Genomic DNA, 62509 nt, shown 5'->3' with positions numbered 1-62509 from the left:
TGTTTGTTGTCTGTGATCACGCCTACGAGACCAGTTAACAGTTCTCACATTTAATGATGACTCTCTCAAAGGTATCCAACTTATCGAAGGTGTTAAAGACAAAACAACTTAATGACTTCACACTCTGATCCAAATCTGGCCATCGAAAGCTACAGATTGAGTCTGTGTACAATATTTCACCCTCGTGTTTCTCAGTCATTTTTCCCTAAAGAATGACTCAGCATATTGCATTTGCACTAAACTGTTGTATCATCAGCCATTACAATTTATTCATTCTTAAATTATATGTAATAATAAAATACTAATCTTTGGGCAACTCTGGAATAAGACAGAATATAATGGCAGTTGGGTCATGCACTTACTGCTGATCACCACAGGAGGTCAGTGTGGTCAGATTTACAGCTACAGATGAATAACCTACACGGGGAACACAATTGATCAGTTCTAAGGCCTTGTGTTAGAAACACCATTTTAACTGTTCCATCTTGGTTTAAATGTCGATGTATCCTGACCTCAATCACTACTTTTGTAAAAGATACCAAGAGCCTTGAAAAGGCTGGTTTGTTTTCTGGGCAACTGTTCATTATTTATGGTGTTTGTACAAGTAGTTCATGAATGGATGTATAGGCCTAGCGACTGGTTTATGAGTTATATACTTTCAGTTTTTATTTATTGGTGTTTGCTGTAGTCTTTTTAAAACATATAAACACAGATATGCTGTGAGTTTCACAAAAATTTACTGAAAGCACCAAGGCACAGTGAGGTAATGTTTTTAATCTGATGTACTGTAATGCCTAAGAGACTTATTATTGCTTCTCACCTTCACTGATGGCAACTCTCTCACAGGTATCTGACTAATCAAAGGTGTTAAAGACAAAACAGCTTAATGACTTCACACTCGTGTTTAATTCTGGTCATCTAAAAACCCGCAGGTGATTCTGTGTACAGTATTTCACCATCCTGTTTATCCTTCGTGTTTCCCTAATGAAGGATTCAGCAATATTGTATGTGCACCAGTGTCATATTTTATAATTTATTCGTTCTTTATTTATAGTTAAAAATAAAAAGCATTTTGCATGAAAAGTCTGGTTTCTTTTTGGACATTCTGAGCAAAACAGATTTTCCAATTCATATAAGAGCAAATATGTTGGGTAATATGTGGTAAACTGGATGAACATTAGAATTTTTCATGCATCTGTAATTGGTGTTTTATTCAAAATCTTTCTCATCTATTTATTCGTTTTGTTGTTGGTATAAATTAAAAGTAATCTTTGGGCAACTCGAGAATTATACAGTTTGATCATAAGGTCAATGAACCTTCTCAGTGCACTTACTCTTTATCACCACAGGAGGTCAGTGTGGACAGGTTTACACATACAAATGAATAATGTAAAAATGGATCACACAATCATTTTCGAGGCCTCGTGTTGGAAACACCATTTTGACAGTTCACTCTTGGTCACACGATATACTACATCGTAGATTCAAATGAAGGTCTTCTGAGATAATAAGCTGTTAGTTAGCTGAACTGAGAGCGCAACATCGGCCATGGAGTGTTAACAGGTTATGATGTATGTCATTATATATTGCCTTATGAACCCTAGAGACAAGTTCTACATTTCTAAAATTTATTATATCCATAAATTAACTAAAGAAGACATGCCCATACTGTGTCATACGAACAAGCATCTCATTTTCTTTAGCTGGGCATTAAAAGCCATGGTTCTACTTTACCTGAGAGACCATAGTTACATATGTCCAGTAGGCCTGTAGATACCAGATAATCACTATGGGCAATGTTTACCATCTGGATTAACTTATAGGAAATAAACACCCATGCACATGCTTTTATATCACCTTATTACCGCATTATCTGTGTAAAGCAGCTTTGTGACAACGTCTAAAATGTCTTTATTCGATTATTTTCATGTGGCAGCTGCATGCTGTATGATGTATTCAAAATAACATTTTATAGAAATAATCTGTCAACATCAGTCTCTGGAACCTCTTCGTGTTCTGACTGAAAGGGGAACTCCACTAGTTATACTGTGTTACAGTCTATTCAACATGTAACTTGCTGGATAAACCTGCATCATTAGGCCATGATGAATTGAACAGATTTACATTCAGACTGACTGTAAGGGCACGTGAATATGGGCTCTGTGCTCACACCACTGGCAGGGTCTATAAGAATGATTTTATAAAGTGTCCAGCTAGCAGCATCAGAAGGCAGGAGCTGGATGTTTAGGCAGAGGAGATGCTGTATACAAACCCACTTCACCAGGCTTCGACTAGGGATCACTTTTTAGCAGATGAAAAGCTGCCAGATTGATCACCATAGTTACATAAGGGCATACACTGGTTTCTCTTCATGAAACACTGCGAGCTCATCTGATTGATTCAGAAAAGCAGAATCCCTTAAGCCCATATAAAGCTATATTTCTCACAACACTTTCAGCTGCCTTATTATTCTTGCTTAAGTGATTGCAAAATATGAAGTCTTCAAAGATTTGGTTCAAACATTAGGGCCTGATTTATAGATGGGGTTATGAGGGTTTGTGTTACTACAAGCCAGTAGGGTCCAAATAATATGTGTGATCCCACTTGAGGTGTACCTGTAGAAATCTGATTATTTTCATTTTCAATCAGGTGTGGCCCTTGATTAGAATGAAAACATGCACACACTGGAGCTTTGTGGAAAAGATTGAACAGCGCTGATCCAGGAATAAACTCAGTAGCTTTAGAATTAGAATAGATCTTTCAAATAAAATATCTAACATGTTCCAATTTGCTTAATTTAAAAAAATCAATTTAGTAATACAGATGGATTGATCACTTTATCTAAGTAATAAACACAATCACATTTTTTTTATTTCCCATTTCAAGTTCTAATTCTTTGTTAGATTGTTCCAATCAACTGTTTTAAAATGTGTTCCTTTCAGCAAAAAAGTTCACAAACTGAGTGTTTCTGTTTTATTAAAGAAACTTCATAGTGCACATACATTTGATTGTCACTAGAGGTCAGCACAGTCACATTGTTGTGCTGTGGCTAGTGATATGTGTATTCGCATGTCCGTACAACACAATGCCACAAACACAATTATCTGCAATAAATCACAATATTTAAAGTGTTTCTTATATTGGAAATATTATTAATGTAAATAGACTTCGTCTCATAGTGCATTTTGATTGAACTGTTTTGTTGATTGTTATTAGATGTTCAGACTAGCAAGCAGTGTGTGTAGCATTATCACATTGTGTAATAATCAATCGTTTCTGATTTATTTATTCTACACAAAAACTTCATATTGGTGAGAGAACTTATAGCAGGCCCAAAGCAGTGAAATGCATTCCACTAAACATCAGGCACAGATTTGTGTGGGCATAAAAGTTCATTGTTCACTGCAGAAAGTTATATGTTAGTAAATTAAAATGTTCTGAATTTGGGCATTTTTATATATATTATGTGATTTATAAAAGTCAGATATAAGATTATTTTTGTCATTTTGTTGGCAAAAAGATTTTCCTCTGTCCAACAAAAGAAACAACATTTGTTTATATAGAAAGACATTTTAAAGTTAATGATAGAATTGAAAACGTTTAATATGTTTAATAATCCTAACCATTTTTTGCTGTCATTCTAGAAGATATACAGAATTACCAGACACTAAATTTAGTATATTTTTACACACACACACACAGTTTGGAAATTTCTCTTATTCTGCAGTGGCTGCTTCAGGACTGTGAAACACGTTTCTTTTGAATATCAAAAGTCAGTAACAAAGTGTTGTATTGATAATACATTTATAACACGGTTTATTTGCACTGTTTCTTTATCCATGAACTTCAACCATGTAAAAGTATTCATACAGTTTTATGGAAATGTACTGAAAATAAATACACTATATAATAAAAACATTATTCACTTCATGATTATCTAAAATATATCCAACTATTGGACTAATCAAAAAATAAAACACCTGGTAACAGAGATCTCATTTACAAAAGGATGATTACATACATAGGTACAGATTCTCCATCACTTTTGCTCCATTTATTTCTAGTTATTTATTTTTCAAGTAGTTTGGAGCTTTGATTTGAACCAAATGTTTTTACACCAGCAACTGAACTGAACTTTTTAGCATGTAACAGTGCATACATGCCACATGTCCTGACACCATGGTTTCCTAATGAATAAACAGAACCAGTGTTCTCTGTGGTAAAAAGAAGAAGAAGGAATAAAATGCACAAGGCAGTATCAGTGGAGAAGCACATACAGAATCGTTTTTTTCTCCCAAAAGTCTTGGTGTTTTAATCACGAGTACAGCTGAAATCTGCAGCTGTTCCTTTGAAACACCTTTCCACTGACAATGATCTTTAAAGCCTTTCTAAACCAGGGGTACAAAAATGCATAAATGAAGGGATTCAGTGCAGAGTTCAAATATCCAAACCAAACCAGAGCATCAATTAAAACTGGTGAGATGGTGTAATCAACAAATGGATCAATGATGTTGCAGAGGAAAAATGGAGTCCAACAGATGAGGAAAACTCCGACCACGATGGCAAGAGTCATTGTACCTTTCCTCGTTCGGTACCTGAACACTCCAGGTTTGGGACTGTGCATTCTGAGCTGATTGGCCAAAATGTTGATGGATCTTGCTTGGCTTCTTGCAACGATATAAATCCTGGAATAGATCGCAAAAATGATTAAGCCAGGGATGAAAAACGAGACCATGGAGGTGACCACGGCTGAGCCGTGGCTGAAAAAGACATGACAGCCCCCCACACAGCGCATGTTGGACTCGTAAAAATCTTCACTGCCTTTAAGGTTGAGTTCTCCAAACACCATGGCATAGGCGAATGCTGCAGAAAAGACCCAGCTCGCTGAGACCAGAAGCAGCACCGTGGCAGAACGGAAACGTGAACGATACGTCAACGGGCTGCACACGGCACAAAACCGCTCTGCTGACACACACGTGAGGTGGAAAATAGACGCAGTGCTCAACATGATGTCCATTCCTGTGTGTACCTTACACATAAAGTCCGAGAGAAACCAGCAGCTGTACACTGATCTCATGGAGCTTAAAGGCATCACAAAAATACCTAGCAGAAAGTCACACATGGCCAGGGAGAGGATTAAGTGGTTGGTTGGTGTGTGAAGCTGCTTGAAGTGTGCAATTGAAATGATAACGAATATGTTTCCAATCACAGTCATCATGATGGTAATTGCCATGCAGAAAAACATGGAGATTTGGACGTACGGTGGTCGGGAAATCCTCCAGCAAGATCCGTTGATGGACTCATAGCACAGAAGTTCGTTCTGATTGAAGTCGGGGGGGTTTAAAGTGTCCATTATGCTCCTTCCTGTGGGAGATAAAGAATTTACAAAACTGTCTTTATGGTCAAATACTAGAAACATTAAAAAAAAATGAAATAAAAACCTACATTCACAGAGTGATGATGCCATACAGCCATGTAGTATTCTTCTCCAAGTCAGACATGTTTCTGTAGTCCATCATGCACCGGCCCGTGACCGATAAAGAGAAATGAACTGGAAATCCCATGTTGTTATCCAGGATATATGCTGATTAAATATTTACCTTGTTTTGGTGTGATCCACCTAGCGCATGCGTCCCCCTCCTGTTTAAAATCAAAACAAATCAATTACACATTTCATGTCGTAAAGTTCAAAGTACAAAAAAAAAAAACACTTCCCTTCACCGACTGTTTATTTGTTAGGCTGAAATGAACTTAGCAGCAGTGCTGGACTAAATCACTTCCTTTTTTTCTTTTTACTGTAAGCAAATGGAAAATGTTCGTCTGGGAACAACTGCAGAGGACTTTACAATCCTTTTAGAGTTTGGAATGTCTTCTCCCATGGGTGTAGTTTATTTTATTATGAGTCCAGGATTCACACAGCTTTCTGCCGATGAAAAGTCATCTCAATGGTCCTTTAATACCTAGTTTTGTTTTTTTTCTAAATCTGAGCAAACATCTCTGTGAAACCTAGATACACACCGAGGTACATATCTTCCATGTACAGAATCTTAATTATGACCCATGCAAACACACACACACACACACACACACACACAATGAGAAACAGATGCCTCATATTGACGCTTGAAAAGAGACAGATATTGATACAAAGGCCTGGATTAAACAGATTGTCCTCCACATGAACAGTCACATTAGCGTGTAGGAGTAACTTGTGTGCATATGTTTCAACACTTTATAGTTTTAATATCATGTCACATTGCTTTTTATCTGATGAAGCAGCGTTTTTGAATTAAACTTGTGAAGTAAATAGTCGGGTGGAACAAAGCTCTTTCTTTCCCTCCATTTATAATGTGGATTAGGTGCTCAGTTGCTCCTGCTGTATTTGATTACTCTTGATAGTTTTGCTATTTGTTCCAGTGCCAGTGGTGGTGGTGTCAATGTTTCCACTACCTTAAGACTAAATGACAAGCGTATGGAGTCCATTAAACTCAGCGGGGCCTTTAATTGACTTGCTTTAAGATTGAATTAATCAGCCATTACTAATACCTTATAATGCTATTCATGCTAATTAGCTTCAACTGATCATCTACTGACAAGACAGATATCCGGAACATCCTGATTTGTCTAAATCTGTTACCTGATCATCTAAGACACCATCCTAAAACACTTTTAAACCTGAGAATACAATATAACACACAATACAATATAAAATTATCATTTAAAATGACAGAAAAGATGACTTTTACACTCATTTACATCTTGGCACTTAATCCAGTGCATCCTCTTATTTTATAGATCCATATTATATGTACACGGTGTTTTACTCTCCAGCAGTTAATTGTGACCACAACGAGAAACCGCAAGACACCAAATCAAGGTTCCCAATGCACAATGGTGCAAATGTGGAAAAAGACGCTAAGCATGCACTTGGACTAGCTGCAGACTTGCCTCGCTTTTCTGGTAATGGAGATGATGTGAAGGCTGTTGCTTTGTCTTAGAGTCGTACCCATACACCTATGTTTCATCACTGGAATTCTTGGCAGACTTTGACATGGTGTTCCTTCTGCTCATGGGTCAGCAGCCTGGGGAACGCGGCGCATGTTTAAATCATGCATGAGGATCGTCTGGACTGTTCCATATGACACACCACCAATGGCAGCGATGTTGTGGACTGTTCCACAACACATGCTGAAGGTCTTCCTGATTTCTGTTTGTCTTCCAGTGAAGTTTTTCCGCACTTGACGAGTGTGTGTGCCACAAAAAAAACACCTCGAACGACACTTTACAGCATCACCGTAAACTTGCTGAATCGTGTCAAACGTCTCCGTGGCAGATTTGCCCAGTTTCACGCAGAATTTCACGCTTGCTCTTTGTTCTAACTTGCGGTCCGTGATCACCTTGCAGACGTGGTAGCGCAAGTGGTCAGAATAGTACAATTTGGCACACTGACTTATAAAGTTCGGTGCTTCCTGTGACTGTGCGTGCAGCCTCGTGCTACCATCTGTTTGTGTGTTACAAAACTAGTCTTTGAACATTTTGATTCCACTACGTAAAAAGATGTTCTGAACAGTGAAACATGTACGAGTCATGCTACAGATCAGTGGACTGTTCGGAATGATTTAACTATCCTGATGTTCTACAGATATATTTATGAATCATCTTTGTTTTATTATTGCAGAGTTATTATATTTTTGTTTATTTGTTTGTTGTTAGTATTGTTGTTTTCTGAACTAAATCTATATGAATGAGGCCTGAAGTCTATGTTTACCCCTGAGCTTCATTCAATTCTTTAGAAAATGGTTAATAAATATACGCAGATGTTATTTCTCATCAACTGCTATTTGTTTTCTTTTGGGAAATGGTACTTTAATCAACCATAATCCAATCCAGTGCAGTTCCAGCCACAGGAGGGAAAAGGAATGGTTTTGATTGGTTTATAGTCACCAGCTTCCTGTCTCTATTCTTTTTTCCTTTATATATTACGACTATATACTGTAACTAAGTGTTTGACCAGAACTCAGCCAGTCAGTGCTTCAGAGGTAATAATGATAATGATTGATTATGTTTTAAAGTTATTTATGCAATTGCAGTTAATATTTTTTAGATGTATGTATTTTAATTTAGGTTTAACTCCAAGATCCAGAATTTTACATCTGATTCATTATCACTATATTCTTTGTAGATTGTACTTTTTGTTCTTTTTTTTTTTTTTTTTTAACAGATGGTAAAAAAGGGTGACAAACTCATGTCTAACTCACTGTTTCTCTCTTTCCCTCTACTTTAGAGTGCAAAAGTATTAGGGCCAATATAGAAATATAGCAAATAATGTAGACCAATTTCTATATAAAAGAATTTGACTTTAAAGAGCAGTAAACAGCAAAACAATTGACCATTTTTGCCTTTAAAACTGTACCATTTCTTCCAGATTCACTGTTTGTTATAGGCAATTAGCAGTAATTGTTTCTTCGAAATTGGAAAACCTGAAACTGTTGTTCTTGAACATTTGGTTCTTGCTGGTTTATCTTGAAAAAAAAGATGAATATATTTTATTTATCTTTAAAGGCATACAGTGTTTTGACTGTAATATTCACACTGGATTATTTTAGATTTTTTTGTTGTACTTCTGCAAATGCACTAATGCAGAAGGCATAAACGATTTATAAATTATAAATGTCAAATTAATGTAATGATCATGTCCAGAGGTTGTGGATGAATATCTTACAGATTTACACTTATTTCTCCTGATTTGCTGCTTATTTCTCCTCGTGTTCATTTATTTATTTTCTGTCCTGAATGTAACATCCTTAACAATCTCATACTTTGTCTTTTTAGGTGTTTATTCATTCTCTAAAGATGAACTCAAACCTGTCTGCTGCTCTGTGTTACGAGTCTCTAAACAACTCGTGTCCTCGGATCGTGTACCTGCTCTCCTTACGCATTTCTTTTTACTTCCTCTTCACCACCATCATCATCCTCACTGTGAGCGGAAACCTGTTAGTCATCTTTGTCATCTTGCTTTCCCAGAATCCTCTTCCGGCACCTACCAATCACATGATTCTGTCGCTGTCCGTCGCTGGGGTTCTGATCGGAGGATTGGTGTTGCCGAACAGCATGGTGCGCTCTATCGAAACCTGCTGGTACTTTGGCCAGATATTATGTGAAATTCACACTACAGTTGATATTGTCTTATGCAACACCACCGTGTGGCATCTTACCTTCATCTCTGTTGATCGTTACTTGGCCATTTTTCATCCTCTGCACTATCGAAACCTGATGACCAACAAAACTGGCATGGCCATGATCAGTTCCAGCTGGAGTCTGGCATTAGTGTTTGGATTTGTCATCGTCATCTCAAACCCACAAGTCAAGATCAGGGGTGATTTATACAAATTTTGTGAGGGAGGATGTTTTTCTTTGCATGCCAGAGAAATTGGGGTGGAATATTCAATCATATTTTACTTTATCCCTGTATGCACTATAATCACTGTCTACAGCAGGATATTTTTTGTAGCACAAAGGCACGCTAAAGTGATTCATAGCTACAATAAAGGTCCAAAACCTTCTGCACCGTTGACAGTTAAAAATCTCAAAGCTACCAAGACCCTCGCTGTAGTTGTTGGGACCTTCCTTTTTTGCTGGACACCATTTTTTATGTGCAATCTTATCGACCCACTAATAGGCCATTCGATTAACACGCTTTTGTATGAATCTTTTATGTGGGTCGCATACTTAAATGCGATGTTTAATCCTTTAATATATGTGTTATTTTATAGCTGGTTCAGAAAAACGGCAAGAGTCCTGCTGAGCAAACTGTTCCTGCAGATTTAACTCGAGGGTGAAATATATAGCAGCAAAATCTCACCCTAGAAATGTGTATGTAGAATTGTCGATTTTCACTCAAACCAATATCATTTATATGTAAATTCATTCTAGTTGTATGTTCATTTTAATAAATGCTTGAAATGTTGAATATTTTTTAAATATAACATTATGTTTAAATGAGTACATTCGAAGCAGTGATGAACCCTAATTACAAACAAGTGAAAACTATTACAGTAATCAGCGGAGCAGTTCAGTATGTGGGTCATGATGCTTACTACTGTTGGAATATGCAATATTCTTGTGTGGCTCTCCAAGGTCAAACTTTCTGGTTGGCTTTATGGTGGCAGATTTTAACATTTCCCAGGTCAAGTCCTGAAGAGCTTCTCATCCTTCAACGTTTTCCTGTTCTAACATACACTTTAATTAAGTGCTTAATTAGATAAAAAGTTCATCCAGTTGCCCTTGAGCTCTCTTTAAGCTATAGCAGTAGCATGGGGTCAGGAGCTAATGGTTGAAAGCGTTTGCTTGGACCCAGAGAGCAGGACAAGTAGAACAATGAATATTGGATATAACAGTATCTAAATGTAATCTACCATAGGCACATTTTCATTGATTTAATAGATGGAACCTGGTAGCATTCCACAGGGAAGAATGACTCCTGATAATATATTCTTTATAATATGTTGGTTTTTGACATTTTTATCTGATTATGATCACAGAAGGACTGTAGTTATGATTGCAAGTAGTCAAGATGTCCTCCAGTGCTCACAAGCAGGCAATAAATAGCATGTGTATACTGTTCTAGAGTTACAGTGTTCCCATAAGAGGGTATAGTTTGTAACTTTAATCACAGGTCAGTGAACTCTCATCTCAACCAGCAATGTGGTGACTGAATATCTACACAGGCCTGGAGGGTTTTATTTATTCCTATATTTATTGTGATTATTTTTAAGGTAAAAAAGGCCCAACCTCACTCCTGATATAAATCACATGTTTCTGCACACAGGAAAAGAAGGTGAATTGCAGGGAGAATCGATTCTCACTGCCGTAACCTGCTGAATAAACGGGTCTTTTTCATTTCAGGCAGAGCAGCATTAAAAAAAAAAACAGGATACAAGTGAAAAGTGGGATCAAAGCAGTGATGATTAACTTACTGTTAAACAGGTGGACAAAATATGTGTGTAAATATTAGTCTTGAGTTGGTTTAGTATCAAATATTACAAGCTTAACAAAGGCCTATTTTTCTCTAAAGTGAATATATGAATGTAGATGAAACATTGTCCAGAGTTCATCTAGAAAGTCCATCTATGATGTTCAATATTTGTTTGATTCAGTAATTATAAAACTTATTATCTGGAAGCAATTTTACAGTGTCACTACTTTATAACAAAAGCCCTCCCTCTCCCATCACTGAGGTACATTGTAAATATTTCTAGGCTAAAATGATGTCATAACTAGAGCTGAAACGGTGCTAATAAACAATATATATCATTATAATTTAACATTAACGTTTCTACCTAAATATCGCCAGTACTGTTTCCCCTCTGGGTTGAATAAAGTGTGTATATTAAATTAGCATGTTCCTTTGATCATTTGCTAAGATTTTTGTAACAAAGATTTCAGAGTTGATCTTCAAAAGTGGGGCCCATGTCCATGATCAGATTAGATACTTAAAGTAATGTGACACAGGTAGAAGGAAAGATTAAAGGAAGGAAAAGCCATTGCCATGCCGAAGCAATTTGGCTTGAAATATTTCCCCAGAAAGTGAGGGCATGTCTGAACCACTTATAGAAAAAATGCAAACACTACTGGAGAGGTGCAGGATTTGAATATCCGTAAATATGTCCAAGCAGTTATAGATACAAAAATAATGATTATTGAACCCAATTAAACCCTCACAATTATGGGTAAAGTTTTCAGGGTATGATAAAACACTGACAGATATAAACTGGTCTCCACAGACTCCAGACCTGAACACTATAGAGGCAGTATGGGGTCACCTGGCCAAAGAAAAAAGTCTTAAACCTTAGGACAGTCTCCCTGAGTTCAACATGTGCTTAGTGTAAAAGGAGGTCACAATAAATGGAGTTTTGTTAGAATTTTTATTGTGTATGTATTTCATATTTTTTTTATTGCTTGCCTAAGGCTTTTCCACAGCACTCTATTAATATTCACTGTATATCTGAACTACATCTATATAAATGATGCCTGAAGTTCATGATTAATATTTAACTTTATTTAATTTCTGGAATAAGTGGTAATAAATATATGCAGATATCATTTCTTATTATTTCAGTTGGTTTTTTGGGGAAATGGTACATAATTATTCATAACCCAATCCAGTTCGATTGCAGCCACATGAGGATAAAATAAGGTGTTTGATTGGTTTGTAGGCAAAGCTTCCTGTTTCTTTCCTTTTTTTACTTTCTATATAAATATAGCAATACATGTTAAATGTTATTGTTTGAGCAGAACTCAGACAATCATTACGAGGTAATAATAATATAATAATAATGTGATGATGATTGCATTTTATTTAAGCATGTTATACGTTGTAAGTTTTATTTATGCATGTAATACAGCGATGCAGTTAATTTATAGATTTATATATTTTATTTGTTTAACCTGAAGGTCCAGAAAATAACATTTGATTCGTACTGTATCTTTTTGTAGTTTGTTCTTTAAACAGATGCTGCACATAGTGATAAAGGCTGATCTCTATTTCTCTCTTTCTCTTTCTTCCTCTCTTTTTCTCTACATTAGTGTGCAAAAGTATTCAAAATATAGCAACAGAAACAAATGCAAGTCTTTACAGTAATATTTCCATTTATAGTTCACTAATTCAAAAGGGTTCAAAAAATCTAAAGGTAAAATTGATATAAAAAAATAAGAGAATGAGAAACATTTTTCTCACTAATGTAATTGAGTATAAATGTAAAATGTTCAACATGAATGTAGCTTGAAAACCCACTCTGGAATTCTACAGTCCAGGTTTTTGTTGATCTTGAAATGTGGCGCTGTTGTACACGAGGCATCTTTATTATACTGCCACAAAAGATGTTTATTGGATGTTTAGTGCTTTCACATTAAGAACTGCTATCGTTGACTTTGTATGTTGCTACAGGTCGAAATGTATCATAATTCTAAGGTTAAAATGATGACTTAAGTATAAAAATCTGTTTTTTTTTAAACCCTAGATCTTTCAGTGGAACAGCGTTTACATGTATATCATTTGACCATTTCCCTGCTGTGTTTACTTTCTCTGTAACAGGGAATTTGTGCCTGTGCTGAATGTTGTACCAATGTTTTGATGTGTTTTTTACTGTGTAAAACATCCATAAGTCTGAAATATGAGCTGGTGTTTAAAGTTAAATAAACCAGATTAAGGTCAATTGTGAATAATGGCATCACACTGTTATATTTCTGTATTTAGTCAATGCCAATTAATATTCTGAGGCTTCATGGTGAATGGAAGCTGGATATTACAATATATTCAAACATAAAAACTATATGAATAATATATATAGAGAGAATAATGATGCATTGCATTTACATGAACAGTTATGGCATTTGGCACATGCCCATATCTAAATTGATATTAATCTCGTTTATATAGTAGAGCTATTAAGGTTTAAGGACATTTCTCAAGGACCCAGAGTGGCTTCTAATGATCCAATCAGGAGTCCAACATCTTAACCCCTAAGCTACCACTTTCCTGATTTTACAATACAGTACAAAAATTAAATTAACCTTAAAGATGTAAATTGATCCTTGCCATTGAGACTGTAGCACTTATGATCTGAAAGGGAATGTTTAAATAATAGACTAAATGATAAATGATCTGTGGGATGTCAGTTCACACAGTAAATACACAAGGTTTCTCTTTTACAAGTATATGAATCTTAAACAATTTAATACTTTGTCTTTTTAGGTGTTCAAAAGATGAACTCAAACCTGTCTGCTGCTCTGTGTTACGAGTCTCTAAACAACTCGTGTCCTCGGACCGTGTACCCGCTCGTCTTACACCTTTCTTTTTACTTCCTCTTCACCACCATCATCGTCCTCACTGTGAGCGGAAACCTGTTAGTCATTTTTGTCATCTTGCTTTTCCAGAATCCCCTTGCAACATCTACCAATCACATGATTCTGTCGCTGTCCGTCGCTGGGGTTCTGATCGGAGGATTGGTGTTGCCGAACAGCATGGTGCGCTCTATCGAAACCTGCTGGTACTTTGGCCAGATGTTATGTGAAATTCACACTACAGTTGATATTGTTTTATGCAACACCACCGTGTGGCATCTTACCTTCATCTCTGTTGATCGTTACTTGGCCATTTTTCATCCTCTGCACTATCGAAACCTGATGACCAACAAAACTGGCATGGCCATGATCAGTTCCAGCTGGAGTCTGGCATTAGTGTTTGGATTTGTCATCATCATATCAAATCCAGAAGTCAAGATTCAGAGTGATTTAAATGAATCCTGTGTGGGAGGATGTGATTCCTCACATGTCAGAGAAATTGGGGTGGAATATTTTATCATTTTCTTCTTGATCCCTGTATGTATCATAATCACTGTCTACAGCAGGATATTTTTTGTGGCGCAAAGGCACGCTAAAGTGATTCATAGCTACAATAAAGGCCCAAAACCTTCTGCACCATTAGTAGTTAAAGATCTTAAAGCTACCAAAACCCTCAGTGTAGTTGTTGGGACCTTCCTTTTTTGCTGGACACCAATTTTTATGTGCAATCTTTTCGACCCACTAATAGGCCATTCAATCAACAGCGTTTTGTATGACTCTTTTATGTGGTTTGCATACTTAAATGTGATGTTTAATCCTTTAATATATGTGTTTTTTTATAGCTGGTTCAGAAAAACAGTGAAGGTCCTGCTGAACAAACTGTTCCTGCAGAACTAACTTGAGGGTGAAATCTGCTAAAATCAACCACATGCATGTGGAATTTAAGATGCTTCATATTATTAAAAGTAAATGCATTCTGGTTCATTGTAATAAATGTCTTCTTTGAAATTAGGACTTTAATGTTGAAATAAGCGCGTTATAACAGTCATCATGAATTCATTATAGGCAAATCAGCAGCACTTAAAACTAGTCTAGCTTTGACATCCTTACATCCTTGTTCCCAGGCCAAGTACTGGAGAATTTCTCATCCTGGACATTTTTTATCCTTTTACATATACCTGTTAATGAATAGTGGTTAGCTGATGAGTTTGATGGAGTGTGTTCCAAACAAGGGAAATCACCAGATATAAAGTGAGGGTTTAAGGATGTTCATGTCACCCTGGAGCACCATTTAGTTGGAGCAGTTTTTTGTAAGATGCATGGATAAAATCATCAGCAGAATTAGGTAAGTGTACCAGGTATCTAGACACCTTTAGGGTTTGATTATGATCCCCAAAGCACTGTAGTCGAGATTGTCAGGGAAGATAAAGATAACCTTCAGTGCTCACAAGCAGGCAGTAGATGGTATTTGTATATTGTACTGGGGTTACAGTTTTCCCATGAGACACTGTTTCTACTTTTTCACATCTCAGTCAGCAATGTGGTGACTGAATATTTACACAGGACAGGAAATAAATATTCATGTAAACATTTAAAGTGTAAAGAATATCTAAAATCAATCTATTATATTTTTGGAGAATCTGGACATGGGAAAAGAAGGTGACTTGTAGCTGCAGTTCAGGGAAAAGTTAATGTAATTCCTTATTGGACATAAGTAGCTTTTTTGTGTATCTGTACTTTACTGTACTGTTTATTTCCATTTGGGGAAACTTTTACTGTAACTTCATTGCATTTTAAAATTACACATCACACTTATTACCTAACTCATTAACTTGTTTTGATTGGCACTTGGTGAATCTACTGATCAGCAACATACAGATCAGCATCAGTTCAACAGCAAGCAGAAAATCTAGAGAGGAACAAATGATGAAGAACCTCCAGACTCGAACTCACCACAACACACGTGACCTCATTTATATGATTTTTTAAGTAGTTAAAAAAGAAGGATCTACTTTAACTCAACTACATGGTTTGTGGACTTCATCCACCACTGGCAATGAACAGGCAGAATTGAAATAAAGCAGCATGCGAGCAAAAGGTGGAAACAAAACACTTCAAAGCAGTGATGATTAAATTTCTGTGTAGCAGGTGGATGAATATGTGTAGGTAAATATTAGTCTTGCATTGGCTTTGTATCCGATATTGCCAGCTTACCCAAGCTTTAAAGACGAAGTATGAACCTAGGGCCAGGTCTATATAAGGGTTTTTTTCATAATATAAATGTAGATCAAACATTTTCTAGAGAATCTTAGCTTGTGCTAAAAATATAAAGGTTTCTCCATTTTACTCAGTGCTTTTGAGAAAGTTCATCTACTGTATAATGGGTTGCTGAATTTATTCATTCAAACACTTTCCTGCTTTTTATCTGTAACACGTGTTGACTACATTCTTTATCTTGCCCACGTCATTAAATATTTATTCATACAAATTTTACTACTAAAAGTACAGGGTCATTCTGCACCACCATTCAAGGGGGTTGTTTTTATAAACGTTGTCACTAAATCAATATCAGCATGGACATTTATTTATTTATTATTTATTAAATTCCCTTTTATGAAACTACTTTTTTTTTTTTACATTCAAGCAATGTTTTACTTCATGTTACAGTCACTTTAATCAATACTTGTGATTTCTTATAGTTGATTGTTTTAAATCAGTTTTCTGCATAAATATATCTGCAATTTTATTCAAACTGTAAAATTTGATGTAATTATACAATAATTTATCACACTGATAATAAAAATAAATCATAGTCTGTTTCTGGCATACGACAACATAAAACACACCAAAAACTAAATCATGACATTTCACTTGGACGTTGTAGCCTTTTACAATTGTATTATTTACACAAATTATTACACTTTCAGTTGGAAACAAAACAATCACATTCAGAACAATCGTGTGTGTGAGGAATTCGGCTGAAATACTCCCCCAGACAGAATGACTCTAAAAGCGTGTCTGAACCAGCTGTAGAAGAACGCATACACTATCGGATTACATGTTGAATTGAAATATCCGACCCAAAGAAAAACGTCAAACACAACTGAAGGAACTGAATATCCAGTAAATGGATCTAAGCAGTTGCAGATAAAAAATGGCACCCAGGAGGTCAGAAAAACCCCCACAATTATAGTTAATGTTTTCGTGGCCTTTCGTTCCGATTTGCTCATACCGGCTTTTTCCTCGTCTGTCTTCATCTGTGCATTTGTGCATTGAATTGCACGAGCTTGTCTTCTTGCAGCGCGAAAGATTTTCACATAAACACAAAGCATGATTACTGCCGGGATGTAAAAACTAAGCATAGGAAACACTATGGCTGCAGTTTTAGCTTGAAAAACCGTGCATGCGCCCTCACAAAGGAAGGTATTATAATAAAACTCTTCATTTCCAAGAATATTGAGCTCCAGGAATATCATGCCGAACCCAATTGCTGCAGAAATGCTCCAACACACGACGATCATGAATCTAATAGCAGTTGGAGTCATTTTACTGTGATACAGAAGCGGATGACATACGGCGTAATAACGATCTAAAGAAATAATACACAGGTTAAAAATGGACGCAGTGCACACAGTGACATCCAAACTGCTGTGTATTTTACAGAAGGTGCTTCCTAAATACCAGCAGGTTTCCACAGAGCGTATCATGCTAGGAGGCATCACAATTCCTCCTACAAGCAGATCAGCAACAGCCAGAGAGAGAACCAAGTAATTAGTTGATGTTTGCAATTGTCTGAAATGTATAACGGTTATAATCACAAGCAGGTTTCCGATCACAGTGATTAGAGAAGAAGTGCTAAAGAGGATGTAGAGCAAAATCCGGACTTCCAGTCGATAATCGATCTTCACACATGATGTATTGATGGAACTGAAACAAAGTGAAGGCGTCTCTACAATATCCAAGTCAATTATATTGTCCATCTGTAGAACTCAATTAGCCTTCCAGATCTGAAGCAAATGAGTATTAATAAGGTCAAATGCCATTAAAACATTGCTAAAATAACACAATAAAGAATATTATCAGTATTACACAATAATCCAATGACTTTGACTAGCATAAAAAGTGCATTAGAGCAAATGACTCATCATAACTCGCACTGTACCACATTAACCAAATAGAAGAAGATCTGCATTTATAGTGCTTCTTAGCCAATTGCAGTCAATCTAATAATCCCTGTTGTAACCTGATAGCAGGGATAATGAGCAGCCTATTATAAGGAAGAGTATTGTTTGGTTCAGTTGCATTCCATTAAAACAACCATATTGCATTTAAATGCAATATTATATGGATTATGAATTAGGCTGGTTTATAGAAATGCCTTTGTAACTCTTAAAAAAAACAATTATTGTAAACAAAACAATATAGAATGTTTCAGAATTATTTGAATGATTACCTTGTTTTCCTATTTTTCATGATTATGTAATGAATATATATAATTTCATCCTTATGAATCTATTCACTGTAATTTATTACGTTTGTTGTTTACTCACTTATGTAGCTGCGTTTGCATAAATGTTGTTCTGTGTCACTGTGTTTGTTCTTGTTTTATGATTTTTTATTTGATTTGAAACCTTGTGGATTATTTGCATGGTTTCAAGTTCCTTCTTCATGTCCGATCTGAGCCTGAGAGCAACTCCAATTTCTGGAAACTACCATGTTTTCCAAATATAACCTCCATCAACGCAAAGTTCCAGAACATATACGAGGTGGTATGACAAAGGTTCGAGTTTTGTAACTAGTAGAGACACACAACCTGTGTCTCTGGCCTGAAACACAACCTGCCCTGAAGCAAATTCACTTTCCCAGTTATGCATGGTCATCTCAGCAAAGAGGGAAGATAGGGATGAGTTACCTGAGCAAAGTGGGGAGGCTGGGCAGAGTCATCTCAGCAAAGAGGCAAGGCTGGGCAGGGTGGCCTTGGCTAAAGGGGGAGTATGGGCAGGCAGGGCAGGGTGGCCTCAGCAAAGAGGGGAGACTGGGCAGAGTTGTCTTAGCAAAGAGAAGAGGCTGAGCAGGGTGGCTTTGGTGAAGAGGGGAGTCTGAGCAGGGTTGGCTGGGCAGGGTAGCCTTAGCAAACAGAGGAGACTGCTCAAGATGGCTTTAGCAAAGAGGGGAGTGGATGGAAAAAAGCTGGATAGAAAGATAGTGTCATGCCTAATATGGCAGGGAAAAGGGTGGTCACAACATCCTGGATTAGGACCTGGGACCTCTCCTGCAGCTGTCAGATATACTTGCCCAAATCTGTGATTGTTTCAGCTCTGCATAAGGAGATAGCCAAACTCTGCCAGATACAATTCCTCTGCCTCCTGTCTTGATTGAGGCATTCTGTCATTGTGAAGATCTTTGAGAGCAGAAGGTGGCAACAAAAGGGAAAATGTTTTTAATTGTGTATGAGAGTGCTCTCTGGAGGACTGGAGGGGATGGTGACAGATAGGAATGACAAAAAGTGCCCTCTGGTGGTCTGGAGTAAAAATATCTAAGATATCCATGACACAATATGGATGCAGCACCTGGATTTTTGCATTGATATTGTGCAGTTGCTTATGGGGACGCAGCAATCCAAGCTCATCACATGGGCATACACTGCCATTGGACAGCCAGGTGAAATGCATCTACCACCTGCTTTGGAAACAAGTTAATGTGGCAAAATTTTGCCTGTTGTTAAGCTTCTCCCACTGCCCCCTTCTTGAATGGTGCTGGTTTCACATCTTTCTTGTTTTCAGCATCAACCTAGCAAGATCTTAAGCAACAAATTGTGATCTGGTGGTTATAGACCTGTTTTTCAAAGACCCTACCCCTGCTCCCACTACAAAACCCACTTTCAGCCTTAACTTCAGATGACAGTTATGTAACTATAGATTCTGGTAGTTTGGGATCAATGACAAATTGTGAACTTACAGTTAACCTACAGGGTTAGGGGGCAAGCTTTAAGATAGTGTCTCATGTCACACTATCAGCCACAGGCTGCACGGGTAGTGAAGCATCTATTGAATATTTACTTTGACACAGAGGTAGGGTGTAGTAGAGTCTGGGTTAGTGTAATGAGCTTTAAGAGTGTGTGCCCCAGCTGCACAGTAACAAACTAATACAAAGTGATTCTGTCTTCAAGCGTTCAGCACATTTTTGTGATTGAATTTCACAGGAACAATATCAGTAAAATGATAAAATGTGTCATTATTCAGCTCTTATTCTGTGGAGTGGAGGCTCAGCAGGTTCTGAATGAGTGAATTGTATGATTGAGTTAGCATGTAAATGACAATCTGTTTCAATAGGGCCTTTAAGCGAAACTTATTAAACCTCATTTATGCTCGTTCACAAGACAGTTTGGATCAATGCACTTAAAATTACTAAACAAATTTTTTTTCCTTAATTTTTCTGAAAGTCTTTTGTTCAATTAAAAAAAAGCATATCTAGCATGCATAATATAATTAACATTTATATCTTTAATGTGCAATAAATAAATTACATTAACTGATATTCTATGCATTAGAACTCTGTTGTCCTATACAATGTTATATAGGTAGAAATTAAAATTAGGTATGAAGGTAACCACTAATATTTACTGTTGGTCTCAGATTGATAAAGAGCAGTTTGGTTTTTAACAGTTTTATTTCACCTGTAAAAATAATACACTCGGGGCCATGCAAATTAAAATAAAACCAAGCAATTAAAACAATTTGATGTGTGAAGAATTAGTCAGGAATATTTTACCAGACAGAATGACTCTAAAAGCGTGTCTGAACCAGCTGTAGAAAAAAGCATAGACTATCGGATTACATGTGGAATTAAAATACGCTGCCCAGATAAACACATCAAACAAAACCGGAGGAACTGAATATCCTGTAAATGGATCTATGCAATTAGAAGTGAAATATGGTATCCAGGAGGTCAGAAATACTCCCATGATTATGGCTAAAGTTTTCGTGGCCTTCCTTTCTACTTTGCTTAACCTAGGTTTTTCCTCGGCTGCCTTTATCTGTGCGTTTGTGGATTGAATTGCATGAGCTTGTCTTTGTGCTGTGCGGAAGATTTTCAAATACACACAAAGCATGATTACTGCGGGGATGTAAAAACAAAGTGTAGGAAATATTATGGCTGTAGCTTTACTCTGATAAACCGTGCATGCGCCCTCACAAAATAAATGACTGTAATCAAACTCTTCAGTTCCAAGAACATTGAGCTCCAGAAATATCATGCCGAACCCGATTGCTGAGGAAATGCTCCAACACACTACGATCATGAATCGAACAGTATCAGGAGTCATTTTACTGTGATACAGAAGCGGATGACATACGGCGTAATAACGATCTAAAGAAATAATACACAGGTTAAAAATGGACGCAGTGCACACAGTGACATCCAAACTGCTGTGTATTTTACAGAAGGTGTTTCCTAAATACCAGCAGGTTTCCACAGAGCGTATCATGCTAGGAGGCATCACAATTCCTCCTACAAGCAGATCAGCAACAGCCAGAGAGAGAACCAAGTAATTAGTTGATGTTTGCAATTGTCTGAAATGTATAACGGTTATAATCACAAGCAGGTTTCCGATCACAGTGATTAGAGAAGAAGTGCTAAAGAGGATGTAGAGCAAAACCCGGACTTTCAGAGGATAATCGATCTTCACGCATGACGTATTGACGGAACTGAAACAAAGTGAAGGCTCCACCACAATATCCAAACTGATGATATTGTCCATCTGCAGCCCTCACAAAAACTTGCAGATCTGGAGGAAATTCACATAAAAGACAAACATCGAATAATTAAAATTGTATCTATAATATGAGAGAAATAAATTATCTTAACTAATATTCTGTATATAAGAACTCAGAATCCATACTTTGTATCTGTATCTGTATCAACTAGAGGAAAATGAAGCAAAGAGAAGAATGTTTAAATATATAGTCTCTATAAGCAAATAGCAGCCTATCTAATTACTCCCTGGTGGAGCATGGGGAGGGGAAATGAACTGACTACCTCCTGAAGAATAATTCAACAATGAAGTATAAATGGTTTATTTTATTAAAAAAACAAAAGCAAACAAGCACCTTGTGACAATACAGATAATCCTACAAGCCATGACTTTATCCATAATCCACCAGAATTTCCATAGTCATAAAAGAACCTCTCTAGGTTACGTTTTTAACCTTAGTTACCTGAGGGAACGAGACGCTGCGTCGCAACGCATGGCGTCACGGGCGGGGTGATGTCATGACCAGGAACCTATAAAACACGCATGGAATGAATGGCAGCACATGGCAGTATGGCACAGAAACGCAGCGTCTCATCACACCAAGTTGACCAGTCCCTGACCAGTGTGTATTTACACAGCTAGAAGTGGCACTGAGTTCAAGGTCAATGGGGTGAACCAGCCCGCAGCATTGCAGATGTCTTAGAGGGACACTCCAGAGGACCAAGCCCTTGGGCTGCCACACTCTGGGTCGAATGCGCTCTGACCACAAATGTAGTGGGGAGACTAGAGGACTCAAAGAAGATGCATCAATGATCCATCTGCTCACAGTCTGCTTGTTAGCAAGGAGGCCTCTCCTTGGAGGGCTGTAGCAGACGAGCAGCTGATCTGACTTCCTCCAGGGACCTGTCCTGTGCTTGTACCGGGCACACCTGGTTCAGCTTCTCCTGGCCTGGAACGGAGGAGAGTAAAATGCCTGTATCCTAACAGGTCGTGGGACGACTTAGGGTACCTTTGGGATGTAACCCGTTCTAGGGTACAAAAAGGCACTGGCCATACCTGGAGTAAGCTCCAAAAAGGAGGGGGCCACAGAGAGGGCCTTCAGAGAGCAAATGGCCAATAAGAACAGTCTTAACTGTGAGGTGCCTCCACAATGCCTCAGACAGAGCCTCCAACCAACAGCCAGGTCCCACCCAGGTACTCTGGGCTGCACCGGAGGACTCAGCCTCCAGGTGCCACAAAGAAAAAACACGTCAATAGAGGGTCTCTGCCCAGAGATTGTCCCGCCATGGGAATCTCCCAGGAAGGGTGCTCGAGGATGCCTACCAGGTCTGTAAACCATGGTTTGCCTTGCCACCTTGGGGCCACCAGGAGGAGACGAACTCTATCCCAGCGAACTCTCTCCAGCACTCCCGGAAGCAGTGCTTTGGGGGGGAAGGCCTACAGGCGAAGCCTCTGCCATGGCTGAGCCAAGGCTGGAGGAGTGAGAACCAGAGGGGAGAGTACGACATCTCTTGAGACACGAAGCGTGACGCGACGAGCGGGGAACTCCCAGCACGGAGCCCTGAGACAGGAACCCAGGATCTCTCCAAACATCTAAAGGCACGTGGGCATCGGCGCATGACCTTAATCGTACAGAGGGAGTTGCCCCATGGGTCCTGAGACACCACTAAAGGGGTTTCATGTGCAGGAGGCCAATTGGAATCACACTGGATGCTGCTGCCATTAACCAGAGCAGTCTCTGAAACTGCTTGACAGTAAGTAACTGCCCTTTTCTGATCTTTCTGATGGCTGTAAGGATGGACGCAATGAGGGCAGGATAGGGGTTGAATCAGAAGAACCTGATATTGGTAAGCTTTGGCCCCGAAAGCGAACCTCAGGAACTTCCTGTGAGAGGGGAGGATGGATCCAGAAAAGTATGCATCCTTTAGATCTACTGTGACAAACCTTCTCTCTGATCTAATCTGAGACACGACCTGCTTGGGGGTCAGCATTTTGAACCTGAGTCTCATAAGTGAGCGGTTCAGAACCCGGGCTCTCTGATGGAGGGACCACCTTGATGGCCTCCTTCCTCAGGAGAGTGCTTACATCCTGTTCCATGACCAGAGCCTGCTCTGTTTCCACTAGGGTGGGACAAACCACTTTAAAACGGGATGATGAGACACATACTGAATCATATAGCCTCGCTCTACAGTGCGCAGGACCCACCGAGACACATGCCAAATGTGCGCAGAATATGCACCTAATGTGTGGAGATATGTGCTGAACGTGTGCAGAATATGCGCAAAATGTGCTCTCGTCAAAGGGGGAAGAAACCGCCGAAAGGCCTGCTTCCAAAGCCTGGAGTGATGTTTGCAAACTTATTTAATTTTGTTACCTTAATAAATTCAATCCGGATTCACAACCTGCAAGATTTCTGGGCAAGTTATGGTGGGATCACTGGGAAGTGATAGCTCAGTAAAGACATTTCTGATCGGAAGATGATGAGTACAGTTTCCAGCATTGCCAGGTTTCCATTGGTATCCACTGCTTTGCTGCATGACTTTAAAGTTACAAATTTTATTTATAAAGAGACGTGAATTCAGTCCTTAGAAGTTTAGTAAAGTGGCTTTATTGTAATTATATCCATATATAGCCAGTACAATGAACAATGAAATTTAAAAATAATAAAATAAATCCTGGTTTCCTAAAGACAATTTTGATTACTGTTTAGGATTTGTCCATTTTGACCTGCATTTTGCATTCATCTGCATGTGCATTACGTGGCACTAAGTACCAAAAAGCTCTGAAGCCCTTAAGCAAGACCATTATTTATTTATTAATTTATTTATTCATTCATTTATTTTTGCAAATTCACTTTGTGATAATTCATGCTGTTGAAAGTTCTACGCTCACACACAGGCTAAATATTTATGTGCAATATTTTTTTGTAACAAACTGCAGAGTCTCTACAATATAAGGGACCACTTTTGTCATGGCTAGTGAGTACTGTCTTGTATGCATCGTCCTTTAGCACTGTTTCATTGTGATATGTGCTCATGTTTGTCCTAGCCCATGTCTTGCACTCTCATACTCATGTGCAGTATGCTACATTAACAAACTGAAAAATGATTGTAATATATTTAGCACATCTCCATCATGGGCCAATGTGTAGCGTCTTCCATGTTAGTGATACATGTTGTGCAGTGCTTGTATTGTTGGTTTGCTTTATCAGGTGGTATCAAAAAGTTTCGAGACTAATGGTGTATCTGGTGTTGTTCTGACCCATGTGTGTTACCAATTGATCTGCATTTGCACCCACCCTACTAGCCAAATTTGTCTCCTGTGGACTTCACCCTCTTCCTGAAGGTGAAGGTCAAAGGTCGCTGCTTTGACACCATTGTGGAGAGATGCTTCGAGAAGTAGACTTCCAGGACATGTTCCAGAAGAATGCTAGAAGCTGTATTACTGTGAAAGGGGCTATTTTTAAGGCGATTTGGTGGAAACGTAGATAAATAAAGTTCTTTCTTGTAAACAGAGTGATTTTCTGAACATTTTAATAGCACCTCTTATATCAGAAACGGATTTCTTGTATCCTCAGACATACTTGAGCAATAAAGATGATTCTGATATGGAATATAGATGTAAATAGAGCCCCAAGCACCCCAGCATATGCAGAGAAAAAACAGAATTGATTGAATGTATACAGCAAATATTACCAATTTGCCTACAATAAAAAAACACAGTCATTTTTCACATGCAGAAATGTTTACAAATTTTAATTTGGAACCAACAATCAAAACAATTTGATGTGTGAAGAATCAGGCAGAAATATTTCACCCGACAAAATGACTCTAAAAGCGTGTCTGAACCAGCTGTAGAAAAAAGCATAGACTATCGGATTACATGTTGAATTGGCATACGCCACCCAGATAAACCGGAGGAACTGAATATCCAGTAAATGGATCTATGCAGTTGCAGATAAAAAATGGCACCCAGGAGGTCAAAAAAACTCCCATAATTATGGCTAAAGTTTTCGTAGCCTTTCTCTCCGATTTACTCATCCTGTTTTTTTCCTCGGCTTTCTTCATCTGTGCGTTTGTGGATTGAATTGCACGAGCTTGTCTTTGTGCCGTGTGAAGGATTTTCACGTACACGCAAATCAGGACCACCGCAGGGATGTAAAAACAAAGCATAGAAAATGCCATTGTTCCTACTTGTGTTAGAAATACAATGCAGGTGCCTTCACACACAAAGTTATTGTAATAAAAATCTTCATTTCCAAGAATATTGAGTTCCAGAAATATCAAACCAAACCCAGTGGCTGCAGAAATGCTCCAACACACGACGATCATGAATCTAATAACAGTAGGGGTCATTTTACTGTGATACAGAAGCGGATGACATACGGCGTAATAACGATCTAAAGAAATAATACACAGGTTAAAAATGGACGCAGTGCACACAGTGACATCCAAACTGCTGTGAATTTTACAGAAGGTGCTTCCTAAATACCAGCAGGTTTCCACAGAGCGTATCATGCTAGGAGGCATCACAATTCCTCCTACAAGCAGATCAGCAACAGCCAGAGAGAGAACCAAGTAATTAGTTGATGTTTGCAATTGTCTGAAATGTATAACGGTTATAATCACAAGCAGGTTTCCGATCACAGTGATTAGAGAAGAAGTGCTAAAGAGGATGTAGAGCAAAATCCGGACTTCCAGTCGATAATCGATCTTCACGCATGACGTATTAACGGAACTGAAACAAAGTGAAGGCTCATCTGGAATCTCCAGGCTGATGATATTGTCCATCTGCAGCCCTCACAAGAACTTGCAGATCTGGAGGAAATTCACATCAAAGACAAACATCGAATAATTAAAAGTGTATCTATAAAAGAAATAAATGATCTTAACTAATATTCTGTGTATTAGATTTCTGATATTACAGAATTCATAGTTTGATCTGTATCACCTAAAGAAAGTAAAGCAAAGAGAAGAATGTTTACATTTATAGTCTCTATAAGCCAATAGCAGTCTATCTAATTACTCCCTGGGGGAGCATGGGGAGGGGAAATGAACTGACTACCTCCTAGAGAATCATTTACAAGGAAGTATAAACGGTTTATTTTATTTATAAAAAAAAAAAAATCAATAGTCATAAAAGAACTAACAGGCAAAGGTTTAACTAGAAATCACACTCCAACACCCAAGCTTGAACTTTACTGGAAAAATCCAGAAAAGGATGTCCCAGTTAAACTTTTCAAGATAATACATGAAACGAATAAGGAACTGGAACACAAACTGGAAATATAATAAAATAAAATATAATGCTTCATGTTTATGTGAAATATATATTCACTGATCTTGATTTAAATAATACATAGAATGATGCTAATTTATAAAAGAAAACAATTCTACTAATATGTATTTGACTGTGTGAAGATTGCAGTGTGTGCTTAGAACAGAGTAAACTATTTAAAGCTTTGGATTCAGTCATATAAGGAAAAGGATCTTGTATGAGAGCTAGAAATAAGCTTGTCAAGTTATTGGTCCTCCTTTTGGAGTCCATATATAAACAGCTTTGGGAGGTATATGCAAAACTGGATTCTGAAGTGGTGTTTGCAATCGTTACTTAATTTTGTTACCTTAATAAATTAGATATATCGATTTCTGGGCAAGTTCTGAGCAAGACTAATTTTGTAACTGGTGTTGTTCTGACCCACGTGCATTACCACGTCTGCAATTTCATCAGGGACAGCCATTTAAAACAAAGAGCAAACCTAAAATTATGGACGAAACTGGGCAAATCTGCTGCAGAGATGTTTGATGTGACGTATGTGTGACATGCGGGGACCCTGCGACGAGTCAATCGAGGTGTTTCGTGTGGCACGACGATAGAGCTGGAGGACCTTCAACAAGCTCAACCCCCGAAAATGTAAGAATCAAAGAACAATCCACATGATCTTACTTCCGCACCCACTTTATTTGCCAGATTTGGTTTCTGCTGACTTTTCTCTTTCCTGAAAATGTTCCTATGAGATGTTGAAATATAACTGGGGCTCTGAACAAACCAAATGGAAGTGTATTACATTCGTTTAACCCAAACAGCATGGAAAAGGCAGTGTTTTTGTGAAACATTGCATGTTAAAACCATGCAGTCCCTAGTTGATCAACTGATCCATCAGATTGGGCAGCAAAACCACTGGGCTGCTCCGATCATTGTTGGACTCTTTAATTACAACTATGTCGAGCACTGCCTTGAGTTCCTCCAGAACGAAAGTTTTTGTGTTTGGGGAACTGGTATGGGCAACTATCACACCAGGGGCTGTGTTAGTACCAGGATATTCACAGTCCTTAATGCACTACCAAGCTTAGATATAGGAAATCACAGAAAGAACATATCTTGATCTGTGTGAAATACAAATAAAAACAATGCAATTATTTGCAAATCTCTGTTATACTGATCCCAGCATACAGACCACTCCACAGGTGTTTCTAGACCAGCTCGAAAGAAGGTAAAAACCTGGCCAGCAGGATCCATGTCTGCTTTCCAGTGCTGCTTTGATGCATTGACTGGGCTGTACAGGGAAGCTGCAACTAACGGCAATGTTATCAATTTGGAGGAGTACATGTCAACAGTGACCAGCTACATCAGCAAGTACATTAATGACATGAACATCTCCAAGACCATCACCACACCCTCCAACCAGAACAGCAAATGGCAAGAGAATCCACGGCAACTTCCAAAATAGCTGTGACACCAGGAGCATGTGGCAGGACATCCAGGCATTTACGAACTAAGAGACAACTTCACCTGCATGTGACCATGATGCCTCTCTCCCAGATGCACCTACAGTCTCCTGCCTCAATGACTGTTGTCCCATTGCACTCACACCCATTGTGATAAAGTGCTTCGAGAGGCTCGTCATGAGGCACATTGAAACCCAGCTACCACCCTTACTGGACTCTATGCAGTTCACGTATCGTCCAAACCGTTAAACGGATCCTCCCTTAATCTGGCCCTCACCCACCTGGACAATAAGGACTCATATGTTTGAATGCTGTTCATAGACTTCAGCTAAGCATTCAACACAATCATAACTCAGCACCTGATTGAGAAGCTGAGTCTACTGGGCCTGAACACCTCCCACCACAACTGGATCCTGGACTTCCTGACTGGGAGACCTTAGTCCGGATCGGGAGCAGTATCTCCAGCACCACCACACTGAGCGCTGGGGCCCATGCAGGGCCGTGCATCAGGCTTCTCAACACAGAACTGAACTGAAACTCACTTCTACATACTGTATAATATACAGCAGGTGTACTGCCATCACTATTTTGTGTTTTGTGTATTTGTCCTGCACTGTCTTGTGTTGTCTTGCACTGTTTGCACCAGGTTGCACACGATGCACTTTATGTGGTGAGGACACTTACTAGTCCTTAACGCTGTGTTTTCTGTTATGTAGCATTTATGTAGCACCAGGGTTCTGGAGGAACGTTGTTTCATTTCACTGTGTACTGAGTCTGATATATATGGTTAAAATGACAATAAGAAACTTGACTTGATATACTGTTTGCTTATTAAGATCTATAGCTTCAACAGTGGCTCATTACTGAATCATAACATGACTTTAAAACCTGGTGCCACAAGAAGCAGGAACCCTATTCATCACTTGTTCAGCTCAATTATAAAGTGGAAAATGTGTATACAGAATAATAAATGCAGACAACCAGCTGTACTTTCTGCAGCTAAAGAAATGATGAAATATATAAACAAGTTGTGTCGCTTATGTATTACATCCTGTTTTATTATGTTTTTCGATTTAATACATATAATACATTTATACTGTATATGTGTGGGTGTGTGCATACATTATATGTAATAGATACATAAATATGCAAATAAACAGACAGACAATCACACATTTATACATATATAAAGCCTTCATATATTGTGTTTATTACTGGTGAACAGGTTTAATGAAACCTTGAACACCTTTAGCATATTTGTACATTGGACAGCAAATATTTCCAGATTGAATTTGATTTTTTATCTGTGAAAATGTTGGTTTACCTCAAAAACAACTAAAATAATTTAGTGTGTGAAGAATCAGCCAGGAATATTTCACCAGACAAAATAACTCTAAAAGCATGTCTAAACCAGCTGTAGAAAAAAGCATAGATTATTGGATTGAATGTTGAATTGAAATACGCCACCCAGATAAACACATCATACAAAACCGTAGGGACAAAATATGCTGTTAATTGATCGATGCAGGTGCAGGTAAAATACGGGATCCATGACGACAGAAAAACACCCATGATTATAGCTAAAGTTTTTGTTGCCTTCCGTTCCGATTTACTCATCCTGGCTTTTTCCTCTGCTGTCTTCATCTGTGCATTTGTGGATTGAATTGCACGAGCTTGTCTTTGTGCAATCTGAAAGATTCTCACATACACACAAATCATGATTACTGAAGGGAGGTAAAAACAAAGCATGGAAAACACAACGGCTCCAACTCTGGCTTGGAATACCATGCAGGTGCCTTCACACACAAAGTTATTGTAATAAAACTCTTCGTTCCCAAGAATATTGAGTTCCAGAAATATCAAACCAAACCCAGTGGCTGCAGAAATGCTCCAACACACGACGATCATGAATCTAATAACAGTAGGGGTCATTTTACTGTGATACAGAAGCGGATGACATACGGCGTAATAACGATCTAAAGAAATAATACACAGGTTAAAAATGGACGCAGTGCACACAGTGACATCCAAACTGCTGTGTATTTTACAGAAGGTGCTTCCTAAATACCAGCAGGTTTCCACAGAGCGTATCATGCTAGGAGGCATCACAATTCCTCCTACAAGCAGATCAGCAACAGCCAGAGAGAGAACCAGGTCATTAGTTGATGTGCGCAATTGTCTGAAATGTATAACGGTTATAATCACAAGCAGGTTTCCGATCACAGTGATTAGAGAAGAAGTGCTAAAGAGGATGTAGAGCAAAATCCGGACTTCCAGAGAATAATCGATCTTCACACATGATGTATTGATGGAACTGAAACAAAGTGGAGGCTCAACAATATCAGAATCGGTGACAGTGTCCATCTACAGCACTCACAAGAACTTTACGGATCTGGAGAAAATGTATTTAAATGTACACATTGTTAGCATTGAAAACTAAGTAAAATAATAACATGTAATCAAACGATTGACAGAAGTAATAGGTTTTAGAATGAATGCATATATCAGTACTAATAATAATCCATCATACCTTTTTCTGTACCATGTGGAGGAAAGTTGAGAAAAATGAAAGACCATCTACTTTTATAGTTTATCTCAGCCAATAAAAGTCTTTCAAATTAGTCCCTGGTGCCCCTGAGGAAGAAAAAACTCACTTCCATAGATAAATCTAACACACACACACACACACACACACACACACACACACACATACATACATACATACATAAAAACACACAAGAGAGACAAGGAAAATATGGTAAAGTATTAAATAAATAAACAAATACATAAATATCTACAACAAGAACATTAATAAGATAATCATCCTCACAGTATGATCCAAAAATGTATACAGTAAAAATAAACCTTGACTTTGAGTTCAGGTTGTAAACGCGCAGTTCGAAGGATATATTTGTTTAGGGAAAACGTAAAAAAAACAGATCATCAGCAAACTGCAGCTCCCAACAGCCAGCATAGTCTACAAACATGGTCCTCACAATCCACACTTAAAACTAATACACGTTCCAGCACAATGAGGCTACCAATCCGGATAAATTCGAAATCGGCGGTTTTGTCTAAAAATGCTCCCCAGCTACACTTTCGTTTTGAATCATTTCCCAAAAGTTGCTTATCCAAACTGGAACGTCTGAAAAAGCTTACGCCCCCTACTGTGGGTTCAAACTGTGTTATTTCTGTTTGTTCACTTTTCGGCTCTTTGTTGTGGCAATGACTAAAAATGCGTCATTGTTTTCTAAATGAGTGCTCAGAGCTTATGGAGTTGGGGTGCAAATGTACCAGCAAGGAGGAAAGTAACCCGCAGAGCTCTGCTGTTTAAAATGTCCCCAAATTGCCAAAGCAGCACTTCAGCAATTGGAAGTTTCAGTCTTGTTCTTGTCTCACCAAACATTCATAACATACCTAAAATGTAAAAATCACCCACAAGCCAACTCCTAAACAGGAGTTCTCCACCTGTAATCTCAGACAGCCACAAAAAGGCAAAAAAACGCAACCCTTTTTACCTTCGTCCATACGAAGTTGAATGAATATGTAAAGTAACCTTCCACCTGGCCTCCATTTTCAGGTATATTGATGGCCAACTTTCATGCATTATGAACTTTATAAACAGAAACAGGAGGGATAAACTGGGACATATCTCAAAGAATGGGAAGGATCCTCTCACAATCTTCCGGTTCTGCGGTCCTCTTGGTGCTCACTCTTCCAGGTCATCACCTTCCTCCTGTGCTGCAGGATATTTAAGGTGCCACTAGCAACTTTTCCCGCTGCTGAATGATCTGCTCAGTTACCCCGGTGTTACTCAAAGAAACTTGGCCTGATTCCTGTGTGGCTCATGCTCTGTTGGGTTTGCGGCCCAGGGATGCTTATTTTCTGACTCTACTTTTGAAACCCCTGCCTCACTCTGGATACTGGTCTTTGTTATGTCCTGCATTGCTCTCTGGACAGTTGTGGAATTGTTCTCATGGATTTGCTTTCTCTATGATCTTTATCGTACTTTTCTAACTGTTTTCAGGTCTGCATTTTGGATTGTGTTTGGTTCTGCCCTGCTTGCTCTGATTGGCAGATCTGAATTTATAACCTGGATTTTTGTTCTCTTTTCACCGAGCATGAGTTTCTGCCTTTCTCAGACTCTGACTTTGCCAGTTTGGTGTTCATTATTGTAGTGGCTCAGACTATTGACTGTGAACCCTGTCTTCATTCATTAAACAATTAAAGGCCAAAAATATTCCTGTTTGCGTTTCACATTTGGGTCCTACAGTCAGCCCCCTTACAGCATCCTAGATCTGAGTTTATGTTGTAATCTACATGCATCTACAATCATCAACAGTGTCTGAAACCCAGAGGCAGGAGAACTCTCAGAGTGAGCTTTGTTATTCAATGCTTAATACTCTGTTTCTTTTCTCTCTGTTTTGCGTTTCCATCTTTGATCCTGATATTTTACTGTGTTTATGCTGCTCGCAATCAACTGACCACTTGTTTTTGCCTTTTAGTCACATTTCAGATTTGTTTCCCTTCCCATTTATTCATTCAGCCTAACCGCACTTCTATCTGTCTGAGTCGTGTCTACATGACATGAAGAGCTCATGGGGTTATTGAACTTCCAATGACCATGTGATTATTGTAGGTGATTGAACTTTCAGTAGATGCATTCATACCAAGGATGAAGGACCAACTCTTGAATAAGCACTTGAGCCAGTACTAACTTTACTGGGGCTTCTCCTGCATCTCCCTGTTTCATTGATTTATTTAGTGGTTTATTAGTACCAGAGTGTGGATATATTTTTAGATTGATACAAAGCACAATCTCACCAGTTAAGTGTCTGCAAAGATGCCCACATCTGTTTATTTACAATTTTGATGGACTGAAAATAAATTCTTGGCGCTTTCAGAGCATAGTCCTCCTGGAAGTCTTTCAATGAGACTACGTCTACACTAATCCGGATACATTTTAAAACAACGTGAAAGATCCACACTGAAAGGTCTTAAAAACAACCATGTCCCTGTCCTGTGCATGAGTAACATGTGACAAAGAATACATCATTTTCGAAATCCTCAGTTTTCACAGTCAGAACTGTGGCAAGGAAACGCCATTTTCAAATGTTTCCATGTTGGAGAGACTTTTTTTTAAAAAACTACGTATTTGCTGACTAAAAACATAATCTCAGTGTGGACAGAACACCAATGAAATGAAAACATATTAATGTGGACATGGCCTTAGTTATCAGCAGGACAAATCAATCCACCCACAGTTGATCTATGGCCTCAAAAGCCATATTATCAAGTTGTGAAGGAAAAAATATGAATCCTAATGAGTGGTAACTGCTCCTGTAAACCCGCTCATTATCCCTAAGATTTGGACTGCATCAGTTAATGTTAATGTTATTTGCGCTGCAGTCTTGTTTTATATACCTGAGCAGTGATCAGTATAAACATTGCAAGAAATGCAAATTTAAAGCCCCTTTGGCATAAGTGTAGTAATTCTGGAATTAGACGAGGACTTCTAACATCATCTTTATGACTCAGGTTTACAAGCAATACATCGCTTTTTTAAAAATACTTTTATTTCACCCAATAAATGTTCACATTTGAATAAAACATTCAAAACAATCGTGTGTGTGAGGAATTCGGCTGAAATACTCCCCCAGACAGAATGACTCTAAAAGCGTGTCTGAACCAGCTGTAGAAGAACGCATACACAATCGGATTACACGTGGAATTAAAATATCCGACCCAAAGGAAGACGTCAAACACAAGTGAAGGAATTGAATATCCAGTAAATGGATCTATGCAGTTGCAGATAAAAAATGGCACCCAGGAGGTCAAAAAAACTCCCATAATTATGGCTAATGTTTTCGTAGCTTTTCTTTCCGATTTGCTCATCCTGTTTTTTTCCTCAGCTTTCATCATCTGTGTGTTCGTGGATTGAATTGCACGAGCTTGTCTTTGTGCAGTGTGGAGGATTTTCACATACAAACAAAGCAGGACCACCGCGGGGATGTAAAAACAAAGCATGGAAAACACAACGGCTCCAACTCTGGCTTGGAATACCATGCAGGTGCCTTCACACACAAAGTTATTGTAATAAAAATCTTCATTTCCAAGAATATTGAGCTCCAGAAATATCATGCCGAACCCGACGGAAACAGAAATGCTCCAACACACGACGATCATGAATCGAACAGTTTCAGGAGTCATTTTACTGTGATACAGAAGCGGATGACATACGGCGTAATAACGATCTAAAGAAATAATACACAGGTTAAAAATGGACGCAGTGCACACAGTGACATCCAAACTGCTGTGTATTTTACAGAAGGTGCTTCCTAAATACCAGCAGGTTTCCACAGAGCGTATCATGCTAGGAGGCATCACAATTCCTCCTACAAGCAGATCAGCAACAGCCAGAGAGAGAACCAGGTAATTAGTTGATGTTTGCAATTGTCTGAAATGTATAACGGTTATAATCACAAGCAGGTTTCCGATCACAGTGATTAGAGAAGAAGTGCTAAAGAGGATGTAGAGCAAAATCCGGACTTCCAGTCGATAATCGATCTTCACACATGATGTATTGATGGAACTGAAACAAAATGAAGGTTCATCCGCAATCTCCAAATCGACGATAGTGTCCATCTACAGCGTGCAGAATACCTGCTGGATCTGAGGATATAAAGTACAGACTATAACATTAGCACATAATGACGTTTAATCCATATTCATATATAAAAAATGAATAAAATCAACTGGTATGGTGGGCAAAAATCCCTATAGCGCAAATCACAACTTCTAAACATTTCTATTCACATTATCCCAACATACCTTCTTGTGTTCCATGCAGCTGAAGTTAACACAGAAGAGGAACATCTATTTTATAGCCTTAGTTAGGCCATTAGCTGTCTGTAGAATGAATTCCTGGTGGAGTATGGTGGGGAAAATAAACAACCAACCCGAATGTATATTCAAATGAGGTTCATTTCGTTTAATCAAAATAGTTTAACTTGTGCTTTAGACCATGGCTTTTGCTTTTGAAGACACGCCTTATTAGAGCTGATCTTCAGCTTAGTGATCATTGTAAACATATGCAGGTTTCAATGCACAAGGGGATGCAGTGATGCAGTGATGCATAACACTATTGCAGAAACCCAGGTTTCATGGTTTCATTCGGCCAGCAGTTTTATCACAAGATGTCTGTTGTAATAAATCAGACATGGGTCTAGAGCAGAAAACAAACATAGAAACTAGGATCTAATCACATCCCAGTCACAAACTGTTTAACCTCCTTTCATCACAAATTTCAGGAAAGAAATGAAACATCAAAAGGCCTGATAGACCATGGAAGAAAACTGAAGATATTTTTTGTCCATGTTGAACAGGAAGTAGGTATACTGTTATCCAAGTCCTTGTCACAGTAGAGCAAATCTAAATGTTTACATAAATGGAAATAACGAGGGTTTATCTCATGATACACAACTAGACTGCTAGAAAACGTCACTGTAAAAAGCAAAGCATTTGGTTAAGGAAAGGAAGAGCTCATGATCCAAAGTGTACTGTATCATTTGCCAAACATGGAGGCAGTGTTAAGGCATTGGCATGTTTGGCTGTAAGTGGATGGATCTCTGGTGTTTATTGATGATGTAACTGAGAATAAATTGCATACAGCAGTATTTTCTAGTTATATTCAGTTCAATGCTGTAAAAAACAGCAATGCATTAAAACAAAGCAATAAAATTAAATGGAATTTTCTTGAACACCCATATTCATCGTCTGAGTTCAACCAAACCGATCTGTTATTTTACTTAATGAAGACAAATCTAAAGGCAGAAAGTCCCACAAACAAGCAGAAACTGAAGGCATTTTTGATTCATCCCAGGATAAGGAACATTTGAGGACGTCCATATGTTCCAGCTAAAGAATATGCATCCAGTCATTGACAAATTACCTATGAACCTGTGATAATAGAGGTGAAGGTAGGTAACAATTGATGCATTGTTTTTGAGAAACACCTCAAATTATAAGAGAAAGTTGTGATGATTTAAAATCAATTTAGGAAAAATATAGAGGTGAAATTGCTAAAAGAATTGAAACTGTCCCAATGTTCATAACATTGAGCTCATTAATACCAAAAGATTAAATTCAAACAACATACCAGAGCCATTGATTTTACTCTAGGGAGGTCAATTGGCCACACAATTCTGTCTGGACTGTGGCTCATTGCAACCTTCATTCTTCTCCATCCAATTATTTCTTTTACAAATGAAGGTTAAAAATCTTGATGTCATGTTCTGGATAGACATTTGAATAGAATTAAATAGAAAGCTACGAAAGGAGAAAAAAATCTTTCACACAATACGATGGCATAAATAGATGAAAAATGACTTTTATTTATTTTTTTGCATTATTTTATTTTAAAATTAAGATTGTTTAATTGAGTTTTGAGGAGCAGAAGGTGTAATATTTCTGATTTTATAAACATTGCTTTGATGAGGTTTGTCCCTGAGGAACCTGGAGGATACGGCACAAACACAACTGCACAAATACAACTTACAACAGTAGTTTTTTAGAAGTTACACTTATATATATATATATATATATATATATATATATATATATATATATATATATATATATATATATATATAAAAAGCTATGTTCAGAGTTTTATGTCTGAAATTGAATCATGTTCAGTAGATCAGCTTCAAATGGCAGACGGAGGTGATAAACAAATATATTTGGGTCTAAGATTATATTTGTACAGTTTTTTATATAAACAAATTCACAGCTAGATTTAGAGTTTTGCATTTAATATTATATAACTAGCGATAAAAAATGAGGAGATGAATCATGTAAATGTTTGGACTTTTACACATTTGGGGGACATGGTGTAGGGGGATTGGGGGGGGGGGGTTGCGCAGATGCAGAAGGTATAATTCTGCTTCACACAATCATCAACTTTTTTTTCCATGCACATGTGCAGATGACTTACTGTACATTTACGTATACATTAAAATACAGTGTAAAAAAATACATAAAAAAAAAAAAAAGTGGTACATGAGGAAATTTCCTTTTTTGGACAAATTCAAAATTGAACAATGATAAATTTAACATTATCACATCACTATTCTTTTTTTTTTAGTCAGTGTAAAAAAAGATTCATTCTGGAAGAACCTGAGTGGAATATTTTCCCAGATAAAACAGTCCTCAGTGCTTTCCTGAACCACTTGTAGAAAAAAGCATACACAATAGGGTTACAGGTAGAATTCAAATATCCGATCCAAACCAACATATCGAACAATACAGGAGGAATCAAGTAACCGATAAAAGGATCGATGACATTGCACATAAAAAACGGTGTCCAGAGTGAGAGAAAGACCCCCATAATCACAGCCAGAGTTTTGGTTGCCTTTTTCTCCTCTTTGCTTATCGTTGATTGCGCTTTATTTTTGGAGTCCTGAATGGATTTGGCTTGTTTTTGTGCGACACGGAATATTTTGGTATAAATGCTAAGCATGATGATACCTGGGAAATAAAAGGAGAGCAGAGACGACGCGGTGCTCGAGGCGGCACTTTGGAATAAAACGCAACCACCTTCGCATTCGACGTTTTCTGAATACAAATCTTCAATCCCCAGGATGTTCAGACCAAGAAATATTATTCCGAATCCGACCGTGAAGGAAACGCTCCAGCAAATGCAAATCATAACCAGAGTGACAAAAGGTGTGATAATCGTCTGATACAACAATGGATGGCACACAGCGTAGTATCGGTCGACAGATATGAAGCACAGGTTTAAAATGGATGCCGTGCACAATGTGATATCGACACTGCTGTGAATTTTACAGAATAGAGTCCCCAAATACCAGCAGCTTTCCACCGATCGGATCATGCTCGGAGGCATCACGAATCCTCCTAACAAGAAATCGGTTACAGCCAGAGACAGGACAAGGTAGTTTGTCGGCATGTGGAGCTGTTTAAAATGAACGATGCTCAGGATGACAAAAAAGTTTCCGAATACTGTCAAAATCACCACTACGCCAAAAAAGGCGTAGAGTGCCACCCTGAGGAGGAGAGGGTACACCAATTTGGGGCAAGAACCGTTTAAAAACTCGTAGCACAGAGGAATGGCATCCAACCCCAGCACTTGGCTCGAATTCATTTCGAATTCCATTTGCTGCGATGTTTCTCTCCCTGCAAAATAAAAAACAAAGAAGATATACACAATAAAGGACAACAATTGAATCTAAAAACACATTATTTCTAAACCCACCACTCACCATAAAGCCTTCAAGTGCACTGACCGGTCACTATGCCCTGTTTTTAAGCCTAAATACCAAGCACAAGTCATGATTTAGTCCCAGTGGTCAGTAAAAACCCAAACCAGACCACTATTCCCATGCTAATTAGCATAGCGCTAATGGCTAATAATGTCCTCATTATTTTCTCCCCATGGATTAAAATACACAGAGGCATACAGGGAGGAAATCAGGCCAGTATGGGGAGCTGGACTTTCCTGTGGCCCCAGGAGGAGCAAATGTGTTGATTGGGAGCATTTTGAAAACATTCGGTCGCTTTATTATGTACACAGATTTTTGCTAACAACAGCAGGCTAAAATAAAAAAAAAGATGAAGAGATTTTTTTTTACTAAAGTGTATGTTGGAGTAAATGTTCATTTAATGTTTTTAAAATGTTCCCAGAAACAGGATTATGGTTTCAGACTCTGTTTCCCATCAGCCACTTCACCTCCGTTTCCAGTCACATGCTACACTTATTACCTGCACCTGCTTCCTGTTTCACTTAATATGTGTTCCTATTTAAACACATTATCATACATTGATGGCATTTTGCTGAACCCTTTATCAAGAGCGACTTACAAGTACAGACCTTGCACAAGAACCCAACAGTGACCGCTAATGCCAAGTCCACACTAATCCATTTGTTGTTTGAAAAAGTCAATGAGAAAGGATGGAAACTTTTTTGAAATGATTGAAAACAAAAGTGTGAACTTTCTGACCCAAAACTGCTGAGCTCTGAAAACTCATTATATTTGTTCTTCCATTGTTGCCATTGTTTTGCTGAAGTAGCTCAAGGTTTGGTTTTCTTGTCAATGTTCCAACCGAATTCTGTTTCTTTTGTTTTGTCCATATTTTTTGCATGGAAAATGTAATGCGCCTTCATCTGCCTTCATTTAGTTACCTGACAAAATTTCTACTTATGATAGTTTTTAGAACTCCACAAAATCTGATTTATTTGAACTAATTTCTTAGTATTGTAAACTAGTAAGTCTTCCTTAGCAACAATCCCTGACTCAGAGGTGTGCTACAGATACACAAATTCATCTTTAATACAAGGTCATGATGCTTAAAACTGACCATCTAAACACTCCAGGCTTTTAGAATACCAGCGAGGGTCACTAAAGTGAGAGTAGACAAGTCTTCACCCACCACCAGGTCTGGATGGACCTTCATGGCCTTTTCAGCTCATCCAGTCAAAGGTCTCCCTCAAGCCTAAGGCCTGGGTACACACTGCAGAACTAAGCCTGCGCTTGGTTTTTGGCTTCTCGCAGCTGGCAGGAACTACATGAGCTTCTTAAATCAACTCTGATTATAGCAGAATGATGATGAGATGTTGCTCTGCTGCTTCTGGTTCAGCTCGAGTGTCTGTCATGGTATTGGGTATTCATTTGTAGGTTAAGACCTCAGTTTGAGACATTATTGGAGATCTTTGGGGGGTAGCTCAGTGATTAAGGCTCTGGATTACAAGTCGGAAGGTCTTCCAAAGCTGCCACTCTTCAAGCCCTTGAGCAGACCCTTAACCCTCTGTGATCCAGAAGAGCTGTATCATGGCTGACCCTGTGGTCTGACCCCAGCTTCCCAACATCGCTGGGGTGTTTGACGAAAACATTTAAATTGTGCTGTAATGTAGATACGATAAGTATAAAAGTATTGGGACACCTGACTTTTCCAGCCATAAGTGTTTCTTCCCAAACCTCTTAACACAATGTTGAACACACAATTACTTAACCTAGAAGACCCAATCCATGACGATGTGCACAAAGCCATCTCCATGAAGATCTGCTGTCCAAAGCTAATTGAGTACAAATCTCCACAAAATCTAGTGGAACATCTTAGATGATTTGGAGGTTACTAGAACAGTGAATGTGAAATGGGATGTTTGAAAATCACAAACCAATCTCATTCTCAGCTGTTCACAATAACGTTCAGCCTTAATGCAATCTCACACACACACGTGTTTAGATCTTTTTTTCACACCTCTGAGCAGAGGGACTCGTTTCAACTGCATCAGAGAAACATGGTAGAAACCGTTTTGAAGGCTGTAACTGAGTAAAACGTGGCCTTCAGAAAGGTTGGTCATGTGTTAACTCTCGTCCTTCTTAAACAGGAAGTCCAAGGTCACATTGAACCCAGAAGAAGAACTGAGGAAGTGCTACAAATAAATGAAATTGACCCATAAATAATGTTCCCCTGAGAGGGTGGACTGAGTCATCAGCGTGTGTTCCATCGAGACGGACAGATGGTGTTTGTATGCTGTGACTTTATAATGAGAACTTTACAATCAGGTTGTTGTATTTACACACACACACACACACACACACACACACACACACACACACACACACACACACCATGGCTCGGGTTATTACATCTATAACGCTCACATTCATCACCGGGACACAATGTTGCAGTCCAAACACGAACGCAGAACAGATTTCATCTTTCAGTTCAGATGACTCGAGCTCTCCAATAATCCACAACAGGGTTCCTGATTCTGTTCCTTTCATGCCAATCACACGTCAACATCAGGCAGCAATAACAACATTCAACTCTCTCGCTGTGTGTGTGTGTGTGTGTGTGTGTGTGTGTGTGTGTGTGGTTTGCCCTGACAAGCTTAGAACCTTAAGTCCAATGTTCTTCCAGTGACCTGGATGGTGATGATTAGAATAAATAAAAAGTTAGTTTTTTGTTTCTATTTATGTTTTGTCTGCTCTCTTCTCCTTTAGGTCTGATCTCCCTCTAATCAATGATCCAATCAGTTGTCTTTGATTTGCTCCACTTAATTTGATCTGACCAGTTCCCATTGATATCATTGATCTGGTCAGTTATTTTCTCTTTGATCTGGTCAGTTCCTTTTTGATGTTCTCATTGATCTGGTAATTTATGCTTACTTTGATCTTGTAAATTGTGTTCCCTTTGATCAGGTCAGTTACTTTTCTCTTTGATCTGGCCAGGTATCTTCTCTTTTATTTGGTTAGTATTTTTTTTTTTTGCTTTGTTCTGACAAATTTACCTTTACCAACTTCTCTTTGATCTGGTTGGTTGTTTTCTGTTTGATTTGATCAGTTAAATTCTCTTTGATCGATCCTGTTTCCCTTTTGATATACTCTCTTTGATCTGGACATTTTTTTCTCTTATCTCGTCATATATCTTTTGATCCATTTTCTTTTATATATTGTATTTGTTTGGTTCCCTTTGATCCGCTCTGTTTCCTTTGTTCTTACTGGCTTGTTTCGAGTGTCTGTTCTTTTCTTTTTGATCTTGTACACAAAGTTGTTTTCAGTGCTTTTTGAAATTGTCTATAAATCAAAACCTACAGAAATCCGCTGGAATGAATGAATGAATGTGTGTCAGGAATTCGAGGAAGATGCTTGTGGGTGCTGAGCGCATGAGCTGTACGATCCGAGAATGCGTATTGAGCGCCATCTTGTGGCTTCATCAATCAGAAGAATTGCAAAAGAAGATAATTTTTATTGTCTAGATTTGTGGACACAAATAATCAGGAAAAAACTGGTTATCATTCTTTTCCAAAATGAGTCGTTTTACTGTTAACGTTTAGGTGCTGCGGTAAATAAACAAAACAAAAAAAAATCAATACTTTCATCAAACATTACATTCTCAGTTATTTTATTCGCATAGTGTGTATGTGCATATGCAAAGTGGCTAATTCATTGTCACACCTGCTAGCATGCTAATCCAGAGTTAGGAGGATGATGATAAAGCCTTCTCACTGTGACGTTTTCCTTCTGAAGGCATAAATGTAAACATTTCCATATGCAGGTGAATAGATTTTATGCAAACATGCTAACAACCGATCCGGGGGGGTGTATGGGGGGATACCCAGGTGTGTAGATTTCATTTGGTAGGTCATTTTTTCACCATCTAGTGTGATTTACATAAAATCTATATCGTGTTACTCGGTTTAGCTTTAGCGGGAATGCTAATAGACTGCTCATTTAACTGCTTCCTGATGTTCTCGAGTTCGTCCTCGTCGATGTATTCGTAATCGTGAGCGTCATCATCGTCTGCTTGTTTTACACACACCTCCTCCAGACTGCGGCCTCGGCTGACAGCTGGGGAGAAACACACACACACACACACACACACACACACACACACACACACACACACACACACAACATAGTATTACCTCAGGTAAATAATGCTATGCTAATGCTAAATATCAACTGTAAATTATTATTTTCCTTTTGAATGTTTGAACTCCATCATACATACACATTCTATAATAAATTATTGATCTACATTCCGGTGCGTCTGATTGGTCCGTACCTCTCTGTAGAGTCGCTCTGGGTAACGTAGCGGGAATCAATGGGCTTTTCTCCATCTCTGGCGTAGTGCAGTCAGAGAACGTCTCTCGGCTTACCCGAGCAGTCTGACGTGACACAAAACATGCGGGAGATCAGTTTCATCCACAGACGCCCACCGTGTTCAGCAATTACTAGCGTTGTTCAAATATACAGCGGCTGTGGAGAGTGTGGCGTCTTTTATCGATTTTAAAACGCTCTCCATCCACACTTTCATTTTCAAAAAGTTGCTCATTCACGTTGAAACGTCTGAAAACACTCACGTCCCTCCCTGTACTGCGCATGAGCAAAACCTAAAACACTTCCACCTGCATCATTTCCACCTGCCACCAGCGTGAGATCTTCAGTTTAAAGAACAGCTTTAAACACTCCGGACAGTTCGTTTCTCTGGAAACGTTCAGCCGAAATACTTTGCCGTTCCTCTTGTAAAACTCGCCAAATATGTTCTTCACTAGTTAGAGATTTTCTTCATCCCAGAGCAGTTCAATAGGATTTGGGTGTGGTGACTGGGCAGGTCGTTCCATGATGGATCACTCCAGACGACTGTTTGGGATGGTTGCCATGTTTGTTCAGGATTCTTTTCACTTTCTCTCCAACAGCCCCTGCTCCAAACCTTTAAACTTCCACCTCCATGTTTGACTGTGGGGGTGTGGTGACATCTGCTAAAATCCTCTCTTCTGTATTCCATCAGTTTTTTTGTTAGAGACAGAACTTTCGTCCACTAATTTGCTGTCCATTTCTTATGTTTTTGTATTTTACCCAATTGAAATTTTTTTTAGTAGAAACAAAAAGAAAATACGTGTCTCAAAAACCATAAAACTCAATGTTTCCAAACCTTCGACGGTGTGTGTTAATTGAATGTATGTTAATGATGTACTTTATATTCAAACATGTTTTGACAAAACACTTTTTAAAACCTGATGTGGGTCTAAACTTTACACTGTATTATGTGTAACTGACGCACATCAACACCATTTCCAAGCAATAAAATCTCTTTCTGGGTGAATCTCAAAAAGAACACAAAGCAACCACATGCAAAACCTGACGGCACAATGGAATTCAAAAGTTTCTCTTTAGTTTCAGGCATGGAAGAAAATGTGGAGAAAAGCCTTTATTTGATATTAGTTATACCGAATGTCATTGCTAGTGAGAAACACCATCAACCGCCACTAGATGGCAGCAGAAAGACGCAAAAAGTTATTTTTATTTTTAATTTTATTTTAGACAGACTAAATATATTTATAACCAAATACTAAATAAACCAAATAAAAAAACATATATAATACAATTTCATTTTGTGTTATTATGTATTTGTATTTGCGTATTATCGAATTTCCGATTACCAATATTATACTCAATTATAACAAACGCTTGGTGATGACGTAATTGCGGGGCAACTAATGACTTCCGGTTGAAGATTCATTTAAGCTTCAGGGTTTTTTATTCATTTATTTAATTTAAATGGTATTTGAATGATAAATCATTACAGTTCACGTGTCTGTAGTCAATCATCAATGTTGGTTTTTGGTTTTATGATTTTCTGCAGATTTATTTGCAGTTTCTTTGATTGTCCTGCAGCTGAAGGTGTGATCACGTGGTGTAGACGTCACTAAATTGGATACGGCAGTGGCGTTGTGATGCACGCGGATAGTTTGCTCAAAATAAAATAAAATAATAATGTTTTTATTGTAATTAAATGAGTTTCCAATAAGGCGGAATTGGGAATGTAAAACCATCTTGGAGGATCATTGGGAGAAAAATCATCAAACCAGTGAGTAAATGCCACTATTTGGGCGGGGTTTGTTTGTTTGTTTGTTTGTTTGTCTGGTTGTTTGTTTAATTGTTTGTTTTGCTGCGTGCCGGTTGGATGACGCGTGTAAACAGCAGCATCTCCCACTAAACTGACTTAATTGTGTTATATCTGTGTGTGTGTGTGTGTGTGTGTGTGTGTGTGTGTGTGTGTCAGTCAAAAAGTTCCATTACTGCACTCGGATACCACAATCATCCAACAAAGTTTTAATTAGTTAAAAACCAGCATATTTATGACCCATATCATATCAAACATTTTAATGTCATTATTATTTAATTATTACAAGAAATTCATCATTTGTTTAATAGCAAGTTATTTTAGTTTGAATGACTTTTTCAAAAATCTTTTGCTCTTTGAAGTCTTTAAAAGATCTATTTGTTTATTTGTACAAATTTTAATCCTGTTTATTGATTAGTTTTTTTTAATCCTCAGGTGGTTATATTTTAAAATCCCCAGATTATTTATTTTTATTTTTTAAATCCCCAAATTATTTATGGAAAATTATGGTTTTCTAAAAATTCCTTTATTTGGATTTATTTATTAGTTGAAATGTTTGTTTGTTAGTTTTTCCCCCCAGATTTTTTATTGACTTTTTGTTTATTTGTTTGATATTAAAAGCTGTATTTGTTTCACCAAACAGACTCGTCTTGTCTGCTGAAAAATGTAGACTGTAAGTTGACTTTATTGTTGATTTGTTGTGATATTTAAGTTGTGAGATTATGAAACGTCTGGGAAATGTCTGAATTTGTGAAATTTTTTGCTAACAGTTGAATATCAAGCAGAATTTGATGCCTTGTTTGTGTAATCTGTAGCTTTCCAAGTCCATTCAGGTTACCAATAATATTTAACACAGCTGTGAAATCTTAGCGCAATGCTAATCAGTTAGCAAAGTGCCACTATTATGGTTCAGTAATAAGGGGATGCTAATAGATCAATTATTCTGCTGGAGGGTGACGATATCATGTCTAAAAGAAGGTGGATATCATCGTGTTCATGGTTTCATATTTCTTGCTACACAACAACTAATAAATCCTCGATGTTAATTACCTTTGGTGAGCAAATGATGGGTTTCTCTGCTTTTGTTTGTGACATCCTGGTTGGTCGCTCTGGAGGTCGTTTGGGTGTTTTGGGTGGGCGTGGCGGGGGTGTTAGCGTGGCCATTGCGTACCTCCTCATGGTGTAGTAACATTTCTCAGAAATCTCTTCGACAAACGAGGTGACGTTACAAGCAGCTTCGCCATCGTTCCACCGTTTCTCCACGTGAAGGGTCATGTGGGTGCGGTTCACCGCGATCTCCCACCAGCTCGAGAGGTCCATGGTGGAGATGAGCAAAAACGGGTCAACAATTTCCTCCTCGATGCGCAGCCCTGGGACTCTGGCCAGAATGTCCTCCTTAAATGAAAGATCGCGTACGGAAACCTTGACGTTGAATGGCAACGGAAACCAACGGCAGACCTCCGAAAGCGAGTACTGACGTTTATCGTGGATAACCTCCATATATCCCCCGTCTAAAAACAGGGGGAGTTGTACGGCCTCGTGGGCTTTCCCTTTCATCTTCATGCACAGCAGGGAATCCTTCGTATTTGCCGTTTCGCCAGGCTTTGGTTCTTTTTTCTTCACTAGAAATTCATCCCCTGCGAAAACAGACGCCAAACCATCATAAGTGGAATCGAAAGCCCGAGTGGCCACAACGTGCAGCTTCTCGGTGTCGCTTTGCGCCCGCTGGAGGTCATACGCGGTCGGAAATTCGCGAGGCCGCCGCTTTAAGCGTCCGTTGTAGCTTGTTGGAATCAGGAACCGCCGGGGCGATTCCTGGCAGATTTCCGTGGCGAGGATGCGCTTGGCTTTGTAAGCACGGTGCAGGATGATTTTTGTGCACTCTAACAAGGACGTTAGCTCTTCCGGCATGTTGCCTTCAACCGTAGGCCTTTCGATCACTTCAGCCACTAAGGGAAAACTCTCACTAGGTTTTTGGAACACATCCTGGAGGGAAACCGGCTGGATGAAAGAGACCATGTCGGACCGATCCGTCACGTCCATGACTTCCACATCCAGGTTGGACGGAATGACCACGATGTTCTTGCCCACTGTGGAGGAAAAGACGTTAGATGTAGAGAAATTAATCATCAAACATCAGCACTTTATTTATGAAGTGACATTCCTGTAGATTTGATGTCTTCTGAAAGGTTTTACTCAGGATTTAGACCCTTTAATTGCTTGTGTTTCATGATCTCAGCTGCTGATCACAGTATTCTTCTAGGTGGACTAAAATGTTTTAAGTTCTGTCCTGGATAAAAGTCTTCTCTACTTGATCATCCTGCAAATATTCCTGGTGATTTTTGTGTACAAAATTCAAGTTTGGTGTCCCACAAGGCTCTGTTTTAGGACCACCTAAGTGTCCTTGTATACACTGCCACTGGGTTTAGTTACTCCTAATCTCTGTATCAGCTTTGGCTATGCTGAAGACACTCAACATGGTGTGTTTTGCAAGGAGATTGGGATTGATCCAGAAGAGCAGCCAAGCAAGATCTAGATATACTGTAAGACTGGTGGATTTAGTGAGTTATAGTGTATATTGTATTTAAGTTATCGGATGTTTGCTGCTTTGTCCCCTGTGGTGGAGGGGTGTCTTGTGCCACATTCTCCCAATTAGTTAAGGTTAGGTTTTCCAGTTTACCTCAACTCTCCTGCTTGACGTGAGTTCATCACCCAGTTTGTATCATACTTTAAAATTGGCCAATTCGTCTTGAGGTCGTTTCTCCAACTTCATGTTCATTCTGTTGCTGCTGTAAATATTCACACCTAAAAACCTGCCTTATGCTACACTCTGTTTTCAGCAGAGTTCATGCCATTCACTTGGATGCATTTAATCAAGAGCTTAATATCAGACTAAGTTGACCAGAGAATTTTATTCCTAAGCCAGGTCCAGGGTTTGGTGGTCCTTGAAACAAGGTTTGAACAGAGGCTTGGTAACTGGTTAGCTTAGCTTTCAGGTTCCCAACTATGGTCCTGAAGTTCCTCTGACTTGCATAGTGTTTTTTTTTTTTTTTTTTTTTTTTCTGCTCCCAATACATTTGATTTAAACATTTTATATGTTTCTGGGCAGGTACTTCAGAAGCAACAACAAAAAGGTGGTGTATCCTAGTAGCCTCGGAAATGTCTGCATCAGACCCTCCACCCCGTTCAAATAAGAAACGTGTTACTTACCCGACATTACAGCTTGTAACTCGTACACAGGTGTTAACGTCAACTCCCCACAGACGTTTTCCAGCAGATTGGAAAACAGCAAATCCTTCACAGCCACATCTTTTACCACAGTCACCACTCTCTTTCTTCCGTTGGGAATTTTCCACTTGGCGAGCTCTTGGAGTGTGTAAAACTGATCATCCTCGGACTCCACGAAGTTCCCTTGCTGCGACAGGCTGAGCTTGAAGCAGAACTTGGGCTCTCGATGAAGGACCTCGCACTGGACGTGACCTTCTCCGCTGTCCAGGTTGTGAGAGACCGAGGTGATTCGGAAGATCTCTCGCTTCCTCAGCGAGCCTTGCTGGAGGGTGATTTTAGCCAAGGACAGGAACGTCGGCTGGCCGAGTACATGAGATCCAATCTTCAGTGATTGTACGATCTCCCTGATGCTCTGATAAGGCTCAGCATCTGCTACAATCCTGAAGAGACCTTTTACATAAACACAACATTTAGGGTTGTATTTAGTCAGTGCCATTGTCATGCTGGAACAAGTTCTGGTATCCCAGTTCAAGTGAAGTAATTTTTTTTTGTGGAACTTTGTGGAAAAAGATTGGGGAAGAATAGCATATGGCTGGAAAGGTCATGTGTCCTGTGGAAAAGTACTTAACTCTACACTATGTAGTGTATATTTTGAGCCTAATGTGGAAGAATAGGACTAGGACACTGTGCTGTAGATGAAGACTAGGCTAAACCTGGACTAGTTGCTAGCATGAACTTCAAGCACCAGTTTGTTGCTTGCGGTAGTAAATTTGTACAATGCTGTCCCACAGAGCTACTGTAGCTAAGCTACACTTATTACTGCTTCTTATCTGATTTAGTTACTTTGCAGCTCATACCATCTCATTTGCTTTTCCTTTGCAAATAATTGATTTATATATTTCTGTAAAGCTGTTTGATATGGACAGTGTTTGTTGTTGTGCTTTACAGATTAAATTGAATTTAGCGTTACTGGTTTGTTTGTTTGTCTGGAGTTTTATGACTAAGCTGTTGCGTTTGTTTCACTGAAATTTTGAGGCAAGTTTTCTGAAATCATAGCAACAAATAATGCAACCTAGCTACAAGCTAATGTTCATATATATTTATAATATACAAGTATACAAATTGTATTTCCAGTAAAAAAAAAAAAAATTACAATCTGTGTTTTGTATATGAAGGATATTTAATAAATATAAAAAAATAATTCAACCAGCAAAAGTTAGCATTAGCATTAGCGAGCCCTAGCCGACTTATTCACGTTTCTGTCACGTGCTGTCTTGCACCAAAAATTAGACAATATTATCTAGAAATCTTTGTAAATGTGAAAGAATTTAAAGATTGAAGGAACGATTAAACTTCTTTTGAACTTATTTCAAAATCTGGAATATGGAATCATATGGTCATAATTACAAATAATTTTCGCCAATATTATAAAGTAAAAAATTAGTTTTTCATGCCAGATTGTGCAACCGTTTGCGTTCCACTTTACACACACACACTTTGGTGCTCTACGTACCCGGGTACTCCAGCGGCAGGTTGATGTCCGTCCCATCGGAAGTGTGCGCGACGAACCTTGTGATGGTGATCTCGATTATTTTCATCAGATCTCCAGTGGAGAGGCAGCAGGTTCTCCCGAACAGCTCGTACACTGAACCTAAAGCAAATGCGGCAACATACGACACGCAGTGTTCAAGGTCACGGGTTCACACGCAGTGCTTTCGCTATTGGTATCGAACAGCTTGTAAATATCACCAAAATATCATGATACAGTGCAAATATTATCTTCCATTGACTGAATTTGGTGTATTTGATGTTTTCTTCAGTAAATAGTTTTTGATGCTGGTTCAGAAGGACACAGACTGCGATCAGGATGATGCCGGCAGTGAATGAGGTTACTGATAGTTCTGCTTCTGGTTTGTGAATGAACGTCAGCGATGGAGGCTCGAGGCACAGAGTTAACGCACAACTCAAAAATAGCGTAACATGTTCTACACAATCCAGGGACATTAATGGCTGCCAAAAATTCTGTAAAAAACCCACCTTGCCCACAATCCACCTCTTCAGGCAAATTGAAAAAGGTATTTATGGCATTTGGTAGACGCCAAATTGTTTATATAAAAGTGAGAAGTTAAGTGTTAAAGGCCTTGCTCAAGGCTCCCAATCGGTCATGCTGGGATTTGAACTTACAACCTATTTACTAATATCGGTCCAACATCTTAATCGCTGATCTACCACTTCCTGTGAAGCTTCTCGTGATTGAACTTCTCATCATTAGAATCAACTGAGAAAATGTTGTGCATAAAGTCCTACCTTACTATTGCAGAACATTTCGTTTATTATTATTTTTACAATATGAATCTTCTACAAATCCAAAAATCCACACAGACCAACAGAAAAAGTGTTAAAATTCTAAAACACAAACTGGCTGAAAATTGTATCAAGTGACAAATTAAAGAAATATTTGAGGATAAATTAAGGGCGCCAATATTTACACTCACTGCTTAGGAACTCGCTTTAATTAGAATCTTCACAAGTTTACTTTTGGTTACGGATCTTAACCCGCTAATGAGATTTTCCTTTTTTTTTTTTTTTTACATTTTGTCCTTCCTTTTTTTTCTTGTGTAAATGATTTAAAGATGGAGTTTATGCAAGAAATAATATAATATATATATATATATATATATATATATATATATATATATATATATATATATATATATATAGGATTAAAACTCAATTCATTTGTTGAAAAAAGGAAAGCAGTATTTCTGCTACATGATCTTTATTGTAAATATTCAAGCCGTTACAACGACTACATATAAACAGTTCTGCCGTGTGATAGAACAGAAAACTGTACAGAATAGTGCGTATATTTAGCGAGTCCGAGCCTGAAAAGTCTGTAATGGTTCTTGCTGCACTCGTGACGCGACAGACGAACGTGCGGGAACATTTAGTTTAAAAAGACATGTAAACACTTATTTGCGTTTATGTATTTTAACCACATGATCAACAGAAATGTGTCCAATATGTTTGTGTTGAATGTGTTCGAGTTTATTTCTAACAAATACAAACCAGAGCAAAATCACCACCGAAGTGTTTCTCTTTTTTTCCCCTCCTTTTCGTCATATAAAATGTTTCTGTATGTATGTGAGGGTTTTAGTGACGATATTAACGTAGGAAATTAGCTTCGTACCTTGAAAGTAAATCCCAGACTGGATCTGCAGAATCCTGGGCAGAGTTTCAGGGTCCAGAGAGCGAGTGAACTCGCTTAGTGTCATCGCCATCGTCAGTAGCGTCTACAGAGCCGTCTCACAGCAGAGCTTCACAGCATCAAGGCATCCATCAGGTGGCTTAGTAATAAAACTTATAAGAAGAAGATGATGAAGAGTCCGTCAAAAAGGCCGGGTTTATGGCAAAGGAGTGACCTTTGACCTTTTCGACCAGCACAGCTTCCCTGTAGCTCGGAGACGTCGAGCGAAGAACAATAGTGTGAAATATCGGAGGAACGCGAGCAGGAAGTGAAGGATGTCGACCTCAAAGGAAAGCGACGCAGTGCAGAGCTGCAGCACAAAACCACACGTGAGTTTTTATTCTTTCGCTCTTCTCTCAAAAAGGGAAAAGTGCTGATAGAGGAAAAAAAAACGACAAGGCTGACGACACTCAGGGGCATTCAAGACCTCCGGACTGAAGTTATGAACCACGTTCACTTTGAGTTTGATTGACAGGTTTAGCTAATAAATGTGACTATAAAAGAGTTTTCTTATAGGGGTTTTTTTCCCCTCTCGGAGATCCTTCAACAATTTCCCACAATTCTGTCGCACACTGAAGTGAATAATATTTAAAATGATATACAAAATATTCACAAATAATCAATATAAAAATGTATCAATTTAAAAAAAGTGATTGTGAAAATAAAACTGTAGCAAAAAATATATTAAATAATAAAATATAAAAAATGCATCAATTTTTCTTTTTCCATAAAACAACTTTTTTTTATATTTAATGATAATAATAATCACAATAATAATAATAATAATAATATGAAAAAAAACTTGTGCCATTAAATATTTAGTAACATAAATATTATCCATTAGTTTATTTTTTTTATTTTATAGTTTGGTTTTTTTAGTGTAAAAATAAATAGAATGTAACATCACACACGTGGTTTATTACATCTGTTTTTAAATATTAGAATAAATTGTTACATTTGATATTTAATAAATAATTTTCTTGTTAAAAGATTTTTTAGATATAAGATACAGTAGTGAGAATCAAAGACTATACAAACTAATGCTTTTTAAAAGTATAATATTTTAATATACATTTTAGATCTTATCACCCATTATGACTTTTGTTTGTTTGTTTGTTTAGCAATTCAGCTAATGATCAGTTGTAAAATGTTTGGTGGAATAATGGGGGGTGTGTGTGTGTGTGTGTGTGTGTGTGTGTTTTGAGGTGTAATCGTGAAAAGAGGCGTCGAGGTGTAGGGCTTTCGAAGGCCGCAGTCTGATTGGCTCTTGGCTTTCCTGCGTTTCCACACGATTTTCCGTCCACAGTGAACTTTATTCAGTTCAGTTCTGGAAAAAAAACCCTCATATCATGGTATGCTTAGTTTTTTTGCAACTGGAGATGGTTCCTCGACAAGCTAAAGATCCACAAGATTCCTGAGCAACTGGAGAACTTTACCAGTCTGGGTTCCTTTTTTAAATCTGGTTCCTCTCAAGGTTTCTTCCTCATACCATCTCAGGGAGTTTTGCACTGGCTCACTCATTAGCAATGAACTTAATTATAATGAAGAAACTGATAAATTTTTTTGATTGGTTGAATGGAATTGAATTATTCAGGTTCCATTGGATTTGTTTCTCCAGTCCATACATTTTTCTTTTTGTTGTTTTGTCAGTTGTTTTATAGTTTTCCCGTCCCGATGTTTCATATGAACGTAACGTGAAACTCGACCTGTATTTTCAGCCACAGCGTTTATAAGACGTCACGTAATCCGGCGTTCGGCATCTATTGGATCCTGAGTTTTTAGCTGCGCTGCTCCTTATTTGTGGAATCCACTTCGCTCGAATCTTGTTTGAAAACCAATCTTTTAACGCAAATCAGCGACACTGTATACGTACTTCTTATTGGTTGTAGTGGGTTTGTAAAGCACCTATAAATGAAATGCATTATTATTATTATTATCTGTGTGATGATGCATGTTGGGCTGCTGCCATGTGATTTTAGCAGGTGTACCTAATAAAGTGGCACGTGTAGATGTTCTAGTATAACCAGTGATGCTCTCATATTACAGATGGAGGGATGTTTGGGTCGCTCTTCTTGGCTGCTTTGCCTCAGGTTCTTCTGATTGGGTTGATGCTTGTGGGCTCTCGTTAGGTTTGAGATCAGAACTTTGACTGGCGTACTGAAGAACATTTACCTTATCGTTTTTACTTTGTGCTCAGACTAAACCTGGATCTCTTGCAATGTTTCTCTATATTTTGCTTCATTTTCTCGTTCTTCAGTTTCATGTCCGCGCGCATGATTCCGCCGCCACCGTGCTTCACTGTGTTTTCAAGCCGTGGGAGGGTTCAGGTTTTGGACAGAAAGCTCTACCACAAACCCTCTACCCACATCACAGCTGGGTCACTTTTATGCTTTCTTTTGTCTTGGCTTCTTTCTTATTGCGTTGGTTGCCTGGTGCATCAATACTCCTCAAGTCTCATTGTTGAGAGTGGAGATTTTGAGGAACCTTTTTTTTTTTTTCCCCCTCGCTCCTGGGTGGTGTGATGCAGCTTCCAGCCCCTGCTGAACTCCAAAACTGGATATTATTCTCTATGCATTTGTATTTCTTTTCTCTGGCTTGTAAAGAACGCTCTCTGGTCTTTATTTTCCTTCATGTTCAAAGGCTGAACGTTTGGGTGATCGTCCATTCCACATTAAGATCTCTTTTGCTGTTATAATGATATAATGAGCTCCACTAGATTTTGTGGAGATTTAGGCATAAGGGTGTTGAAGTCCTGGGGTGCAGTCAGCGTTTACACTCATTCCAATATATAAAAAAAAAACACGACAAACACTTTACACATCTTTTTTATTAAAAGGGTTTTCACTAGTTTCATTACAGCCAATAAGCCAACAGCTACAGACAGAACACAGAGGATGCGTGAGGCGATCGATCGTTTTGTTGAAAACCCCCTTATAAGCCCTTCCCGTGTCAAAGTCCAACACGGCGCCACGCGGACGCGCTTCCTTCCTTCCTTTCCTTGTTCGAGTTTACCGCAGAAGAACCGCGGCGTTTAACACTTATGTTAGCGCTCAACGTCTCGAAGTCCTTTTAGTAAAGTTCTGCTCCTCGACGTCGCTTCAGTAAAAGATACACTTCGCAATCATGTGGACAGAAAAAAAGCAGGTAAAAATCTGAAAACAAATTACAAAACAATTACAAAATGAACATGGGACTGGGCACATGAGGATCGACGACGTCGCGCTTCTGCTTTTTGTCACCTTTCGCCAATACACTCCATTTTTTTCCAACACAAGTGGAAAATTCAGTCATTGTGGGTTTGTTCATTTGATTTTTTTTTTTTTTAATAACGTTCACTAGAATCCGATCCAAATTACATCGTTTGTTTTTAATGCTTTATTTTAATATTGTATGGTTTTTGAAATGGTGTAAAATAGCATGATTGTATACCTGTGCTTACAGTAGCTACAGCAGAGCGAAGCTGCTGTTTAATACGCAGTGAACATCCCCCTCGTATCGCCACATGCCCAGAGTCTACACAACACTGAAATAATACCAAAACCAAAAACTATTCACAAAATGTTTACAGGGGAAACAGGCAGGAACGACGACGATTGGTTTTTTTTTTTAGCCTTCGGGGAGAAAATAAATACAAACGATGTGCTTTATAGACATATTTACACTCGTCTTTGGCTTATGATTATAATTCTGCTACAAAACAAACTGGAAAAAAAAAAGACTATAATAATAATAATAATAATCCATAAGCCAGCCATTAGTGCACAATACAAAGCCAAGGTCACGCGTCGTCGTGTTTTAAACGCAACGCCGGATCTCGTACACGTGTCAGCGTCGGCTATAATCATATACACGCATGCAACAGATCGGCCTTCGTGTTTTGAGGAAAAGAAAAAAAAAAAAAAAACGCAGGAATTGTCCCGTCGCTCGCTTTTCAGGATGCTAGTTAGCTAACACTTTATTTTCGCTTGACAGTTCGTCTGTTTCCATCTGCAGCCGATCGGGAACAGCAACGAGTGTGTGGGAAACTGGTCTGGATGGACAGAGGTCACCTCCTTTCCCTTCTCCATTAGGAGTTCTCGATGTACTCCAGAGCTACGTCGTAACAGAACCGGTACTGTTCCTGCGCACACACACACAAACACACCAGTTTAGGGCTAGAATAAGTGTGAGAGAGGGTTAGGGTTTTTTCCACATTTTGCAAGACAGTTCTGGACTCTAATTGGCTAGAAGGTGTAGGTGTTGGTAGCAACTATAAAATTGGCTTTGTTCCTGAGACTTTGGGTTGAAGGAAACAGGAAGATTTTTTTTTATTGTAATCATTTTATTCTTGTTTAACTCTTGGGCCCTTGAGCAAGGCCCTCAACCCCTCTGTACAAAAAACAAACAAAAAAAAAAAAAACCTATAACAGTTGACACATTACTGTTTCTATAGCAACAGCTTGGGGGGCGTGTTCCCAACCAGAGTTAAGAAACCTCAGAAGTTTTCCGCCATTTTTAACTTGTGGTTTCCCTGTGTGTGTGTGTGTGTGTGTGTGTGTGTGTCTTACCGGCGTGTCCACCATGTTGGGTTTGCTGTTCCTCAGGCTCTTCACGGCGTGAAACACGTCCACAACGTTCTGCCTCTTGATCATCTCGCACACGATGGTGACTGCTGAGAAAACCCCACTGCGCCCCCCGCCATTCCTACACCGAACACAGAGCGGTGAGTTACGCGTGGTTTTGGGTCTGTATACACACTAACTGTCCGCTTATATATATGCAGGTACACGTCAAGAGCTTCAAACAATGTTCACACCAACACAGGGTCGCTTGAGTTTTTGGAAACTGCTGATCTTTGGGGATTTTTGGAGATTGTTTATGTAGAAAAAAAATCCCTAAAGAGCAGAAGTTTCCAAAAACATGAAGACCCCAAAAGAGCGCTATTCCTGCAAGTATGTACTTACAGACAGTGGACGACGGTGCGCCCCTCCCCCTCTTCACACTCCTCCTGCCACTTGTCCACCTGCAGGATCAGCTTCAGGAACGAGCGCTTGGAGGCAGGAACCTCTCGCAGCCCTGCCCACCCCAGGTATTGGAAATGACGGACCATGAGGTAGCCCTCTTGTGGCTGAAACACCCACACACACGCACACTTATAACTAAACACGTTTGCAAATAAATGGTTTCGAAATGAAAGCGTGAAAGCAGCGTGTCCTCACTCGGGTCAGGTTACAGATCCTGAACAGACGGCTGATAACGTCACAGTCCATGGAGCAGGAAACTCGCTCGACCTGCACGGGGCCGTACCGGAGCATGCCTTCTTCAGGCCAGTACTGAGGGCAGCCCTACACACACACACACACACACACACAATAAATCTTCTTTTTTTTTTTGAAGCATCAAACAGTGACATTCATTCACACACTTACGGCAAGCACAGCAGTGTGTGTGTGTGTGTGTGTTTTGTGAGGTCCTCACCTGAGCAAGGTCGATCTCGTTCAGCATGACGATGGAGGTGCAGCCATAATCGTAAACCAACCTCCAGAAATCCTTTACAGTGTTGGGCAGAGGGTGCTGAGTGACTATAAAAGCCGCCGGCTGCCTGTAGCTCTGCATAACACACACACACACACAGTGACTTAGCGAAAACACCACGGCACACACGTGTATGCCTCGACACGCAGGCAAATGTGCGTGAGCATGCAGCAGTGATGAGTAGCAGTCTCTCACATGCACACACGCGACCAAAACACACATGTGCACGAGTGTGTGTGTGTGTGTGTGTGTGTGTGTGTGTGTGCGCATGCATGCCGATGAAAAGCGGCCATGAAACAAATCCAGTCTGAGAAGCAGACAGTGAGACGGGACGTTACCTGGTACAGTCCTGACGTCTGCGTCAGCGTTACAGAAAAGCGAGTCCACAGTTTAATGAAACCTTAACGAGTTCTGGATTTTTACACCGAGTTCTAGTTTCTGTTACACTCATCAGAACAGGAGCAAAAACACACACACACTGGATTTGTCTCGTGCCTTTCGACTATAACGATAGAGGGATGGAGAGAAAGAAAAGGGAGAGGTGGATGGAGGTTTATCTACGTGTATGCAGTGCTGATGCAAATGAAGAGAGTAATAAAGTGATGGATGAAGGTGGAGTGAACGTCCCTCAGTGCAGCTGTAAGGATGGAGTGATATTTAAATGGTGAATGCACGGTTGAGGTAGAAATGGTGTGATGGAGGGGAAAAAAGAGAGAGATGGTTCTTACATCCATGAGTGCAGCGTTGATGTAGTTGCTGCTCTCGCCATCGATGGTGATGAGGAAGGGCAGACATCGGTCAGGGGGCAGGTTGGACATGAAGCGGTTCTTCTCATGGTTCCTGGGCAGGAGAGCGATGCTGCAGTCCTCAGGCTGGGGCTGAGGGGTCACGGAGTTCAACGTCTGATACACACACACACACACACACACACCCTCCATCAGTGAGGTTATTTGACTCTCATACAGCAAGTTGTATGATGATACGTGTGTGTGTGTGTGTGTGTGTGTGTTAGTTACCTGGAACTCATCTTTGAGGTGGGACGAGTTACTCTGGGAGTCGATGCGGATCATGTCGTAATACGCCGCTTTAAACTCACACACGGGGATCGCGGTGTCTCCACACAGACAAGCCTCTAAAATAGCATCATGGATGAAGATGTACTGCTCCTGAGTCACACACACACGGACATTCAGTTTAAAGACCTGTCTGACATGTATGGAGAGAAGGTGTGTGTGTGTGTGTGTGTGTGTGTGTGTGTGTGTGTGTGTGTGTGTGTGTATACACACCTCGGTCTGCACCATGTTGATGCGTCGTGAGCGGAGCGCTTTAACGCAGTTGTAAATGTCCACAACACCCTCGCGCTCCGCCATGTCCAACATGATATCAATCACTATGTAACATCCTGTACGGCCTGCCCCCGCACTGACAAACAGGAAGTGACATCACAATCATCAGCATCACAACATCCATAAAATCTTACAAATGTCTTCTTAATAATATAAATTAAAACAATAGATTCAATTACAGTTAGTGATTTTTATTAGTGGAAATTTGAAGATTTGTTTAAAATGTAATTAATAAAAATAATTATAAAAAAATAAATAACATTACAATCCCTTTTTTTTTATAATAATTTTTTATTTATTCAAAACTTCCAGTCAAAAAAGTTTGGACGCACCTTCCACAGCAAAGAAAAACCAAGAACTACCTCTGCTGCAGAAGATTGTATGTATATATGCTTCTCAGTCAACAGCCCTGTCAGTACTACTACAACTACTGTAGTCCATATTATAACAAGAAATTCTACAGTCTCCAATAAACTCAAACACTATAATAAAACAGGCTCTCATAAAGACCTTCCTATTAAAGAGCTACCTCTGCTGCAGAAGATAAGTTTATTAGAATTACCACTGTCAAAAACAACAGATTTAAATAAATGCTTCTTGGTGTTGAAGTGGCAGACATGTTTCAGCAGCCACAGTTTAGAGGAGACTGTGAGACTCAGGATCTTTATGGTCGACTTGCGGTACGGAAACCATTAGCAAGCAGAAGAAACTTGTTGGGCTAAAAAACACAAGGAATGGACATTAGTGTACCAGATGTACAGAGGGTGAGCAGACACTTCCTGAATGTGTGGTTCCCAGTGTGAAGCATGGAAGAGGAGGTGTGATGGTGTGGAGGTGCCTTGCCTTGCTGGTGATTTAGTCTAAATCGAGGACACACTTAGCCAGCATGGCTTCCACAGCATTCCGCAGCGGCATGCAGCCGTCCCGTCTGGTTTACACTCAGTAGGACCATCATTTGTTTTCCAACAAGACAAACACACCTCTAGGTTCTGGAAGAGCTTTTTGTTCAAGAAGGAGAGTGATGGAGTGCTGCATCAGATGGCCCTGTCCTCCACAATCACCCCATCTGAATCCAGGCGAGATGGTTTGAGATGAGTGAAGGAGAAGCAGTCGACACGTCTGGGGTCTTTAACGCATTTTTGTTTACTACATCGTTCTTTCATAGTTTGTATTTTTTGTTCTCTTGGGGGAGGGGGAAACCCACTGAAGAAGGCGTGTCCAAACTTCTGACTTATATTGTTTAACAATACAACACAAGACGTGTGTGTGTGTGTGTAGCACAGGAAGTGGGTTTGTCTGCATTGCTGTTCTGCAGGAGGCACGCTCTCTCACCCACACGCCAGCATAAGATACATGCAACAGGAAATGCACAAGTGAAGAAGCCAGCAGTGGGCGCAGATTTCCCACTGTGTGTGTGTGTGTGTACCTGCAGTGCACTACGATGGGGCCTGCAGTCGGAGGGTTGGACATTTTGACGCGGCGGATGAAAGACAGCAGGCCTGTAGCGTGATAGGGAACTCCATGATCCGGCCAACCGGTGAAGTGGAACTGCTTCACCTCACGCACTTCATTAAAACCCCTCTGTTGGGTGCGAGACACACACACGTCAGATTATATTGTGTGTGTGTATTTGTGTGTTCAGGTGTAAGAGTGCGGCCCGTGTCTTACTCACCCGTTCCAGAGTGAAAGTGCGCACCACGTACTCGGCCAGCGGCTCTACCTCCACGAAGGTCACCTTGAAGTCCCCGTACACCTCTGCATCATCCGGCCAGTACTTATAACATTTCACCTGGAGCAGGAAGAAGCGGGTCAGAACCTGACCTGTGCGATTTCATATCACATCACACTGACTGAGACCTGAGCACCTCCGCCACAGCACCGTGGAACTCTGCGCTCTCTGATTGGTCAGAAGGTGGTAAGAAAGGCATGTTGGGACACGGGGGCTCTAATACGAGTGCTCACTAATTAAAGGAGTCTCCAGTGTCAGAGGCGATGGAACGAGTTTTTAGAGCCAACATGAACTGAAGCTGAATAAATGTAACAAGAAATGGATAAAATGTCCTTAATGATGCTTGAGTAGGTAAAAATGCAATGATGTGGTGAATAAAACTCTCAGACTGGAGCGGATGGAGGAAAATCAGCTTCATCGCTCACGGTGGCGAGATACAAACACATAATGAGCAAGTCAACAAACACGACTTAGCATGCTAGTTCTCCAAACGCTGTGGCTAAGCAGGATGCATGGTTCCTACCTAGCCAGCTAGCAAGCTTATCACTAGCTGTACCAAATCCATGTTGTATTGTAACATCAGTGTATTGCTTGACTTTTATGCAACCACACGTCACGGGCGCAATCATGCTCTCGCAGGCACGCCACGGCAACCCTTTGAGAAGTTTCTAGCGCTCTTATTTCCAACTCTAGGTTCTGTACGGCTCTGGTTGCCAGATTGGTCTTGATCACAGGAAATAGCCTTTGGTTGTTCTAATGCAGTGGGGTGCAGGTATATTTTTTTTTTTCCTTTTTGAAGTGCAGCCCAATAAGATCAAACCGTTTTCTACATCGTTTCCACTGGCGGCGTCGCCTCGTCAAAGGGTTGCAGCGGTTTCGGAGGCCGTCACGTCACATTGCACGCACAATGCACAAATAATAAAAAAAAACAACAAAAACAACATGGCCTCCATCATTCCTCAGCAGGCAATAGAACAACATACCCGTCCCACCTCCACCAGGTTGGTTACCATGACGATACACGCCGACTGCTCCTGCCAGATCATCCTCCAGAAATCGTACACCGTCTCGTGGACAGGACCTGGTGGAGACATTGGCGGAGACATGAACAAAAGACTCATTTCTATAATCTTTGATCCTAATTCCTGAACATCCAGGTCCGATTGATCATTTGTGTATAAGAGCAAGGTACAGAATTGTACATCCACATTGTACACACCTTGTGTCGCGATGTAGTGACTCGGCCTCTGGTAGCCCTGTGAACACACACACACACACACACACACACACAACAGGAGACTAAGAAAAAGCTTTTTCAACCCAAGCTGTCTACTAAAGCACACAGTCAGCACATCAGCAGCACTCTGCCCCCATTACTCAGGCCTTTCTACACCGTTTACTCCGAATGCTACGACTGTCTAACACCGAGCCTCGCCTCGCCTCTCTTCAGCCGCACATTCAGCACTTCCTTACCCCATAATCGCATTATTATAGAGCCGTACGTCCTTCTGAATCAGCTCCCACTGACCAACGCTTTCTAATCAGCCACGTTATTTACCGCAGTACATCGCGGCTAAACGCGAACACTGGCACATCAGCAGTATTCAGGCTCGTCGGTAAAACCTGCCTGTGGATACATTTATTTTAACTGCCTCCAAAAGATTGTACGCTTTTACTATACAGTATCAATCAAAACTTTGGACACGCCTCTTTCAGTGTACATTAATACTTAAGAATGTGAACTACAAAAAAAAAAAAAAAGTTAAACCCAGAATACATTTTATATTTTCGATTCTTCAGTCACCACATTTCTGCATAGAGACAACTTCAAACACTCTCAGCCTCATGAGGTCATCACCTGGAATGGTTTTCGAACAATCTGGAGTGCTTGTTGGCTGCTTTTCCTTCACTTTTTGGTCCAACTCATTCCAAACCATCTCAGTTTAGATAAGGTGATTGTGGAGGACAGGGTCCATCTGATGCAGCTCTCAATCACTCTTTTTTTTGAACTAAAAGCTCTTCCAGAACCCAGAGGTGTATTTGTGGTCATAGTCCTGTTGTAAGTGTAAACCAGATGGGATGGCTGCATGTCTTTGCAAAATGCTGTGGTACCAGCAAAGCACCTCCACATTATCAAACCTCCTCCTCCATGCTTCACAGTTGGAACCACACGTTCAAGAACCGTCCTCTGTGAACCATCTACATAACGATTTCCACTGATGGTGCACTAATGTCCGTTTCATGTGTTTCTTGGCTCGAGCAAGTTTCTTCTGCTTGCTGTTCTGTCCATAAAAGGCCTGACTCACGCAGTCTCCTCTGAACAGAAGATGGTGAAAGATGTCTGCCACTTGAACTCCAAGAAGTGTTTCTGTTAATCTGGTAATTCTTTAAACTTATCCTCTGCAGCAGAGGTAGCTCTTAGGCTTCCTTTTTCCTGGGATGGTCCTGATGAGAGTTTCATCATAGTGTTTGATGGTTTTAAAGACTGCAGAGATTCTTCGCATAATATAAAATTGCACAGTGGTTGTAGTAGCACAATGAGGCATTTCATAGTTTGGATTCTTCATTATTAATGTACAATGTTCAAAATATTAAAAACAAAGAAAAACACTGAAGGTGGTGTGTCCAGATTTTATACTGTTACTGTACCTTCTTACCTCCTCACATTTAGTATACAGAGTTCCTAGT

The 62509-nt window shown here is 39.3% G+C and overlaps 11 protein-coding genes and 2 long non-coding RNA genes across 38 annotated transcripts in view; 4 read left to right on the top strand and 9 right to left on the bottom strand.

Annotated features, from left to right (window-relative positions):
• Nucleotides 1-3820: 3820 nt before the first annotated feature.
• On the bottom strand, nt 3821-19195 carry taar1b (trace amine associated receptor 1b). Of its 5 annotated transcripts, none has more exons than XM_046872598.1 (4): nt 18755-19195; nt 5446-5640; nt 5262-5364; nt 3821-5103 (listed from the first exon to the last, which is right to left on the bottom strand). In XM_046872598.1, the coding sequence occupies exons 3-4, from the start codon at nt 5302-5304 to the stop codon at nt 4316-4318; spliced, it is 831 nt and encodes a 276-aa protein (XP_046728554.1). In that variant the 5' UTR covers nt 5305-5364; nt 5446-5640; nt 18755-19195; the 3' UTR covers nt 3821-4315. The 5 variants fall into 5 exon arrangements, with proteins under 5 accessions (XP_046728554.1, XP_046728553.1, XP_046728550.1 ...); XM_046872597.1 differs by having other exon boundaries at nt 3821-5364; nt 5446-5505; nt 5601-5640; XM_046872594.1 differs by having other exon boundaries at nt 3821-5364.
• taar11 (trace amine-associated receptor 11) lies at nt 8845-9828 on the top strand. The gene has a single exon (XM_046874130.1). It carries the CDS (start codon nt 8854-8856, stop codon nt 9826-9828), a length of 975 nt encoding a protein of 324 aa, XP_046730086.1. The 5' UTR covers nt 8845-8853.
• On the top strand, nt 13765-14739 carry LOC124401699 (trace amine-associated receptor 1-like). The gene has a single exon (XM_046874129.1). It carries the CDS (start codon nt 13765-13767, stop codon nt 14737-14739), a length of 975 nt encoding a protein of 324 aa, XP_046730085.1.
• LOC124401697 (trace amine-associated receptor 1-like) lies at nt 16791-17822 on the bottom strand. The gene has a single exon (XM_046874128.1). It carries the CDS (start codon nt 17820-17822, stop codon nt 16791-16793), a length of 1032 nt encoding a protein of 343 aa, XP_046730084.1.
• Nucleotides 19196-20569: 1374 nt separating the features above from the next.
• On the bottom strand, nt 20570-21601 carry LOC124401696 (trace amine-associated receptor 1-like). The gene has a single exon (XM_046874127.1). It carries the CDS (start codon nt 21599-21601, stop codon nt 20570-20572), a length of 1032 nt encoding a protein of 343 aa, XP_046730083.1.
• Nucleotides 21602-25367: 3766 nt separating this feature from the next.
• On the bottom strand, nt 25368-26385 carry LOC124401695 (trace amine-associated receptor 1-like). Its single transcript, XM_046874126.1, is given in 2 exon segments — nt 25368-25509; nt 25511-26385. Coding segments are annotated over 2 exon segments (1017 nt in total).
• Nucleotides 26386-29658: 3273 nt separating this feature from the next.
• Nucleotides 29659-30900, bottom strand: LOC124401559 (trace amine-associated receptor 1-like). Its single transcript, XM_046873953.1, has 2 exons — nt 30854-30900; nt 29659-30637 (listed from the first exon to the last, which is right to left on the bottom strand). The coding sequence occupies exons 1-2, from the start codon at nt 30898-30900 to the stop codon at nt 29659-29661; spliced, it is 1026 nt and encodes a 341-aa protein (XP_046729909.1).
• Nucleotides 30901-33936: 3036 nt separating this feature from the next.
• On the bottom strand, nt 33937-35227 carry LOC124401517 (trace amine-associated receptor 1-like). Its single transcript, XM_046873898.1, has 2 exons — nt 35155-35227; nt 33937-34995 (listed from the first exon to the last, which is right to left on the bottom strand). The coding sequence occupies exon 2, from the start codon at nt 34966-34968 to the stop codon at nt 33937-33939; it is 1032 nt and encodes a 343-aa protein (XP_046729854.1). The 5' UTR covers nt 34969-34995; nt 35155-35227.
• A 2241-nt stretch (nt 35228-37468) lies between these two features.
• On the bottom strand, nt 37469-38488 carry LOC124401694 (trace amine-associated receptor 1-like). Its single transcript, XM_046874125.1, has one exon. It carries the CDS (start codon nt 38486-38488, stop codon nt 37469-37471), a length of 1020 nt encoding a protein of 339 aa, XP_046730081.1.
• A 718-nt stretch (nt 38489-39206) lies between these two features.
• LOC124400749 lies at nt 39207-41947 on the top strand. The gene is made up of 2 exons (XR_006928431.1): nt 39207-39420; nt 40733-41947. It is a non-coding gene; the product is annotated as an uncharacterized LOC124400749 (long non-coding RNA).
• A 115-nt stretch (nt 41948-42062) lies between these two features.
• themis (thymocyte selection associated) lies at nt 42063-51489 on the bottom strand. The gene is made up of 6 exons (XM_046872485.1): nt 51176-51489; nt 49499-49636; nt 47968-48435; nt 45808-46847; nt 42916-43018; nt 42063-42698 (listed from the first exon to the last, which is right to left on the bottom strand). The coding sequence occupies exons 1-6, from the start codon at nt 51264-51266 to the stop codon at nt 42529-42531; spliced, it is 2010 nt and encodes a 669-aa protein (XP_046728441.1). The 5' UTR covers nt 51267-51489; the 3' UTR covers nt 42063-42528.
• A 3667-nt stretch (nt 51490-55156) lies between these two features.
• Nucleotides 55157-62509, bottom strand: part of ptprk (protein tyrosine phosphatase receptor type K) — an 89581-nt gene continuing 82228 nt past the window's right edge. For 10 of the 22 annotated variants that reach the window (XM_046873592.1, XM_046873593.1, XM_046873603.1 and 7 more), the window contains 13 exons: nt 61041-61077; nt 60805-60902; nt 59765-59881; nt 59519-59673; nt 58033-58168; nt 57763-57912; nt 57475-57648; nt 57085-57102; nt 56690-56821; nt 56431-56556; nt 56176-56339; nt 55780-55915; nt 55157-55352 (listed from right to left, as the gene is read on the bottom strand). In XM_046873592.1, coding sequence (XP_046729548.1) covers nt 55299-55352; nt 55780-55915; nt 56176-56339; nt 56431-56556; nt 56690-56821; nt 57085-57102; nt 57475-57648; nt 57763-57912; nt 58033-58168; nt 59519-59673; nt 59765-59881; nt 60805-60902; nt 61041-61077 — 1497 coding nt within the window. In that variant the 3' untranslated portion in view covers nt 55157-55298. The remainder of the gene's footprint in view (nt 55353-55779; nt 55916-56175; nt 56340-56430; nt 56557-56689; nt 56822-57084; nt 57103-57474; nt 57649-57762; nt 57913-58032; nt 58169-59518; nt 59674-59764; nt 59882-60804; nt 60903-61040; nt 61078-62509) is intronic. The other 12 variants (XM_046873596.1, XM_046873604.1, XM_046873606.1 and 9 more) reach the window with 3 other exon arrangements.
• On the top strand, nt 55213-56407 carry LOC124401463. The gene is made up of 3 exons (XR_006928567.1): nt 55213-55343; nt 55816-55934; nt 56241-56407. It is a non-coding gene; the product is annotated as an uncharacterized LOC124401463 (long non-coding RNA).

This window comes from Silurus meridionalis, chromosome 18, assembly GCF_014805685.1.
Source record: "Silurus meridionalis isolate SWU-2019-XX chromosome 18, ASM1480568v1, whole genome shotgun sequence".
In the NCBI taxonomy this organism is placed as follows: Eukaryota; Metazoa; Chordata; class Actinopteri; order Siluriformes; family Siluridae; genus Silurus; species Silurus meridionalis.
Note: the sequence above shows the minus strand (reverse complement) of the source record. Positions and strands in the feature narration are given on the sequence as shown.

Bases quoted from the DNA above. Each gene is read 5' to 3' on its own strand.
- taar1b (XM_046872594.1), bottom strand. From the start codon at position 5,353: ATGGACACTTTAAACCCCCCCGACTTCAATCAGAACGAACTTCTGTGC.
- taar11 (XM_046874130.1), top strand. From the start codon at position 8,854: ATGAACTCAAACCTGTCTGCTGCTCTGTGTTACGAGTCTCTAAACAAC.
- LOC124401699 (XM_046874129.1), top strand. From the start codon at position 13,765: ATGAACTCAAACCTGTCTGCTGCTCTGTGTTACGAGTCTCTAAACAAC.
- LOC124401697 (XM_046874128.1), bottom strand. From the start codon at position 17,822: ATGGACAATATAATTGACTTGGATATTGTAGAGACGCCTTCACTTTGT.
- LOC124401696 (XM_046874127.1), bottom strand. From the start codon at position 21,601: ATGGACAATATCATCAGTTTGGATATTGTGGTGGAGCCTTCACTTTGT.
- LOC124401559 (XM_046873953.1), bottom strand. From the start codon at position 30,900: ATGGTCTTTCATTTTTCTCAACTTTCCTCCACATGGTACAGAAAAAG. The intron at 30,638-30,853 runs GTATGATGGATT...ACTTTGTTTCAG, and splicing joins TCCACATGGTACAGAAAAAG to TTCCATCAATACATCATGTG.
- LOC124401517 (XM_046873898.1), bottom strand. From the start codon at position 34,968: ATGGACACTATCGTCGATTTGGAGATTGCGGATGAACCTTCATTTTGT.
- LOC124401694 (XM_046874125.1), bottom strand. From the start codon at position 38,488: ATGAATTCGAGCCAAGTGCTGGGGTTGGATGCCATTCCTCTGTGCTAC.
- themis (XM_046872485.1), bottom strand. From the start codon at position 51,266: ATGGCGATGACACTAAGCGAGTTCACTCGCTCTCTGGACCCTGAAACT. The intron at 48,436-49,498 runs GTACGTAGAGCA...TTTATGTAAAAG, and splicing joins CCTGCCGCTGGAGTACCCGG to GTCTCTTCAGGATTGTAGCA. The intron at 42,699-42,915 runs GTACGGACCAAT...GTTTCTCCCCAG, and splicing joins CAGAGCGACTCTACAGAGAG to CTGTCAGCCGAGGCCGCAGT.